This window comes from Dermacentor silvarum, chromosome 2 (assembly GCF_013339745.2).
Source record: "Dermacentor silvarum isolate Dsil-2018 chromosome 2, BIME_Dsil_1.4, whole genome shotgun sequence".
Lineage (NCBI taxonomy): Eukaryota > Metazoa > Arthropoda > Arachnida > Ixodida > Ixodidae > Dermacentor > Dermacentor silvarum.
This window is the reverse complement of record NC_051155.1, coordinates 94,475,703-94,547,791: the sequence shown is the minus strand read 5'-3', so window position 1 is coordinate 94,547,791 and position 72,089 is coordinate 94,475,703. Positions and strand designations below refer to the sequence as shown.

Sequence of the window (72,089 nt, the reverse complement as noted above, 5' to 3'; positions counted from 1 at the left end):
GGCCTTGATGAAATCAGCACTGCTGAGCTGAGCGAAGCTATCAACTGCTTGGTGCATTCGAGATTGATTTCATTGCCCCTGAGCTGCACATATTGAATCTTTAACGATGTCATGATCCTACCAATGACATGTTTGCCTCTTTGGTAAAGCTGTAGTTAAGCAGACATATCTGAAAACTCTTGCCACTGCTTGCCACGTAGCCGATACGAAGTTCCATTTATCGACTCTCTGCTGAAGGAAAAACCAGATCAAAATTCTGTGAAATACGATCATCATAATATGCGTTGGATGTGCAGGTTTGCAGCTAAACTTACCTGCTTCATATAAAGGCAGTTCTTGACTCCGGGGACCAGCACTCTTGCGTATAACATAGTTCCCTCCATAGAAAGCTCCTGATAAATAATTGAGAAATATGTTTGCCATCATCTGATGCTGCTACACCACAGTTTGTGTGCCCTGCATGTGCCACACACTCCTGCAGAGAGCAAACCTATGCGCCATAGACATGTGCACCCTTCCTGCTGCTACGCCACAGTTTGTGTGCCCGGCATGTGCTACACACTGCTGCAGAGAGTAAACCTATGGGCCATAGATATGCGCACCCTTCTTGCAGCTACACCACACTTTGTGTGCCCTGCATATGTTACCCATTCCTGCTGAGAGCAAACCGAAGCGTCAGAGAGATTTGCACCCTTCCTGCTGGTAGACCAGTTTGTGTGCCCTGCATGTGCTACACACTCCTGCAGAGAGCAAACCTATGGGCCATAGATATGCGCACCCTTCTTGCAGCTACACCACACTTTGTGTGCCCTGCATATGTTACCCATTCCTGCTGAGAGCAACCGAAGGGTCAGAGAGTTTTGCACCCTTCCTGCTGGTAGACCAGTTTCTGTGCCCTGCATGTGCTACACACTGCTGCAGAGAGTAAACCTATGGGCCATAGATATGCGCACCCTTCTTGCAGCTACACCACACTTTGAGTGCCCTGCATATGTTACCCATTCCTGCTGAGAGCAAACCGAAGGGTCAGAGAGATTTGCACCCTTCCTGCTGGTACACCAGTTTGTGTGCTCTGCATGTGCTACACACTCCTGCAGAGAGCAAACCTATGGGCCCTAGACATCTGCATCCTTCCTGCTGCTACACCACAGTTTGTGTGCCATGCATGTGCTACACATTCCTGCTGAGAGCAACCTATGGGTCATAGAGATGTGCACCTTTCCTGCCGGTACACCACAGTTTGTGTGCCCTGCATGTGCTACATACTCCTGCAGAGAGCAAACCTATGGGCCATAGACATGTGCACCCTTCCTGCTGCTACACTACAGTTTGTCTGCCCTGCATGTGCTACACATTCCTGCTGAGAGCCAACCTATGGGTCATAGACATGTGCACCCTTCCTGCTGCTACACCACAGTTTGTGTGCCCTGCATGTGCTACATACTCCTGCAGAGAGCAAACCTATGGGCCATAGACATGTGCACCCTTCCTGCTGCTACACCAGTTTGTTTGCCCTGCATCTGCTACACATTCCTGCTCAGAGCCAACCTATGGACCATAGACATGTGCACCCGTCCTGCTGCTACACCACAGTTTGTGTGCCCTGCATGTGCTACATACTCCTGCAGAGAGCAAACCTATGGGCCATAGACATGTGCACCCTTCCTGCTGCTACACCACAGTTTGTGTGCCCTGCATGTGCTACATACTCCTGCAGAGAGCAAACCTATGGGCCATAGACATGTGCACCCGTCCTGCTGCTACACCACAGTTTGTGTGCCCTGTCTGTGCTACACACTCCTGCAGAGAGCAAACCTATGGGCCATAGACATGTGCACCCTTCCTGCTGCTACACCACAGTTTGTCTGCCCTGCATGTGCTACACATTCCTGCTCAGAGCCAACCTATGGGCCATAGACATGTGCATCCTTCCTGCTGCTACACCACTTTGTGTGCCCTACATGTGCTACATACTCCTGTAGAGAGCAAACCTATGGGCCATAGAGATGTGCACCCTTCCTGCCGGTACACCATAGTTTGTGTGCACTGCATGTGTTACACATTCCTGCTGAGAGCAACCTATGGGTCATAGAGATGTGCACCCTTCCTGCCGGTACACCACAGTTTGTGTGCCCTGCATGTGCTACATACTCCTGCAGAGAGCAAACCTATGGGCCATAGACATGTGCACCCTTCCTGCTGCTACGCCACAGTTTGTCTGCCCTGCATGTGCTACATACCCCTGCAGAGAGCAAACCTATGGGCCATAGACATGTGCACCCTTCCTGCTGCTACACCACAGTTTGTCTGCCCTGCATGTGCTACACATTCCTGCTCAGAGCCAACCTATGGGCCATAGACATGTGCACCCGTCCTGCTGCTACACCACAGTTTGTGTGCCCTGCGTGTGCTACACACTCCTGCAGAGAGCAAACTTATGGGGCATAGACATGTGCACACTTCCTGCTGCTACACCACAGTTTGTGTGCCCTACATGTGTTACATACTCCTGCAGAGAGCAAACCTATGGGCCATAGACATGTGCACCCTTCCTGCTGCTACACCACAGTTTGTGTGCCCTGCATGTGCTACATACTCCTGCAGAGAGAAAACCTATGGGCCATAGACATGTGCACCCGTCCTGCTGCTACACCACAGTTTGTGTGCCCTGTGTGTGCTACACACTCCTGCAGAGAGCAAACCTGTGGGCCATAGACATGTGCATCCTTCCTGCTGCTACACCAGTTTGTGTGCCCTACATGTGCTACATACTACTGTAGAGAGCAAACCTATCGGCCATAGAGATGTGCACCCTTCCTGCCGGTACACCACAGTTTGTGTGCACTGCATGTGTTACACATTCCTGCTGAGAGCAACCTATGGGTCATAGAGATGTGCACCCTTCCTGCCGGTACACCACAGTTTGTGTGCCCTGCATGTGCTACATACTCCTGCAGAGAGCAAACCTATGGGCCATAGACATGTGCACCCTTCCTGCTGCTACGCCACAGTTTTTCTGCCCTGCATGTGCTACATACCCCTGCAGAGAGCAAACCTATGGGCCATAGACATGTGCACCCTTCCTGCTGCTACACCACAGTTTGTCTGCCCTGCATGTGCTACACATTCCTGCTCAGAGCCAACCTATGGGCCATAGACATGTGCACCCGTCCTGCTGCTACACCACAGTTTGTGTGCCCTGCGTGTGCTACACACTACTGCAGAGAGCAAACCTATGGGGCAGAGAGCAAACCTATGGGGCATAGACATGTGCACCCTTCCTGCTGCTACATCACAGTTTGTGTGCTCTACATGTGTTACACATTCCTGCTGAGAGCAACGTATGGGTCATAGAGATGTGCACCCTTCCTGCCGGTACACCACAGTTTGTGTGCCCTCTATGTGCTACACACTCCTGCAGAGAGCAAACCTATGGGCCATAGACATGTGCACCCTTCCTGCTGCTACACCAGTTTGTCTGCCCTGCATGTGCTACACATTCCTGCTCAGAGCCAACCTATGGACCATAGACATGTGCACCCGTCCTGCTGCTACACCACAGTTTGTGTGCCCTGCATGTGCTACACACCCCTGCAGAGAGCAAACCTATGGGCCCTAGACATCTGCACCCTTCCTGCTGCTACACCACAGTTTGTGTGCCCTGCATGTGCTACACACTCCTGCAGAGAGCAAACCAATGGGCCATAGACATGTGCACCCTTCCTGCTGCTACACCAGTTTGTGTGCCCTGCATGTGCTACATACTCCTGCAGAGAGCAAACCTATGGGCCATAGACATGTGCACCCTTCCTGCTGCTTCACCAGTTTGTCTTCCCTGCATGTGCTACACATTCGTGCTCAGAGCCCACCTATGGGCCATAGACATGTGCACCCGTCCTGCTGCTACACCACAGTTTGTGGGCTGCATGTGCTACACACCCCTGCAGAGAGCAAACCTATGGGCCCCAGACATCTGCACCCTTCCTGCTGCTACACCACAGTTTGTGTGCCCTGCATGTGCTACATACTCCTGCAGAGAGCAAACCTATGGGCCATAGACATGTGCACCCGTCCTGCTGCTACACCACAGTTTGTGTGCCCTGTGTGGGCTACACACTCCTGCAGAGAGCAAACCTGTGGGCCATAGACATGTGCATCCTTCCTGCTGCTACACCACAGTTTGTGTGCCCTGTGTGTGCTACACACTCCTGCAGAGAGCAAACCTGTGGGCCATAGACATGTGCATCCTTCCTGCTGCTACACCAGTTTGTGTGCCCGACATGTATTACATACTCCTGTAGAGAGCAAACCTATGGGCCATAGAGATGTGCACCCTTCCTGCCGGTACACCACAGTTTGTGTGCCCTGCATGTGCTACATACTCCTGCAGAGAGCAAACCTATGGGTCATAGAGATGAGCACCCTTCCTGCCTGTACACCACAGTTTGTGTGCCCTGCATGTGCTACATACTCCTGCAGAGAGCAAACCTATGGGCCATAGACATGTGCACCCTTCCTGCTGCTACACCACAGTTTGTCTGCCCTGCATGTGCTACACATTCCTGCTCAGAGCCAACCTATGGGCCATAGACATGTGCACCCGTCCTGCTGCTACACCACAGTTTGTGTGCCCTGCGTGTGCTACACACTCCTGCAGAGAGCAAACCTATGGGGCATAGACATGTGAACCCTTCCTGCTGCTACACCACAGTTTGTGTGCCCTACATGTATTACATACTCCTGCAGAGAGCAAACCTATGGGCCATAGACATGTGCACCCTTCCTTCTGCTACATCACAGTTTGTGTGCACTACATGTGTTACACATTCCTGCTGAGAGCAACCTATGGGTCATAGAGATGTGCACCCTTCCTGCCGGTACACCACAGTTTGTGTGCACTGCATGTGTTACACATTCCTGCTGAGAGCAACCTATGGGTCATAGAGATGTGCACCCTTCCTGCCGGTACACCACAGTTTGTGTGCCCTCCATGTGCTACACACTCCTGCAGAGAGCAAACCTATGGGCCATAGACATGTGCACCCTTCCTGCTGCTACACCAGTTTGTCTGCCCTGCATGTGCTACACATTCCTGCTCAGAGCCAACCTATGGAACATAGACATGTGCAACCGTCCTGCTGCTACACCACAGTTTGTGTGCCCTGCATGTGCTACACACTCCTGCAGAGAGCAAACCTATGGTCCCTAGACATCTGCACCCTTCCTGCTGCTACACCACAGTTTGTGTGCCATGCATGTGCTACACACTCCTGCAGAGAGCAAACCAATGGGCCATAGACATGTGCACCCTTCCTGCTGCTACACCACAGTTTGTGTGCCCTGCATGTGCTACATACTCCTGCAGAGAGCAAACCTATGGGCCATAGACATGTGCACCCTTCCTGCTGCTACACCAGTTTGTCTGCCCTGCATGTGCTACACATTCCTGCTCAGAGCCAACCTATGGGCCATAGACATGTGCACCCGTCCTGCTGCTACACCACAGTTTGTGTGCCCTGCATGTGCTACACACCCCTGCAGAGAGCAAACCTATGGGCCCCAGACATCTGCACCCTTCCTGCTGCTACACCACAGTTTGTGTGCCCTGCATGTGCTACATACTCCTGCAGAGAGCAAACCTATGGGCCATAGACATGTGCAACCTTCCTGCTGCTACACCACAGTTTGTCTGCCCTGTATGTGCTACACATTCCTGCTCAGAGCCAACCTATGGGCCATAGACATGTGTACCTGTCCTGCTGCTACACCACAGTTTGTGTGCCCTGCGTGTGCTACACACTCCTGCAGAGAGCAAACCTATGGGCCATAGACATGTGCACCCTTCCTGCTGCTACACCACAGTTTGTGTGCCCTACATGTGCTACATACTCCTGTAGAGAGCAAACCTATGGGTCATAAAGATTTGCACCCTTCCTGCTGCTACACCAGTTTGTCTGCCCTGCATGTGCTACATACTCCTGCAGAGAGCAAACCTATGGGCCATAGACATGTGCACCCTTCCTGCTGCTACACTACAGTTTGTCTGCCCTGCATGTGCTACACATTCCTGCTGAGAGCCAACCTATGGGCCATAGAGATGTGCACCCTTCCTGCCGGTACTCCACAGTTTGTGTGCACTGCATGTGTTACACATTCCTGCTGAGAGCAACCTATGGGTCACAGAGATGTGCACCCTTCCTGCCGGTACACCACAGTTTGTGTGCCCTGCTTGTGCTACACATTCCTGCTCAGAGCCCACCTATGGGCCATAGACATGTGCACCCGTCCTGCTGCTACACCAGTTTGTGTGCCCTGCGTGTGCTACACACTCCTGCAGAGAGCAAACCTATGGGCCATAGACATGTGCACCCTTCCTGCTGCTGCACCACAGTTTGTGTGCCCTGCGTGTGCTACACACTCCTGCAGAGAGCAAACCTATGGGCCATAGACATGTGCCCCCTTCCTGCTGCTACACCACAGTTTGTGTGCCCTACATGTGCTACATACTCCTGCAGAGAGCAAACCTATGGGCCATAGACATGTGCACCCTTCCTGCTGCTACACCACAGTTTGTCAGCCCTGCATGTGCTACACATTCCTGCTGAGAGCCAACCTATGGGCCATAGACATGTGCACCCTTCCTGCTGCTACATCACAGTTTGTGTGCACTACATGTGTTACACATTCCTGCTGAGAGCAACCTATGGGTCATAGAGATGTGCACCCTTCCTGCCGGTACACCACAGTTTGTGTGCACTTCATGCGTTACACATTCCTGCTGAGAGCAACCTATGGGTCATAGAGATGTGCACCCTTCCTGCCGGTACACCACAGTTTGTGTGCCCTGCATGTGCTACACACTCCTGCAGAGAGCAAACCTATGGGGCATAGACATGTGCACCCTTCCTGCTGCTACATCACAGTTTGTGTGCCCTGCATGTGCTACATACTCCTGCAGAGAGCAAACCTATGGGCCCTAGACATCTGCACCCTTCCTGCTGCTACACCACAGTTTGTGTGCCCTGCATGTGCTACACATTCCTGCTGAGAGCAACCTATGGGTCATAGAGATGTGCACCCTTCCTGCCGGTACACCACAGTTTGTGTGCCCTGCATGTGCTACATACTCCTGCAGAGAGCAAACCTATGGGTCATAGAGATGTGCACCCTTCCTGCTGCTACACCAGTTTGTCTACCCTGCATGTGCTACACATTCCTGCTCAGAGCCAACCTATGGACCATAGACATGTGCACCCGTCCTGCTGCTACACCACAGTTTGTGTGCCCTGCATGTGCTACACACCCCTGCAGAGGGCAAACCTATGGGCCCTAGACATCTGCACCCTTCCTGCTGCTACACCACAGTTTGTGTGCCCTGCATGTGCTACACATTCCTGCTGAGAGCAACCTATGGGTCAAAGAGATGTGCACCCTTCCTGCCGGTACACCACAGTTTGTGTGCCCTGCATGTGCTACATACTCCTGCAGAGAGCAAACCTATGGGTCATAGAGATTTGCACCCTTCCTGCTGCTACACCAGTTTGTCTGCCCTGCATGTGCTACATACTCCTGCAGAGAGCAAACCTATGGGCCATAGACATGTGCACCCTTCCTGCTGCTACACTACAGTTTGTCTGCCCTGCATGTGCTACACATTCCTGCTGAGAGCCAACCTATGGGCCATAGAGATGTGCACCCTTCCTGCTGATACATCACAGTTTGTGTGCACTGCATGTGTTACACATTCCTGCTGAGAGCAACCTATGGGTCATAGAGATGTGCACCCTTCCTGCAGGTACACCACAGTTTGTGTGCCCTGCATGTGCTACACACTCCTGCAGAGAGCAAACCAATGGGCCATAGACATGTGCACCCTTCCTGCTGCTACACCACAGTTTGTGTGCCCTGCATGTGCTACATACTCCTGCAGAGAGCAAACCTATGGGCCATAGACATGTGCACCCGTCCTGCTGCTACACCACAGTTGGTATGCCCTGTGTGTGCTACACACTCCTGCAGAGAGCAAACCTATGGGCCATAGACATGTGCACCCTTCCTGCACCACAGTTTGTGTGCCCTACATGTTCTACATACTCCTGTAGAGAGCAAACCTATGGGCCATAGAGATGTGCACCCTTCCTGCCGGTACTCCAAAGTTTGTGTGCACTGCATGTGTTACACATTCCTGCTGAGAGCAACCTATGGGTCACAGAGATGTGCACCCTTCCTGCCGGTACACCACAGTTTGTGCGCCCTGCTTGTGCTACACATTCCTGCTCAGAGCCCACCTATGGGCCATAGACATGTGCACCCGTCCTGCTTCTACACCAGTTTGTGTGCCCTGTGTGTGCTACACACTCCTGCAGAGAGCAAACCTATGGGCCATAGACATGTGCACCCTTCCTGCTGCTGCACCACAGTTTGTGTGCCCTGCGTGTGCTACACACTCCTGCAGAGAGCAAACCTATGGGCCATAGACATGTGCACCCTTCCTGCTGCTACACCACAGTTTGTCAGCCCTGCATGTGCTACACATTCCTGCTGAGAGCCAACCTATGGGCCATAGACATGTGCACCCTTCCTGCTGCTACATCACAGTTTGTGTGCACTACATGTGTTACACATTCCTGCTGAGAGCAACCTATGGGTCATAGAGATGTGCACCCTTCCTGCCGGTACACCACAGTTTGTGTGCACTTCATGCGTTACACATTCCTGCTGAGAGCAACCTATGGGTCATAGAGATGTGCACCCTTCCTGCCGGTACACCACAGTTTGTGTGCCCTGCATGTGCTACACACTCCTGCAGAGAGCAAACCTATGGGGCATAGACATGTGCACCCTTCCTGCTGCTACACCACAGTTTGTGTGCCCTGCATGTGCTACATACTCCTGCAGAGAGCAAACCTATGGGCCATAGACATGTGCACCCTTCCTGCTGCTACACCAGTTTGTCTACCCTGCATGTGCTACACATTCCTGCTCAGAGCCAACCTATGGACCATAGACATGTGCACCCGTCCTGCTGCTACACCACAGTTTGTGTGCCCTGCATGTGCTACACACCCCTGCAGAGGGCAAACCTATGGGCCCTAGACATCTGCACCCTTCCTGCTGCTACACCACAGTTTGTGTGCCCTGCATGTGCTACACATTCCTGCTGAGAGCAACCTATGGGTCAAAGAGATGTGCACCCTTCCTGCCGGTACACCACAAATTGTGTGCCCTGCATGTGCTACATACTCCTGCAGAGAGCAAACCTATGGGTCATAGAGATTTGCACCCTTCCTGCTGCTACATCCAGTTTGTCTGCCCTGCATGTGCTACATACTCCTGCAGAGAGCAAACCTATGGGCCATAGACATGTGCACCCTTCCTGCTGCTACACTACAGTTTGTCTGCCCTGCATGTGCTACACATTCCTGCTGAGAGCCAACCTATGGGTCATAGACATGTGCACCCTTCCTGCTGATACATCACAGTTTGTGTGCACTGCATGTGTTACACATTCCTGCTGAGAGCAACCTATGGGTCATAGAGATGTGCACCCTTCCTGCAGGTACACCACAGTTTGTGTGCCCTGCATGTGCTACACACTCCTGCAGAGAGCAAACCAATGGGCCATAGACATGTGCACCCTTCCTGCTGCTACACCACAGTTTGTGTGCCCTGCATCTGCTACATACTCCTGCAGAGAGCAAACCTATGGGCCATAGACATGTGCACCCGTCCTGCTGCTACACCACAGCTGGTATGCCCTGTGTGTGCTACACACTCCTGCAGAGAGCAAACCTATGGGCCATAGACATGTGCACCCTTCCTGCACCACAGTTTGTGTGCCCTACATGTTCTACATACTCCTGTAGAGAGCAAACCTATGGGCCATAGAGATGTGCACCCTTCCTGCCGGTACTCCACAGTTTGTGTGCACTGCATGTGTTACACATTCCTGCTGAGAGCAACCTATGGGTCACAGAGATGTGCACCCTTCCTGCCGGTACACCACAGTTTGTGTGCCCTGCTTGTGCTACATATTCCTGCTCAGAGCCCACCTATGGGCTATAGACATGTGCACCCGTCCTGCTGCTACACCAGTTTGTGTGCCCTGCGTGTGCTACACACTCCTGCAGAGAGCAAACCTATGGGCCATAGACATGTGCACCCTTCCTGCTGCTGCACCACAGTTTGTGTGCCCTGCGTGTGCTACACACTCCTGCAGAGAGCAAACCTATGGGCCATAGACATGTGCCCCCTTCCTGCTGCTACACCACAGTTTGTGTGCCCTACATGTGCTACATACTCCTGCAGAGAGCAAACCTATGGGCCATAGACATGTGCACCCTTCCTGCTGCTACACCACAGTTTGTCAGCCCTGCATGTGCTACACATTCCTGCTGAGAGCCAACCTATGGGCCATAGACATGTGCACCCTTCCTGCTGCTACATCACAGTTTGTGTGCACTACATGTGTTACACATTCCTGCAGAGAGCAAACCTATGGGGCATAGACATGTGCACCCTTCCTGCTGCTACACCACAGTTTGTGTGCCCTGCATGTGCTACATACTCCTGCAGAGAGCAAACCTATGGGCCATAGACATGTGCACCCTTCCTGCTGCTACACCAGTTTGTCTACCCTGCATGTGCTACACATTCCTGCTCAGAGCCAACCTATGGACCATAGACATGTGCACCCGTCCTGCTGCTACACCACAGTTTGTGTGCCCTGCATGTGCTACACACCCCTGCAGAGGGCAAACCTATGGGCCCTAGACATCTGCACCCTTCCTGCTGCTACACCACAGTTTGTGTGCCCTGCATGTGCTACACATTCCTGCTGAGGGCAACCTATGGGTCAAAGAGATGTGCACCCTTCCTGCCGGTACACCACAGTTTGTGTGCCCTGCATGTGCTACATACTCCTGCAGAGAGCAAACCTATGGGTCATAGAGATTTGCACCCTTCCTGCTGCTACACCAGTTTGTCTGCCCTGCATGTGCTACATACTCCTGCAGAGAGCAAACCTATGGGCCATAGACATGTGCACCCTTCCTGCTGCTACACTACAGTTTGTCTGCCCTGCATGTGCTACACATTCCTGCTGAGAGCCAACCTATGGGCCATAGACATGTGCACCCTTCCTGCTGATACATCACAGTTTGTGTGCACTGCATGTGTTACACATTCCTGCTGAGAGCAACCTATGGGTCATAGAGATGTGCACCCTTCCTGCAGGTACACCACAGTTTGTGTGCCCTGCATGTGCTACACACTCCTGCAGAGCGCAAACCAATGGGCCATAGACATGTGCACCCTTCCTGCTGCTACACCACAGTTTGTGTGCCCTGCATGTGCTACATACTCCTGCAGAGAGCAAACCTATGGGCCATAGACATGTGCACCCGTCCTGCTGCTACACCACAGTTGGTATGCCCTGTGTGTGCTACACACTCCTGCAGAGAGCAAACCTATGGGCCATAGACATGTGCACCCTTCCTGCACCACAGTTTGTGTGCCCTACATGTTCTACATACTCCTGTAGAGAGCAAACCTATGGGCCATAGAGATGTGCACCCTTCCTGCCGGTACTCCACAGTTTGTGTGCACTGCATGTGTTACACATTCCTGCTGAGAGCAACCTATGGGTCACAGAGATGTGCACCCTTCCTGCCGGTACACCACAGTTTGTGTGCCCTGCTTGTGCTACACATTCCTGCTCAGAGCCCACCTATGGGCCATAGACATGTGCACCCGTCCTGCTGCTACACCAGTTTGTGTGCCCTGCGTGTGCTACACACTCCTGCAGAGAGCAAACCTATGGGCCATAGACATGTGCACCCTTCCTGCTGCTGCACCACAGTTTGTGTGCCCTGCGTGTGCTACACACTCCTGCAGAGAGCAAACCTATGGGCCATAGACATGTGCCCCCTTCCTGCTGCTACACCACAGTTTGTGTGCCCTGCGTGTGCTACACACTCCTGCAGAGAGCAAACCTATGGGCCATAGACATGTGCCCCCTTCCTGCTGCTACACCACAGTTTGTGTGCCCTACATGTGCTACATACTCCTGCAGAGAGCAAACCTATGGGCCATAGACATGTGCACCCTTCCCGCTGCTACACCACAGTTTGTCAGCCCTGTATGTGCTACACATTCCTGCTGAGAGCCAACCTATGGGCCATAGACATGTGCACCCTTCCTGCTGCTACATCACAGTTTGTGTGCACTACATGTGTTACACATTCCTGCTGAGAGCAACCTATGGGTCATAGAGATGTGCACCCTTCCTGCCGGTACAACACAGTTTGTGTGCACTTCATGCGTTACACATTCCTGCTGAGAGCAACCTATGGGTCATAGAGATGTGCACCCTTCCTGCCGGTACACCACAGTTTGTGTGCCCTGCATGTGCTACACACTCCTGCAGAGAGCAAACCTATGGGGCATAGACATGTGCACCCTTCCTGCTGCTACACCACAGTTTGTGTGCCCTGCATGTGCTACATACTCCTGCAGAGAGCAAACCTATGGGCCATAGACATGTGCACCCTTCCTGCTGCTACACCAGTTTGTCTACCCTGCATGTGCTACACATTCCTGCTCAGAGCCAACCTATGGACCATAGACATGTGCACCCGTCCTGCTGCTACACCACAGTTTGTGTGCCCTGCATGTGCTACACACCCCTGAAGAGGGCAAACCTATGGGCCCTAGACATCTGCACCCTTCCTGCTGCTACACCACAGTTTGTGTGCCCTGCATGTGCTACACATTCCTGCTGCGAGCAACCTATGGGTCAAAGAGATGTGCACCCTTCCTGCCGGTACACCACAGTTTGTGTGCCCTGCATGTGCTACATACTCCTGCAGAGAGCAAACCTATGGGCCATAGACATGTGCACCCGTCCTGCTGCTACACCACAGTTTGTGTGCCCTGTGTGTGCTACACACTCCTGCAGAGAGCAAACCTGTGGGCCATAGACATGTGCATCCTTCCTGCTGCTACACCAGTTTGTGTGCCCTATATGTGCTACATACTCCTGTAGAGAGCAAACCTATGGGCCATAGAGATGTGCACCCTTCCTGCCGGTACACCACAGTTTGTGTGCACTGCATGTGTTACACATTCCTGCTGAGAGCAACCTATGGCTCATAGAGATGTACACCCTTCCTGCCTACACCACAGTTTGTGTGCCCTGCATGTGCTACATACTCCTGCAGAGAGCAAACCTATGGGCCATAGACATGTGCACCCTTCCTGCTGCTACGCCACAGTTTGTCTGCCCTGCATGTGCTACATACTCCTGCAGAGAGCAAACCTATGGGCCATAGACATGTGCACCCTTCCTGCTGCTACACCACAGTTTGTCTGCCCTGCATGTGCTACACATTCTTGCTCAGAGCCAACCTATGGGCCATAGACATGTGCACCCTTCCTGCTGCTACGCCACAGTTTGTGTGCACTACATGTGTTAGATATTCCTGCTGAGAGCAACCTATGTGTCATAGAGATGTGCACCCTTCCTGCCGGTACACCACAGTTTGTGTGCCCTGCATGTGCTACACACTCCTGCAGAGAGCAAACCAATGGGCCATAGACATGTGCACCCTTCCTGCTGCTACACCAGAGTTTGTGTGCCCTGCATGTGCTACATACTCCTGCAGAGAGCAAACCTATGGGCCATAGACATGTGGACGCTTCCTGCTGCGACACCACAGTTTGTCTGCCCTGCATGAGCTACACATTCCTGCTCAGAGCCAACCTATGGGCCATAGACATGTGCACCCTTCTTGCTGCTACATGAGAGTTTGTGTGCACTGCATGTATTACACATTCCTGCTGAGAGCAAACCTATAGGCCATAGACATGTGCACCCTTCCTGCTGCTACACCACAGTTTGTCTGCCCTGCATGTGCTACACATTTCTGCTCAGAGCCAACCTATGGGCCATAGACATGTGCAACCGTCCTGCTGCTACACCACAGTTTGTGTGCCCTGCAAGTGCTACACACTCCTGCTGAGAGCAAACCTATGGGCCATAGACATGTGCACCCTTCCTGCTGCTACACTTCAGTTTGTGTGCCCTACATGTGCTACACACTCCTGCAGAGAGCAAACCTATGGGCCATAGACATGTGCACCCTTCCTGCTGCTACATCACAGTTTGTGTGCCCTGCATGTGTTACACATTCCTGCTGAGAGCAAACCTATGGGCCATAGACATGTGCACCCTTCCTGCTGCTACATCACAGTTTCTGTGCACTGCATGTTCTAGACATTCCTGCTTAGAGCAAACCTATAGGCCATTGACGTGCACCCTTCCTGGCTTCTGGAGTCGGCTGATGATGGCCAGTCCATGTCATGGCTGGATGACATCAACTCTGCTGAGCGAAGCTATCCATTGCTGGTTGCATTTCGAGATTGATTTGATTGCCCATGAGCTGCACTTATTAAATGCTGAACCATGTCCGAATCCAGTCAGTGACATGTTTGCCCCTTCTCTAAAGCTGTACTGAAACAGACATGTCTGAAAACTCTTGCTACTGCACAGGAGATGGAGATACGTAGCCGACATGAAGTTCCTGTAGTGAAGACGAATGCCCCGCGCTGCAGCCACATCGCCAGTCATCCGGGAAGCGCGAGCTCGAGATTGCCTGAGCCGCTCTGGTTGAGACACGCTGCGAACGCTGCCCGCTGCTCTCTTGTCCTGTGTTCGCATTATATTCTGGTGGAGGTGTAGCGGTTTCCCCCAACCTGCAATTACGCACCCGAACTCTGCCTTCCGTCATGCCTGACGACCCCAGCCTGACATCCCCACCGGTTACTCCAGCCATCATATGTGCCGGTGGCCAGCGTCAGCGGGATCCTGACATCTTCAGCGGCACCGATGAGAAAGACGTTGAAGATTGTCTGGAATCGTATGAACGCGCCAGAAACACTAACAAATGGGACGACACCCACAAGCTCAACAATGCGATGTTATATCTATCGGGCGTCGTCAAGTTGTGGTTTCGAAACCACGAAGCCGACCTCCGCACGTGGGCTCGCTTCAAAAGCAGCATCGCAGACGTTTTGGGCCGCCCTTGCATGCGCAAGCTTCGCGATGAACAACGCCTGCGCAGCCGATCCCAGCAAACTGGTGAAACGTTCACCAGCTACATAGAGGACATCGTCGCCCTCTGCCGGCGTGTCAACCCGACGATGGCGGAGGTGGACAAGGTAGGTCACATCATGAAGGGCATTTCCGACGATGCCTTTTATATGCTGCTGTCAAAAAGCCCTGACACAGTTTCTCGGGTCATTGAGTTTTGCCAGAGTTTCGACAAGCTCTGCAGGCAGCGTCTTATCACACGGCGCCCATCTGTGTCCGATGAAAGCCTAGCGAGCGTGGCCGTGGCTCATGACATGGACTCCCTGCTTTGCCAAATTAAAGAGTTCGTCCGTGCTGAGGTCGCTCGCCAGCTTTCGTTGCTGTCCTCAGCCACGTCACCACCATCGCCTTTGCCGGCCAACCTTCGCCAGGTCATCCAAGAGGAAGTTGGCGCAGCTCTTCCTTCTGCCCGCGAGACTCCACCGGTGCCGACTCCCGTTGCTTTTTCCGAGGTGACTGCACCTCTTAGCTATGCCGACTCTCTCGCACGGCCACCACCTCAGACCTTTCTACACCATTCCCATCAGCCGTGCCAATGCGTCCAGCCCCTCACTTCGTTCAGCCGCGGTACCCACACAGTAGTGGACAATAGGGCACTCCTGACAACCGCCCAATATGTTTTGCATGTGGTCCACCTGGACACATTGCACGATTTTGCTGTCGCCGCCCAACAACCCACCGCCGTAGCTTCGACACCGAACCATACGGTTCACCACAGCCATCGTCCTCCGTGCTTCATAACTCTGGCCAGATGTCTTCTTACTCCGACCACCGCCCTCTTGTTGACCGCCGTTCGCCCCGACGTCGCTCGCTTTCGCCGATGCGTCGTCGTCCTACGCCGGAACGGGAAAAGTAATCGCCGCAGTTCCAGAGGCGAGAACTGCGTCACCCACGAACAGACCAAGGCCTCTCCCTTCTCCGACTAATGTTATTGATGTATATGTGGACGGCGTCGCTGCACTCGCCCCCGTTGACACTGGTGCCGCAGTTTCGGTTATTAGTGCCACACTTTGCCGTTCGCTCAGGAAAGTTATGACGCCACTGTCAAACGTATCCCTTCGTACTGCCAGCGTAGACCGCATCACACCTGCAGCTGCGTGTACTGCTCGTGTTGTGATCAACGGCCTCCGCTACATCGTCGAATATTTGGTGCTGTGTTCTTGTTCCCACGATCTTATTTAGGGCTGGGACTTCCTTTCCGCTATTAAGGCCGTCATCGACTGTTCTCGTGCTGAGATGGAATTTCAAACGCTGTGCGACGCCCCGCTCCTTGACGCTCGTGAACCTGACGATAAAGTTTTTGTTGCCGAAGACGTTACAATTCCACCGCACTCTTCTGCCCAAGCCAGTGTCATGCAACCTTGTTGCTGATGCCAGCGCACTTTTTACGCCATCCGCCATTTTCGCTCGTCGCAAATGGTCCCCGCTACCTTTCGCTGTTTTGGACGTTCATGCCGGCATCAGCAGACTGCTCGTTTCCAACCAATTGTCCTGTCCTCTCACTTTGCTTCGTGGGGAGTGCGTTGGCCGCGTCCAGTGTGCCGACCCTGCTGCCATCATTGACATGCCAACTGGTTCCATCGCCACTCATGAGGTCGCCGGAATGACCTGTAACCCCGCGCAGGAACCGACTTCGCCCGATGTTCTCCATAGCTCCATCGCCGCCACGTTGACTGTTTCGCAACGCGCCCAGCTTCTACGATTTCTCGACAAGTTCCGTTCGTCTTTCGACTGCCAGCATGTTCCCTTGGGCCAACGTCAACTGTTTGTCATCGCATCGACACGTGTACTAGAGCGCCACTGCGACAAAGACCCTATCGTGTATCCGCGACAGAGCGCCGTGTCATCGATGGCCAATTAGCTGACATGCTGAAGCGCGGCGTCATTCAGCCTTCGGATAGCCCCTGGGCATCTCCTGTTGTTCTTGTTAAGAAGAAGGACGGATCGATTCGATTCTGTGTCGATTACCGTCGTCTTAATGAATAACTCGCAAAGATGTTTACCCTCTTCCGAGAATTGACGACGCCCTTGACTGTCTCCAAGGTGCGGAGTTCTCTTCTATTGACTTACGTAGCGGCTATTGGCAAGTCCCCATTGCACCCGAAGACCAACCTAAAACGGCATTTGTAACACCAGATGACCTATATGAATTTCGTGTCATGCCTTTCGGGCTTTGCAACGCCCCAGCAACATTTGAGCGTATGATGGACAACTTGCGTGGTCTCAAGTGGAAAATGTGCCTGTGCTACTTAAATGATGTGGTTATTTTTCGCCCGATTATCCCACCCATCTCTGTCGGCTAGAGGAAGTGGTACAGTGTCTAACTGCCGCCGGCCTTCAGCTCAACCTGAAGGAATGCCACTTTGGCGCAAGTCAGCTCACCATCCTTCGCCATGTCGGTATTCTTCCTGACGCCGCCAGGCTCCGTGCAGTTGCTGATTTTCCACAACCTTCCTCCACGAGAACAGCGCAGCTTCCTTGGCCTCTGCTCTTACTTTCCCCGCTTCATTCAGAATTTTGCGTCCATCACCGCTCCCTTGAATGAGCTTCTACGGAGCGACTTGAACAATTACACCTGGTCCCCTGCCTGTGACGATGCCTTCCAAGAGTTGCGTCGTCTATTAACATCGCCACCTATATTGCGCCACTTCGACCCGAGTGCTCCGATCGAAATACACACTGACGCCAGCGGTGTTGGGCTCGGCGCTGTGCTCGCGCAGCGTAATTCTGGGTTCGACGAGTACGTCGTTGTATACGCAAGCCTCACCCTCACTAAAGCAGAGACGAATTATTCCGTTATGGAGAAGGAATGTTTGGCCATAATCTGGGCACTTGGTAAATTTCGACCCTACCTCTATGGCCGCGCCTTTGACGTAATTACAGACCACCATGAACTTTGTTGGCTGCCCACATTGAAGGACCCTTCAGGTCGATTAGCTCGCTGGGCTTTGCGGTTGCAAGATTTCGACGTGCGCGCTGTCTACAGGTCTAGCCGCCGCCACACCTACGGCGACGCGCTTCCCCATTCGCCCGTGTCAACCGAAAGCGATGCCTGCCTCTCTGCCGTTGACCAAGTTTTTTCGTTCCCAGCAGGCTGCGACATGGCTTCGGAGCAACGCAAGGATGCCTGGATTAGTGCTCTTATCCGCTTCCTTTCTAATCCGTCGACTGTTCCTCCACCTTCTCGAGCTTTGCGCCGTCAAGCTTCGCACTTCGAAATGCGGGATGGACTTCTCTATCGCCGGAATTACGTCTACGACGTCCGCAAGTGGTTGCTCGTCATACCGCGACATCTTCGTGGTGAAATATGTTCTGCCTTCCACACCGACCCGCAGTGTGCACACGCAAGTGTCTTCAAGACGTACACCCGGCTTCGCTCCAGGTTTTATTGGCGTGGCATGTACACCTTTGTGTGCAAGTACATTCGGTCGTGCCCTCAGTGCCAACGCCGCAAGGTTCCTTCTCAGCATGTCTCTGGTCCACTCCAGCCAATCCCGTGTCCTGCCAGGCCCTTCGATCGCATTGGGATTGACCTGTATGGACTCCTTCCGAGCACGGCTTCCGGAAACCGCTGGATAGTCATCGCCATCGACCACTTGACGCGATACGCAGAAACAGCCGCCCTGCATGCTGCCACAGCTCGTGATATCGCATCTTTCCTACTGAAAAAATTCCTTCTCCGTCACGGTGCACCTCGCGAACTTATGAGCGATAGAGGACATGTGTTGCTCTCCGAAGTCGTAAACGCGCTCCTTACTGAATGTCGCATCGTTCATCGCACCCCCACCGCCTAACATCCTCAAACTAATGGTCTGACGGAAAGATTTAACTGCACCCTTGGCGACATGCTCTCCAAATACGTCGCCTCTGATCGCAAGGATTGGGACCTCATTCTGCCATTCATCACGTTCGCCTACAACACTGCACCACAGGCGACCACAAACTTTTCCCCATTCTTCCTCTTGTATGGCCGCGAACCTTCGACTACCCTCGACACCATTCTTCCGTACAGACCTGATTCATCCGAATGTACACCCATCTCTGAAGTTGCCCGCCGCGCCGAGGAATGCCGTCAACTCGCCCGTTCCTTTACAGCCGTCGACCAATGGCAACAAAACTCTCGACGTGAAGATGATCACCCGCATTGTCACTTTCTTCCGGAATCCCTTGTGTGGCTTTGGGTTCCTGCTGGCCTCTCATCCAAGCTTGTAACCAAATATCAAGGACCCTACCGTGTTGCAGCGCAGACATCCCCTGTGAACTATATTGTCGAGCCTGTCACGCCACCTACGGACCAACGCTGTCATGGTCGTGAAACCGTCCACGTACAACGCCTGAAGCCGTATTACGCCCCCTTGATTCTATGTTCACCATGGGTCGCCAGGATGGCTCCTTTTCCGATGGGGAGTGATTGTAGTGAAGACAAATGCCCGGCGCTGCAGCCACATCGCCAGTCATCCGGGAAGCGCAAGCTCGAGATTGCCTGAGCCGCTCTGGTTGAGACACGCTGCGAACGCTGCCCGCTGCTCTCTTGTCCTGTGTTCGCATTAGATTCCATTCATGTGCTCTCTGCTGAAGGAAAAACCAGATAAAAATTCTGTGAAAAACGATCATAATATGCCTTGGATCTGCAGCTTTGCAGCTGCACTTACCTGCTTCGTATAAGGGCAGTTTTTGTCTCCGAGGACCAGCACCCACGCATTCAATACAGCTCCCTTCATAAGGAAACTCCTGATATATCACAGGGAAGCATTTCTGCCACATCTGATGCTGCTACACTAATCTGTGTGCCCTGCATGCGGTGAACATTCCTGTTGAGAGCAAACCTATGACCAATTGCTATGTGAACCCTGCTTGGCTTGTGGTCTCGACTGGTGGCCAGTCCATCTCGTTTGGCCTAGATGACATCAGCACTGCTGAGCAAAGCTATCAACTGCTCGTTGCGAGCTAGATTGATTTCATTGCCCCTGAGCTGCACATATTGAATGCTGAACGATGTTCGAATCCTGCCAGTCACATGTTTGCCTCTCTTGTAAAGCTGTACTTAAGCCGACATGTCTGAATATGTTTGCTAATGCTTAGGAGATGCAGATACTTAGCGGAAATAATGTTCCAGCGATCCGCTCTCTGTTGAAGAAAAAGCCATATCAGCGGACAGCTGCACAGCTACGTCGGTACCTGGTCATTGATGGGCTGGGCAGGGACACAAAGCAGCATCCTGGCACAAAACTGGTCTGTAAATGTTAGCCAGCAGGGAAATTCACCGCCACTGTCCCAGAATCTTAAACCAGTGTGTTGTTTTGCATTAAATCCTCCTCTCTACCTTTAATTATTCTACAAATGTGCTTATGATACCTGTGTGATAGTACCAAGGAGAAATCTTATGTTAAGGCTCATGTGAGGGCATTAAAGTGTTTTTGTACCTGAAGATTTGTTATTCACTAAAACATGCGCTAGTTCCGATGCAAATAGACCACACAAATTATATGCAGTCTAGGACGACCATCTCACATTAATTTAAGCATACAGCTGGAAGAAGCTTTCGGGTATCACAACCGTTACCTACGTGTCCCATTCCACACTCTGTATTCCTTAAAAATGAGACCTCTGTATTGAATTGGTTTCTGAATAGTTCTTATGTTTAAAGTATTAAAAACAATGTTTCCAGTTTACCATTGAAAAAAAAAGCTGCAGATCCCACACATTGGGAATCGATGCTATGTGAAGTAATTTGCTCGTACCCGGCTATCCAGCGTGGTTTGAACGTTGCGCTGAGCGATACCAGGCGGATTACCGTGTGTCACAAAAGAGCGCGTAATACAAGCGCGCGCCGCGTGTCACGAAATCCAGCGAAAGAACACGCCGGCCCCACGGGAACTTCAACCGAGAGGAAGAGCGCATATGCCTCAAACAGCCGACGCGACAAACGGCGCCTAGACGTCTAGAAGAGCATCGACGAAGTGACGGTAACCAGAGAGAGAGAGAGCACACGCGCGCGCCGAGACACCTTCTCACCCGGCGAGTCGAGAGAGATAACTACAGCGTGAGCGTGCGCCAACGGGATGAGTCATCACCCCCCGACAATGCTTCGACGGCGGCGGTCGAAGGTACGAGAAAACACTGGAAGATCCCCAAGTTTTGGCCATGCTACGAGATCACGACTCCGATAGGAATGTTCTAGAACGGCTGTGGAAGCTATGTAACCGCCGTGCGAGAATCGTTCAGTGGAGTTCAGTCCGCATCGGTGAAGTGATGTAACGTGAAGACCGAGCGTCTGCGGAAGAAGGGGATTCCCCGGCAAGCTAGTCGACGAGTTCATCGAGCGTCCTGCATTTCCGGAAGAAGTTCCTTCTTTGAGATTTGCCCCGAGCTACGCCGAGATCGTCTGACACCAAGACCAAGACTGTTGAATAGGATTGGACACTGAGTGTTTCTTTTTATTTTGTACTTTACGTGTTGGACTCTTAGTGCTTGTCGTTAATCATTTTCCTGTGTTTGTTAATACCAATCTGAATTATATTGTGTTGTGCCTAGCCTAAGTGTAACCTCCTTGTGTGAAGAATATATTTGGTGTTTTGGCAACTCTGGGCTCTGACTCGGTCTTTGAACTGCAACCGGCGTTCGCTGGCGCACCAGAGGGCCCATTACAAATTGTCCTTGCTTTCATGGGATTATTTTCGCAAGCTGATAAGTCGGCTTTGGAATTTGGTCCGGCGTCTGCGCCTCGTTCTCGGGGTCTGTGACACGTGTTTGTGTACCTCAATCAAGTGCTTGTGTGGGTCGCGACCGTACGTGTGCAACGACATCAGCCCGATGACGGCCAGGATGAAGAGGATCGCATGTCGTCGGGAACGGCATGATTTCTATGCAGGCCGTTCGGCGCGAGCTGACGACATTGCGATTGTTGGGCTCTACATAGGTGGTGGGCGATCCTGAGGGAAACACCGGGTTTGACGTCTTGATCGACTACGTGTTGCACAGTCGCACCCAATATGCTATGTCACTTGGTGCATTTAGACTACGACCACTTTCGACAAACAAATTTAAAACAAATAACTTGGGGCGATCATGAAGTTGGTACGTCGCACAGTTGCTACGTAGCGTGAGCTGCTACGGGGAAAGCGCTGGGAAAAACCTAAGCTGGTGTCGTAGTTAGTGCAGTCGAATACCACGCCTCATGAGCGAGCTGTCACAAGGAAAGAAGAAAAAGTGGCATGGGGCACTCGCGCCGAGTATTATTTCACCGAGTAAACTGGCTTTGCAACGAGAGACAAGATTTTGGCAACAATGTCCTTGGGTGTTTTGCGTGTAGTGTATATGTCGGTTGGTTTCCTCGTAAGGCTTTCGAATCAATATTTGTACTGTTTATCCTAAAGAAACCTTTACAGAGATTTAATATCTATGATGTTCCCAGTCCGGATATGTAAAGAGACATTTTGTTGAGACCCAATATTTGTCGCTTGTATGGTGTACCTCAAAAAATTGAGCATTGTTTTTAGGTTGCAGGTAGGCAATTTTGTTTGCGATGTGCTCGAATGAACAGAGGCTTTCATTTAAATCCTCATTCCGTGCGATATCCGGTGCCAACTAGTTCTGATATACCATTTGGCATTACTCATATAAATGCATACCCTGGCAAAACATGCATGTTGCGCCGGAGCGCCAGACCTATATTTACTCAGCAACTAATTTTATTCAAAAATGATCGTCCAACTGAAACAGCTCTAGAACAAACCGAATTTCGTCCAAATTGGTATTTCGTATTGGTAAGGTGCTTTTCCTTGCCACCATTTTAGTGTTTCTTGTGAAGACGATCCGCGACTTCAGCAGCACATTTCAAGAATCAATAGGAACTCTATGGGGCTCTGTGTATGTCTTCGTCGCCGTGCAACTAGAAAATACTTCTTGCACGTTTATCTGGTTTGTGTCCCGCATGAGTCGCACCAGGCTGCTCTAGTTGTTAGACAACAGCTAGGTTTCTACTACCGATCACACGTAACTTTCCAGTAAAACGACCAACCTACCGCAACATGCGAAGAATGAGACAAAGAATGTTTCGCATTAAGAAAACGCTAACCGCATCGGGGCCTTCTGCTCGGAGGCCAAGGTTTGATTACACCATCGCCTATGTATTTGTTTCTTGCGTGTAAGTTATTCGGCAAGAGAGAGGCAGCACGTAGCAGCATCCACGGTCCGCAAAGTTTGTGAAGGGCCAAGTTAAGGTCTCGGAAAAAAAATTGCTCCAGGAGTTTTAATCTCAAAATTTATTTCCTAGTTATTCAGGTATGGCGTTTGGGTTAAAAACCATGAACTCGACCGCGCAACGCTTGAAACAGCGAAGCTTGCCGATCGTAACCCAGCATTTTCCGGAAGTGCGTGCGAACTTTTCATCTTGTTATTCATGATGATGTTAGCTTCTTTTCGCGCGTCTCGGACTACGGCCGTCCACTGCTCGTTGCATAGCGCAGCTTGCAACACCGACACCGCGTTGCAATGCCGACAACGCGTTCCAGCAGACCCGCTCCGTGAATGCGTCTCTCTTTCTCTCATTTTCTTTATCTCTCCAGAGCATAACGCGCAAAACCTCTTCACCTCGCAGAACACGAGCGTGCGAACGCGCCAGCTGTGGACGAAGACGACGACGCTCGAACGCAATCATATGGCTCGCTTAAATGCATCTTCTGCAAGCTGTCAAACTCGTGGCGTTTGGCGACATTCCTATCTCCGTGGGCCCACACAGATTAATGAACACTGTGCGCGGCGTCATCTCTGATGACGACCTGCTTGCTAAAAAGCTACCTCGGTAGCTTTTAGCGACACTGACATATACATACCCATTCCGGCCTGCAGACATTAAACCATACTTACGGCATAAGCTGAAGAAGCACTGGCAGAAAGAGTGGGATACCCAGGTATCCAATAAACTGCATTTGATCAAACCTAAATTAGGGCGCTGGATATCCAAAAAACAGCACGATACAAAGAAGTGCTCCTTTGTCGATTAAGAATAGGTCACACCTTCGGCACCCACTCTTACCTACTGACTGGAAGTGATCCTCCATCATGTCGAAGGTGTGGCGACACCTTACAGTGCTCCATGTCCTCGTCCAGTGCCGAGAATTAGAAACTGAGCGTAAAAAGTACTTCCGTTCTGCGTATCGCCAGCAAATTCCACTTCACCCAGCATTTTTTCTTAGTAACGAACCGCTTTTTAACCTGGAAACAGTTTTTAGCTTTTTAGATGAAGTGAACGTCTTAGAAATAATTTGGCCGGGTCATGTGTAGCACAGCCTCACCTTCGAGGCTGTAGCTGCAGTGACATTACTCTTTATAGAACATGCCTCTGAGCTCTCTAGTTCAAAAGCCCTTTGGAGACAGTAGTTATTGTATGTCTTTATTAGATCAGTATATCGTAGTGAAACTACGGATCACGTGATCCGTTGCCAAGGCTACGGCGCAGCTGCGGTCAAATGAAGGTCAGACTTTTGGCGACGGCGAAACTCGGCTCGACTTGGTTATTAAAGTTTTTGTTTTAAAAGGTCGTGCTTTATCTGAAGCTTATCGTACACGAGTTTCACGTTGTGACCAGTTCTTTCAGCAGTGCTGTTCCAGAGCTGTTTTCTCTTCAGCTTCGCGGCTGACTGAAAAAGGTTGCAGTGGCTTAGCTCGGCTATGCCAGGATATACGTAGCGTTAGCAAAGGTTCAGCTGATTATTCTTAGCTTTCCTGGTTGTCTAGATTGTCAAGGATTAGCTTGATTGTCATGCTTACTGCTGCTCCAATGACACACACAAACGCCAGTCAGAAGCGCAGCGGCTCCAGCGCAGTGTCAGACGGCGACTGCACAGCGAGCGCGCGCCGGCGCCAGTGCGTCTACCATGGCTACGACGTCACTCCTCTGGAATGCGCAGACCGGCGGCGGTGAGTCGCGCGCGGCGGCGGCGAAGTGCGCGAGAGGTGCCGGCTCCGGTGGCTCCGGTGCGCAAGTCGTGTGACATCACTCATCCTTGCGCATGCGCAGCACGGCTCTTGATGTGCCGCGCGAAACGGGCTTGGCTAGGCCAGTGTAGCTAACGCTACAAATCCTCCAAGACTGACCCTTCTTTCCTTTTGACCCTTTAAGACGCTATGTACACAATTGCGCACGCCAAGAAAGTGCATAAACAGCAATAGCACTGATGAAAGTAACGGTACTTAAAATGTGTCGCATATGTCTTGAAACTGTTTTAATTGGAATCGTGTTGCATGTTTAATAACGTGCTAAAATGTTTAGTAAAATGAGTGGGAAGGTAAACGGTTGTGTGGACTTGCTCGGTGACAGTAGGCAGTGGGTGTACTCATTTCATTGTTTTTAGCAGTGCGTTGCATCAGGCATAATTTTCAAGTGCCCGGATGGGTGCTTTTCAAGCCTCCTAGGCATGAAATAGTTTTTCATACGTAACGTTCCCATAGTGAGTTTTCGCATGGAGTCCGCGTTCTGTAAACTTGATCAAACTCACTAAATAATTGAACATTCTTAATACATTCTTAATTATTCTTAATCTATGGTTCTGAATATGCAATAGATGCGGTGAAAGTAAGTTTTCAGTCAACGTAATTCATTGGCGTTTGAAAGGGCTAGGATTGTAACAGTTTTTCAAGATAATAACGTTGGCACGATGACCAATAAATTTTACAATTATCGGTCGTGGTTTACCAGGTTGCTTACGTCCACTTCTGTGAATACGTTCAGCTGAGTTTATCTGTATACCCGACATGTCCGTGACAATAGTGTGGACCACGCATTCTGTCAGATCTGCTGAAGTTTCGTTAGCTTTTTCGGCTACACCAAAGGCGAGTAAATTGTTACGCCTACTACGGAAATCAGCAAGCTTCGTTTCTATGTTGCGAACTCTCTTGTCCAAGCCTCGGGCTATGGAGCACACTTCTCCTGTGGCTGATGCTGATTCTTGTATCTTGTTAATACTCAATTCAATTTCATCAAGCATTTTCATATCCAATTCGGCTTTTTTAGCAGTTCTGCCAAGTGCTGCTAAGTGGATGGGCAAGGATTTGGCTCTATATCGCGGCATAGCATTAGCAAGGAAACAATAAAACGTCGCATTGCAGAATATCTCCTGTAAATACTATACGAGCATTCAAGGCTCCAGCAATTGTGCATCTAGGTTTTCCGAATCAACATGGTGGCGAGTTGGGCTAGTCGGTTGACCTTCATATTAGAAGCATATTTCATTCAATCTAGCAATGACAAGTGTAAGTCGGTCTTTGGCGCCGTATTAGTGTACTTCCTTTCTGTGTCCGCGTCTTCGGTGCTCTTCAATCTAAGTCAAATGTCTCCAAATCATTACTAGGGCGATTTTGATCTGGTGGATTGTGCACGTAACAGATAGTTACTCGCCTTTTTTAGCAGTAAACGGACAGCTACTGCTGGATGCACCGCTAGGCACTTAGTGAACACATCGATTTGGATTCGTCTAGTCGCAGTTCTCACATTTGCTACTTCAGTGCGTCCGTTTCCGCACTTGATCATGTTTTAAAAAAGAACGTAAAGGATTGATGCGGCACGTATGACCCAAGGGTTACTTAAACTTGTCTTCTAAGCTTCACCCTTATGCTACTTAGCTAGGTCCCGGAGCCACCACCTGCAAAGCCTATCGGCCGACAATTCATGGTTTCTGTTCCTTCACCTTTCACCACGATTATTTAGAGCTACGCTGGTGGCGTCAAACACCGACACCTTGATTGCTCAAGGTACGCCTGCGACCAGACTTACTGCGTGTACACAGCGCCGACACGAGGTAATGGCCTCATTCGCTGGCACATTTTTCCTTCGCGACCAATGATATGGACACCTTCCGGTTTTCTGGCCAACGGAAGACCCCGTTGAGGGAGCGCAACGCAAGCGAAACACGAAAGCCACTACGCCACCACAGCAGGTGTTCGTTTCTGGCGCTCCAGGCTACAGAAGCACCTTGTGCAAAGCATGACTGCGATAACAAGGGCAGTGTTAATGTGAGCTTAACGTAGACTGATCTTGTAGAACAGAAGGCTGGGATAATTAATAACTGAACGTGACTTGGCTTTTCGCGTACGCAAAAGAGCATGCAGCAGAGCTTCACTTTAAGGGTTATTTTTTCGACCAAATTAGAGTTGCAAAGAATTCTCTCAGCGATAAAAATTTGCTGACGCCGAACGAAGAGCTGTCAGAGATGATACTTTGACAAGTTTGCTGTCAGCAGGTGCGGAGTACAATATGCTATAGCGTTAAAGTGCAGCAGATACTTCGCTGGCGAAACTGAAGAATGGCTTAGCGTGGGCCAACGTGACCACATGTTACTGAATGTAATGCCCCCGTCCTCCTGGTTCAGACCATACAGGTCTGAACCAGAAGCCCCATCCTCCTCGTTCAGACCATGCAGCTCTGAACGAGGAGGATGGAAGACGTGCATGGGAGAATACTGCATCACTTTCAGCTGCCAGCCACTCATTTAAAATGAATGTGCTCAATTCCTATTGCAAGTAAATCACAAAGGAACTCGTAGAACCATATTTAATTCAATCTAGCAATGACAAATGTAAGTCGGTCTTTAACACCGTATGGTGCGAAGATAAAATGCGTTTCATAGATGCCAAATAACAATCCTAATCGCTTACCTGGAGTGCTTATGGCGCTTTTACCTGTTTCTTCCAATAAGCTTTAGCTGTGTGTGTAGTCAACTTCGCCAGTGTTTGTACCTTCATATCGCGCCGTGTCTTTCACGATGCAGCACATGTATGTGCCGTATTTATTGCAGGAGGCAATGACATCACTACGGCAAAAATCTGCGTTGATGAACGACTTTTCCTATCTTCCACACTGCCGCATATTCCGCCGTTCTCACACAAATTTCTCCTCAGTGGTTGTTTAATATAGTGTCGCGCACCCTGACACGCTTAGAAACCACTGCAGCGAGACGCAATGCTGCCGCTTTTATTGGTAGAGGCTGAAGAAAAACTATAAACGCATGCTTAATGTACGGCCTTTACAGTCACCGTTTCATACGTAGCAGCTACCGCTACGATGGCTATGCAGGTATTTCTCTCACTGCTCACATTCGCGCCAAAGAAAATTGTGTATCACACGTGTAAGATAAGAATCCTTGAGTGATCAAATTTGCTGAAAAGTTATGCGTCAGTTTTATTTCGCGAATGATAACGTAATTATTACTTGGAAAGAATCGCCAAATCTCGACACAATTACAACGAAACAAGCCGAGTGACACACTTCTTTAGCGCCCCAATTGGGCTCATGACAAAAACGTAGCACGTCGCATACTGGAAGGACTAACGTAAACAAACAGTACGCTTCTTGACGTAGCCTTACGTCCACAAGTTGTAGTGGTACTCTAAGAGGTAGTTATTCTTTAGAAAGCGTCGCAGATCTAACGCAACTGCACTACGAAATGCACGAAGAGTCACTTATGATCTCAGAACTTGCGTGGATTCCGCAGCATTGCCTGCTGATTGTCAAACTGAGTAGGCTAATCCTCAGTTTCCTGCAGGAAAAACTGCAGGTGTCGTAGCAAGTGCCAATTAGTGCTAATATGACACAGAAGAAAGAGAAACTCGCACAGGACAAACGAAGAAATCGTTTAGTTGGGCGTTCGTCAAGTGTGTCCTCTTTCGTTTTAGCAACAGATGATACGTATAAGAATGCTCCTAACCATCTATCAGGTCCGTATGGTTTAACTGAATGTTCAAAGTATGACATTACGTTTAAAGTGACAATGTTTCAACCCCTTCTTAATTTCATCGTTGGCAAGAAGTTCGTGACGACTAACAATTCTGGGGAAATATATAAACGAGGCGCGGTGACGATATAATTTGTGAATGTCGCTGGGAAGTCTCAGTGATAGCAATCGGTGCCTAATATCATTCCTCTTAGAGTCACTCGGCCTGACACGAGAACATCAGTGTCAGATTAGCGGTGTACGGACGGACAACAAAAAGAAGGCAGAGGAAGAGCTCAAAGTAAAGAGGTTTTTGCTTCTGGTCTTCCTTTCATGTGCTACATGAATGCAAGTCACGGGTACTTCTGCCGTGTATTCGACACGCTCTAACGAAGAAATTCGTCGGAGGTAACAGTTCATGGCAGAAGCAGTCATTGGTGCAGTCACGGGCAAACGTGTGGAGATGCACGTTGCGGCACTTGTACTTGATGTCACACAGAACGCGCATATTATGCTGCTGAAAAACCACACCACGACTATGTTTCCGTGGCAGTCTTCTCATTTACCGAGGCAGCCTTCTGACTGATATGCGCAGTCGCCTTCTGGGCGCGCCACTTGACAAAGCACTCGATAGCCCAGAGCAGGCTCGTTGCCAGCGAGATGATCGCAAGCAGCAGGTACATGCCGGCGTAAGATGAACCCTGGTCTCTGTAGTAACCTGCGTAGTCAACGTTGTAACAGGTAATTATACCATATTAGTCATTGTTACCTATAGAAGTAAGGCCGCCTTCACATCCCGCATTGTTTAGCTGAGCAACGCGTCGTCAAGTGATACAACGCATGATCGTCAAAATAAGAACGAAATCGTTCTTGTAGCTGCATATTTCACCATCGCGCAAATGATTAAGATTATCGCGCTTTTTATAATGCTAGCTTCATACAACCGCTCTACTTCATCACGTGACTTTCGGTAATAACACTGAGAAAGTGCATTACCTTCATATTTTGTAGCTCAGACAGACGCACAGACAGACAGACGCACAGACAGACACACACAGACAGACAGACAGACAGACAGACAGACAGACAGACTGACAGACTGACAGACAGACTGACAGACAGACAGACAGACAGACAGACAGACAGACAGACAGACAGACAGACAGACAGACAGACAGACAAGAAACTTTATTTGGTCCCAAGGGACTACATTGTCGTAGTCGCGGGCCGCATCCGCGCCGGGGGCAGAAGACCGTGATCTTCAGCCCTGTCAAAGGCCCTTTCGACACCCCGAAGCTGGACTAGAAGGTCCACAGAGATAAAAAGGAAAAATGGCTGCGCCTTAGCTCAGCTAAATCTGGATATGCAAAGCGAAAGCTTGGTTTAGCCGGGTTAAGTCTTGGTTTCACTTGGTTAACTTGAAGTCTTGAGGCATTGCGTACAAAAGGCCGCAAGCTTTTCAAGCATATCTCCTCCACTTTTGATTAAATCGACTGTTATTCCATCTTCTCCGCCCGATTTTTCCGGGTCGTGGTGCACTTGGTGCAAGGGCCTTGCAACACGTGACATGACATGACCCAACCCTCTTGTACTCTCCATAAATTGGACACCAAATAAGGAGTTCACCATTGTGCTGATGAAGGTCATCCACACATTGGTGAACATCTTACTTGATAGCGACCTCACTTGCTTTGTTCTGTTCCTGACACATTGGCTCAGAAAACTACAAGTTCTCTCCGTAACTTATTAATGCGTCGTGTGTCTCAACGATTGTTATGTTTTCTTTGCTGAGGTGACTCCTTGTCGGTGTATATATGTGGGAGCGTTATCTCGTATTCATGAAGTTATTCTTGCGCATGTTTACAGCCAGCCTTGGCTCCTTATACTCGGGCAATACGTCAGATGCGTCGTATGGCATTCTGGAACAAACTTTCAATCACAGTAACATACATAGCCTTGCAATGATTAGTCACAGACGCTCAAGTCCATGGGGCACGGACGTAGGCCATTCTGTCAACTGAAGCTGTAGAGCACATACTACTATCCGCCCTACCTCATTTTGGAAGAGCGTCGCAAAGGTCATGTTGAGACTATAGATCTGTCTACTGACAAAAGGCTATTGACAAAAGCGTCTCAGGGACAGGTAGAGTTAAGGCAAGCTACAATAATTTGCAGGTTTCCAGAAAACCCTACAGAATTCGCAGGAAAAAAATACCAGACACAAACGTTCTTTGCACGTACAACAATTGTTACTGCTGCGTCATTAAACACGAGGTCAAACAACATATTCATAACTAAACTGTTACTATAATTATAAGCACGATTGTTCGGAAACATTTTAGTAGGCGCCGCTGTTCAAAAATGCAAATACCGCGCCTGTCCTCCTAGCGCTATCTCGGACAAATTGCAATCACATACGGCCTCTTTATACGATGAGTCATCCTCCTGAACCGATTTATTGCGAGCGCGACTGAAGGCACTAACACATGTACACCTAAGCGCCTCATCAAGTGGAATTGTTTTACGAGTCTCGCTCGCAAGACTTCTTTTCACCGTGGTAGGAATAACTGGGCGCTTCTCACATGATTTTACAATATTTTCATATAATGAATAATTATTCTTAATTTGAAAAACAAAGCGCTAGTTATATCTTGTTAATGAAAAAATAGTGCTCACCGTAAACATACAGCGATGTGCTCTGTGGGACGGCGAACAACATTGCTTTGAGTCCGTTCGCATATCATGCATATTCACGTTAAGGTGGTGCACAATGAAGTTAGCTAAAGATGATGTAGACACTGCCTCAACCGGTGAATTGCAACAACTAAATTATTCCGCGTAACAGGCAAGGCAAGACGGCTAGTAGCCTTTGCACAAGCGTAGTGTGAGGATCCCTGCATATGTTTGTTTTTTTTCTTGGCATGCGAAGCATAAAGAACTTATATTTTTCGGTGACGTGAAATAAACGCGATGCCAGTAATAGCACCACTGTTCTGTCGCTGCATTTTTATATAAATAAAGTATATGTGTTATCAGCATGTTCACTTGGCCTGTTTCGTACATTGTGTCAAACCGCAGATATTTACACAGTGCGACACAGGAAAAAGAAAGGAGGCACAGGGCACAGCGCAGTGTCCTATACCAGTAGAGCACCCAGGATCTCTGCCAGGGGGGGTGACGTTTTGTGGTGGGGGGAAGCAAGCACTTTGCATAATATGCAATTTCCTTGCCTTTAGCCAGAGGAATCCAACAGCAAATAAAATGCCTAATAATTATAATAATGATGACACCAAGGATGATGACGATGTTTATTTCTTCAGCGTGTTACTGAATGGAATTTAAGAGTGAATTAATAAATATAAGACAGTGCCCCCCTGCTCCCCCCCCCCCCCCCGTCGGTGCGCCACTGTCCTGTAGCTCCTTTCTTTACCACGTGTCGCGCTGTTTACAAAGTATTTCTTCCGCAATGTTTACAGTTACTGTAAAACCTTGGTACAACGAATTTGGAGAAGCCGAAAAAACTTCGTTATATTGATTGCTTTGTTATAACCGTTGTCCGCATTGACAGCTACCATTGCTTGCGCCGGCACAAAGTGTGCGGTGTCGCCAGAAGGTAAGCTGGAGGCGATGCAAAAGTCCACAACGCACAAAATAATAATTCCTGCTGCATCCTCGTCAGCGAGACGACAGCTTTTTTGTGAAGAAGCTGTGCAATGCAGTCCATAGTTGCCGTCGTTCTGCACGCAAAAGTATCGCGACAAGAGCACTTTCTATCAATGCCTCTGTACAACTTCACTCTGCTATCAACACAATAGCGCGACAAGTCTTAATGTTTTGTGAGCGTGTGGGCAGGCAGCAGCAAGCCTCCAAATTTCGTACAGCGATCGTCGCTGTAAGCCAGCAGATGCTTGTAAACAACCAAACGCTTTCGTTACGCTAGTCTCAAATAATGAGTGTTGCACGAAATCAGCGACGTCATCAAAGACTTCCATCGCGGAATTGACGCGTTAACGAATAGGCGATACCACGCTGTAGTTTCCAGAACCTTGCGGGAGTTCCAGAACCTTGCGGAACCTGAGAGCAGTTACGAGCAATGTTTGACGCCACTGGATTTTCTATTAATCAGTGCGAAGTTATCAATGCATATTTACTATTAACAATTAAATATGTTCGTTCTATCCATTTAAAGAAAATTTAATCCGATAGAACAAGTTGGTAAATGCGCCGGTTTCTACAAGAATTTGAAGAGGAATTACGATTATTTTCTTATTTTAGTTCATAACAACCTGTTTCACTATAACGATGTAGTACTTTACATGCAAAATCTGTATTGCAATTAGAGCAGCCGTGTTTAGATAAGGAAATAATAAGGCAATCATATGGAAACATTGTGTGGCACAAAACACTAGAAAAGAATCGTCGCTTTTCTTGACTCCCTGTGAGTAGTTTTACATGCCGCCACTGCAAAGCAAGTGTAGGCTGTCTCGTACGCAAGAGCGCTTTTGCAGAGTACTCATTATCAAATGGCATCAAAAAGGCTGTGTGCCTATCGGGGTACAGGCTGACATAATTGGCACTACGATTCAGTGTTTTACAGCAGCGCTCGAAATTTCGGGTGCCAAGTTTGAACATAGAAAAGGAAATACAATCGGCAGTTTTTAAAGACGACTCTTTGTGGACATACCCCAAAGTGTCGTCAAAGTAGCATGAAAGAATCCTTGCCTATTAGGAGTGGTCTCGGAAGCGCTGACAGGCCGTTAATGAGGCAGTGTATACCGATGGCCATGGGCAGCTTCTTGAGGCCGAAATACTCCACGATAAGTACGGAGAAGAGGATCATGATGCAGCCGCCAGTCAGACCAAACAGCACGCTGGCGGCCCCCAGTAGGACGACGGAGTCCCCGTGGATTAGCGCCAGCAGGGAGAGTGAGTACAGCAAGAAGCCCACGGCCATGATGTCCCTCCTGCGAAATTCGTTTCTTTATGCAGTGCTCAAATTTGAGTTGACGGGCAGTCCCTGCGGAGTCAGCAACTGCTATTAAAAAATATCACCGACGATTACGATACTCTCTAATGAGAAATTTCAGCGCAGCTGTATACGTGTTTTCATTTCGCTGTGTATTGGCTGGCGTGGACAATCTGGCTCGTGCGGCACGTTGCAAATGGAGCAAAGTGTCGCACGACTGCCTCGCTAATCGTGAGATCGCGAGACGCAGTGCGTGGGTCAAACGTATAGGTGCGATTCACAGCAACCGCCGCAGACAGACCTACGCTCATGCAGTGCGTTGTTTCCATATATATGTTATCGGTGGCGTCATCGGTCAACAGACGACGCGCGCTAATCTGGCGCCATCTCCTAGCCATCGTCACCGCAGAGCCCGTCTGACGCGGCACTACGTTTTTCTTCTCACGCTTTCGCCATATCCTCCTCCTCCGCTTTCCTCCTTGCGCTCTATCCGCTATTGCTGTCTTTCATCTCCCGCTCCGCTTTCGCTTTCTTCCTTCGCTGTGCTCGTACGATCGGTTACAAGGAACGCCGAGGGAGGACGCCGACGCTTGCTGCAGGAACGGGCGTAAGAGCTGTGCTCTGAAAAAGAATTGTGCAGATGAAACGCACATCTTGGTATCCTTTCAAGGAAAGCTTTTGTGAAGCCGTTAATCAAACGCTGTATAAAACTGGTTATCGTCTACAACGCATTTTCGAGCACAGCGATTAGGTGCCTTCCCGGCAAATCAGCAAGATGCGGACCTCCCGCCCACGTGTTAGGTGCCTTCCCGGCAAATCAGCAAGACGCGGAATACCCCCCCCCCCCACCCCCCACGTGGCTCATGCGACCACATATTACCTATAAAACGGGAACGGTGCAGTTCTACGGCAAGGCCCGGACTTTGCTGACCCTCGCTGCTCATGCTGTCTTCCCTAATGGTTCACATACAAGAGAGAATTTACATTACAAATCTGCTTATGCAAAGCCGCATCCACAGAGCACCTGCATATGCACGGGCACTTGGTTGTTCTTTACGGATTTACGCAGAGAAACAACATCCGGTACCTAAATATCCTCACTGCTCCAAATATATACTTACAAGCGCGTAATTCACATATTATAGTGATATTAGCGATATTTATAAGTGCCACCTTTAGTCAATGTGAACGATATTTTAATATTCTTACTACTGGTGAGCTAATAATGAATGCTGATGAGCGTCTTTTTCTCCGGAGATAACTTGGAGGAGCTCGAAGCGGCATCAAGGAAATGGTTGTGAGAACTTAATTTCTGGGTTTCGTCTAACAAACTAAAAATAAATGCAAGAAATACAAAGTTAATGTTGGTTGATGGTGATGTGTTCTGTTTAGTGGCGCAAGGGCCAGGTATGGCCAAAGAGCGCCATGCCAGTGTTACTGAGCTTGTAGTATAGTGATGAATTCTGACAAGTGCATAAGACGTGGCTGTAAAGGGGTTTAAAAATAGTCGCTGTAACATGCGTAAAATATACATGTACTAAGATCATAGCAATGACTAATGAGGTGTACTATGAAAATGAAGAATGCATTAAGAATGATACGATATTCAAATATTTAAGATGCAGTAATTGGCAAGAAGCTCTACTGCCTAAACAGAGCCCTTGAACAACAAGGGCCTGGAGGCATGTGCTACACAAATCTACTATCACAGCGGCATCCTCTGGAGAGAGGAGGCCCTACGAATTTATTGGGCTAATAACATGCAGGACCATATCGTTCAAGAAATCAACGACTGCTTTAACGTTAAAAGGCGGTTCTTCACCAACAAACATAATAGGATGTAGAGGAACATGATATCGGTATGCTAGAGGGAAATATTTCTTTCTCTCTCTTCCGGCTTCCCGACACTCCAGGAGGACGTGGAGGACGGTCAGCCTCTCCCTACATCTACCAAAGGTTGGTGGTTCATCGCCAGTCAGCAAAAAAACTGGGTGCCATTTGTGTGTCCTATTCTCAGACGACAGAATAGGACATCTATTCGTAGTGTTTTCGTAGCTGAGGGCCAGAAACCTAACTGTGGCTTATTAAAGTGAAGCTTATTGTTTCCGCATCCCACAAGCGTTGCCAGTGGCTTCGCAGTTTCTTACACTAGAAAGTTTTCAAGTCTGTTGCAGGAACAGCAACTTTATGATTAGTAGCATCCGATGCAGCTGATGTGGCCATTTGGCCTGCTCGCATATTACCCTCAATGCCTCTATGGCCCGGCACCCAGGATATAATTACATGCTGGTTTGATATACAGAGCTCTGCATAGAATGGAATAGAGCTCAGTGAGTACATGATTTTTGTGTTTGCAGAGTGACATCAGGGCTTTCACGACGCTTAGGGTGTCTGTATGTATAATTGCTTTTTGAAGTTTTGATGCCCTTATATGATTCACAGTTGACAATAGTGCATAGGCCTCAGCCGTAAAGATACTCGTTTCCGGGGGAGTACACCGGATTCCGAGAAGGATGGGCCAACGGCTGCATACGACACGCCGGCATGTGGCCTAGAAGCGTCTGTGTAAAACTACGTGCACGAGTACTTGGATTGAAGATATAAGAAATGCATTTTAATATGTGCCTCTGGCGCGTGTTTTGTGACTTCTACAAACGATGTATCGCAATCTATGAGTTGCCACTGCCACGGTGGTAACAGTTTCACTGGAGCCATATGACAATGTTCAAGAACTGGAACACCCATTTCCTCACTGAGGTTCTTCACGCGCAAAGAGAACGGCTTTCTCGCTGCCAGTCGATTATGGAACAGTGTGGCAGTGGTCACGTCATTTATAGTTGAATAAGACGGATGTTCAGTGTTCGCGCGTACGCTCAGAAAATATGTGAAACTGCTATATGAACGCTGCAGATGGAGTTACCACTGATTCGACTCTACATAGAGGCTCTGGATCAGACTTGTTCGCAAAGCACCGGTCGAGACGCGGATATCATCATGGTGAACGGGATCTATTATTTTTAGTGCACTTGGTGTTGTGGAATTATAAATTACAGCTCCGTAATGACGGCGCGAGCGAACAAGACTTTTATACAAGTTAAGCACACTTTCGATCACTACCCCAAGTTGTACGTGACAGAAGCTTTAAAAGGTTCATTGTCTTCAGGCATTTTGCCCTCAGATACTTAATATGGGGAATAAATGTCTGCTTGGAGTCTAAAATGATTCCAAGAAAATTATGCTCGCTGCTCACAGAGAGCGCATCTCCTTTTATTTGTATAGTTGGGACAGGCGTTATGCCTCTCTTGTTTGTACGGAGTACGCAAGTACTATTCTGGGCAAGTATGGCTTTTTGGGCTAGTTGGTTAGATACATCAGAGGTGGTCATAGCGCTAGAAGACGTCCTGTTCGTGCTCGTCCTGTTCTCTCGTTTTCGTCCGTGTCTTCTAGCGCTATGACCAACTCTTCTGGGCGTTTACTTCAATTCATTCTTATCGGCCCATTTGGACAATCTGTTTATTCCTAGTTGCACTTGTCGTTCGAAAGTGGCAATATTGCATGACTTGAAGGCTATCTGCACATCGTCGACATAAACAGAATGAAACATCGTACGTGGGAGGACTGTTTGCAGGGAATTTATTTTTATAATAAACAGTGTGCAACTAAGCACGCTTCCCTGTGGCAGACCGGTCTCTTGGGTGAATGACTTAGACAAATCGTTACCCACTCTTACGCGGAATGTGCGATTAGATAGGTAACTTTCGGTTGTGTTTAACATGTTGCCACGGACGCCCATCGCCGAAAGGTCTCGGATAATGCCGTAGTGCCATGTCGTGTCATAAGCTTTTTCTAGGTCGTGAAACACTTAGAGGAAGGACTGCTTATGTATAAAAGCATCTCTAATATACAACTCAATGCGAACAAGGTGGTCTGTTGTGGACATATCTTCCCTGAAACCACATAGGAAGGAATATTTTTTCAAACAGTTTGCATAGGCAGCTTGTTAGCGCCTGTTGTTGCTGGCTAGGGACAACTCTTGGCCTTGTGTAAGCATGGGGATAACTATAGCGTCCTTCCAAGAAAACGGGATATACCCAGCCGCCCACATGGTATTGAAAAGAGACAGGAGTGTTTTCAGCGCTTAAGAATGCAGGTGCTCAATCATTTCATACTTGACACGATCGCCGTCTGGCGCCGAGTTGTTGGAGCGAGTAAGAGAAGTTTTAAGTTTAACTAGGCTAAATTCGCAGTTGTAATCTTCACTTAGTGAACATTTTCGATCAAGGGGCTTTCGCTCTGCGTGTTCTTTGAACCTGAGAAATGTTCGTGTGTAATGGGACGCGCTGGAGACGTGTTCAGTGTTCGCCCAGACAACCTGCCTTGTCTTCCAGGCTCTCACCTTGAGTACTGACTAAAGGTACGTTCACATCGAAGGCGGGGCGGCGAGAACCTCCTCGCCTAGCGGGCATAGCAGGCGGAAAACGAGGCGGCGAGCCCGATCGCTCTCGGACCGATTTTTTCCACCCCGCCGGAACTTTCCACTTTGCCACATCCAATCAGAACGCCAGACGACGGTGACGCTGGTGTATCTCGGCGCGAAATCTGCTCGCGGGCGGACGACCGCTGTCACGAGATGGCGACACGTCCCCCGCGAAAGCGCTCGATGCTCCGCCTCCTCGGCGGCGCGGGCAACCAGGCAAGCCGTCTGGTCTGAACAGGCCCATGCGCTCGCCGCCTCGCCGCGTTGAAAATCCGCTTGGCCGCTTAGACGCTCCGCTTTCGGTGTGAACGTGCCTTAAGGGCAATGAGTGTACCCCCCCCCCCTCCCGGCCTTTTAATTTATTTACTCGAGTCCACTTTCGTCTCATCCGTGTAAGGATTTATACCGGAGATGTACTTCTCCAAACTCTCTCTTTTAGCACGTCGACGTCTTCTTCTACCCTGGGACTTTATTTGTTTGAAACGGATCAAATTTTCGGCAGTTGGAGAATCGCCAAGTCGTCGCCAAGCTTTGCATTGATTTTTCCGTGCTTTCTTACATTCTTCATTCCACCCCGGGATACGACGTTTATTCGCAGGTCCGTTAGTTTGACGGATGCATTTCGTGGCAGCGTCAATTAGGAAGCCTGTTATATACGCCACAGCGTCTTTATATTAAAGGAGGCAATATCATCTGTGCTTAAATATGTAAGTTCTCGGAAACGTTCCCAGTTAGCCCAGTCAACCTTCCATCGGGGAATGTGTTGAGTATACATCTTGTTTTGTAAAGTTGTAAAGTTTAACATGATTGGGAAGTGGTCGCTTCCAGAGGAGTTCTTAAGAACGGACCACTCTGTGTACGGAATTAGTCTACTCGACGCCATACTTAAATCTATGTAGGGGTATGTACTATGCGCCCCGCTGTAGTACGTTGGCTCTTTCTTATTAAGTATACATGCTCCTGAGGAATAGAAAGTTTTCGATTAGGCGATCTCTCGCATCGCAACGACAGTCTCCCCACAATGTGTTATGTGCGTTTAAATCTGCGACAACTATGCATGGAGCCGGAAGTTCATCTATGTAGTTTTGAAATTCGGTTTTATTAAATTGAAACTGGGAGGTATGTAATAGAGCTAATAGTCACTAGCTTGTCAAACTGCACCCCTTGGACAGCTACTGCCTCTAGGGGCATGCGAAGTTTTATTTCCCAGCAGGCAACACCTCTGTCTACTATGATAGCCTCACCACCGGATGACTCGACTGTGTCCTCGCGGTCCTTGCGAAAAATATCATATTGTCTGAGCAAATTTGTGTATGTTTGAGGTGTGTTTCTTGAACACACAGCACCCTGGGACTAAAGTTACGGAGGAGTTCTTTAACGTCGTCCAGATTTGGAGGAGACCTCTGACGTTCCAATGAACTATTCGAGTGCCCATATTAAAAACAGTTTCGTGCTGTGTGAAGAGAAAGTTAGCTTAGTTAGAAAGTTAGTTACAGGCCCTGTAATGCGGGGTTTCTTTTTTTTTTGAGCGGTCGAGAGATTCACGCCGCTCCGTTGGCGCTGGGTGCGCCGTCTGGACGGAATATGTGTCCATCGGCTGTTGCGGAGCGCTGGACACCCGCTCTTGAGAGCGGTTTGTTCGCTGTGAAGGCCTCGTCTCGAGGGACGAGACCCTGGAGGCCACCAGCCCGGAGGTCGATGGACCTTTCTGAGATGACGGAGCAGCGCTAGCTGCAAGCGCTGAAGGTACGGATGGCTTCACCGCCGGCTCACGACGCCTGGGCCAGACAGTCGCCGGAGGCCGTTGTGGCGCTGGTAGGGATGGTAATATCGATGAACGATTAATCGATTAATCGACTAAAAGTACGCCGCAAAACGATTAATCGTCATCGATGTGTACCTTTAATTTAATCGGTTTAATCGATTAAAGCAGTTCGATTAATCGTTTTCCAGACAGTGACTAAAGTGGCGTGAAAATATTGAAATCGTACTGTAGAATGCGGAGTACGAGAAACGACCGCGCGGCTGCGAAGACCGAGAGCGACTGTCGACTCTTTTCCCGAGTCATGTCAAGCTGGCCAAGCGCTTCCCCGCTTTACGCGCACGTCACACAGGCTGCCTGGGGCCCGGAGAGAGGCCGCCCCCGTGGAGGAAGAAATAAACTAGGCGAGAGCATTACGTGAGGCAGCTAGTCTTGGCAAGCGAACTCACCGTCAAGCGATTTCCTTCGCTTTTTACTTCGCAGTAGGGTCAACACGTGACCCTGAGTGACAACGTATTGGCCGATAATGTTTGGTTCGCAGCAGTTTCAAATCAGTGCGCACCCGTTCAGCTGCGCTGCTGCCCTGCACCCGGCAGCATTAAACCTACCGCGCGCTCTGATGTGGCGATCACGTGTTGCGCCATTACTTCTTGATGTCAGTCGTGCTGCGATGTTCTCTTCTAATTATTCCTTCCTCCACTGCCCACTCTCCTCAGTAAGCGCCATTTTTAACATACAGGGTGTTCATTTTTAAGTTTTACGGAATTTTTAGAAATCGCCTGTGGCAGGTAGCATAATTTTATCATTGAGCTGGGTTATTCGATGAGGCGCAAATTCGCGCGAGAAATCGAAACACATATTCAACTAATTAACGAAAAATCACTGATTAACTTCTTAGTTAATTACTTTACGACGCATGTAACAATTTACGAATTGTAGCCGGTGATCTTGTCAGGCATATCCACTAGCAATGAACTTCCAGAATGACACCAGTTTGGAGACATGCGCCATCATACTCGCCGTAAAAATGCACTGTTGTGCCACTTAATTTTTTACCAAAATGCATTGAAGCACAAAAGTAACTGTAACGTCCATGTATTTCGTCCCACACTTTGAGAAATAGTATCTCGAAACTGCTGTCATCCTGGAAATTCATTTCAAGTAGATGCGTCTTACAAACTCACCGCGGCTACAATTCGTAAATTGCGATATGTGTCATAAAGTAATTAACCAAGAAGTTCATTAGTCAATTTTTGTTAATTGGTTGAATATGTCTTTCGATTGCTCGTGCTACTAATGTCCACCGCTCAACGATAAGAATTATGCTACCTGCCACAGGCGATTTTTAAAAATTCCGTAGTAGTTGTCACGTAGTAGTTACGATGAAGAAAACAGTCGCAAAACTGTGAATGACGAAACGGACTTTTTATTGGGCGAGCCTGTGCCCACAAAAGCAAGTTTCACTCGGAAGCACAACGATAGCGGCGAACACAATCGGCGATCTTCGAAATCTGATCAGCGGCGAAGCGCGTCGGCTTTTATACATGAGTCATCGAAGGTTCCAGAGTAATCTCTGGTACCCGCGTGTCTTCCAGAAGGTACTAGACAATTGGCGTCTCTCATACAATCAGATTACATAAGCGTCGGTGACAACTGACAACGGATAGAAGCATCGATAACGTTGGAGAAAATTCCGATACATGCAGGCGCTTCCTGCGCCGAGCGATAACAAATGTTAAGGTGGCGGTCCGGCAGCACCAGCCCCCTGTTTTGAGTACCTTTGGAGCAACCGCGGTGGCTCTTCTACTTAGGATATAAAGTTGTGGTATATACCATAAAAAGCTTAATTCTTGTATATTCTAACTATAGATAATATTAAGAAATTGATTAATGTGATTTAGAAATAAATGTTCAACAACAAGCATGAGATGCATGGTTTTTGCGAACTGTGTCTCAGTTGTGACCATATTTAGAAGAAATTACCGCATTTACTGCATTGCGGCTTGCTCTGTAGCTTTAGGACATATTTATTTCCTAGACGCAGCAAAACAATGTTAAATTTTTTACTTTTTGGATAATTTGCTTTTGAAGTTTGCAAAATATTGCAACTTCTGTTGTAAACAGCCCGGCAACTACACGCTCAAGGAAGCTAAATTTTGAAAAAATTAGAGATCAAGCAATTTCCAATTGGGATGCAAAATTTCATTTATGTACCTTCCCTGGCTTTCCTAATAATGCGACCGAAATTAAACAATATTTAGAATTCTGGTCCTACTTTTGCCCATTTTTGCGGGAAGGTACTAAAGCTACGAAGGTGCGGTGTAAAACTAATAAAGGTACATGAATGAAATTTAGCGTCCTACATGGAAATTCCTTGAACTCTAATTGTCCAAAATTTAGCTTTCTAGAGCATGTAGTGGCCGGGATGTTTACAACAGAAGTTGCGATATTTGGCTATCTTCAAAAGCAAATTATCCAAAACGTAAAAATTCAACATTATTTTGCTGCGTCTAGGAAATAGATAAATATGTTCTAAAGCTACAGAGCAAGCCGCAATGCAGTAAATGCGGTAGTTTCTTCTAAATATGGTCACAACTAAGACACATTTCGCAAAAACCATGTATATCATGCTTGATCTTGAACATTTATTTGTAAATAACATTATTCAATTTCTTTATAATATAAATAGTTGGAATCTACAAGAATTAGGCTTTTTTATGGCATATACGACAACTTTATATCCTAAGTAGAAGAGCCACCACGGTTGCTCCAAAAGTACTGGAAACGGGGGGCTGGTGCCGCCGGACCGCCACCTTAACATTTGTTAGCCGGTGAAAAGCGGTCACCGGGGAAAGATAAACAAGTACACGTGTCAATATGAACACTCTGTATATTGCTTATTCCTTCACTAGTCACTAGTGGCAATTATAGTTGACCTCTAAAAAATTAAACATTACTCTTTATCAAAATTTATACGCTTGTATGTCTTATCCTGGTTCCACCTTTCAAGCGTTAAAATAGGTACTTACGTGAATAGATAACTGTGTTTCAGCCTTTTTAAAGCGCCCGAAAAAAAAGTCGATTAATCGATTAATCGACGAAAAACCCCGCATCGAAATCGATTAATCGATGATACGCTAAAGCGACGAACGATTAATCGTTAATCGATTAAAACATTTAATCGACCATCCCTAGGCGCTGGCCCCTGACGCGCCACATCGTCAAAGCTGGTTGTTGGCAGGTAGGATACCTGCCTTCGTGCCTCTTTAAATGAAATCTTATAACTTTCATTGTGACAATTTCCTTTTCTTTTTTTTCAGGACGGGCAGGACTGCGAGTATGCGGCGTTCTCCCCATCATAGTTTACACAGTGGAGAGAGTTTTCAGAAGATTCAGAAGTGTGTTCGTGTGCACTGCATTTCGCACAAGCTTGGCGGCCTCGGCAGCTGTGCGCACTGTGGCCGAATCGCTGGCATTTGAAACATTTGTGGGGATTTGGCACATATGGGCTAACACGAGGTTGATGCACCCGGCCTCGATGGACTCGGGCAGAACACTTGAGTTGAAAGTAAGTATCAAGTGCTTGGTCTGGATTTCTTTACCGTCTCGCCTCATCTTAATCCGTTTAACATTCATGACATTCCGGTCACTGAAACCCTCCAGGAGTTCAGCCTCACTCAGCTGCATCAAATCATCATCTGAGACAACGCCACGGGGGTTATTCACAGTACGGTGCGGGGTTACTGTTAGTTGAGCATCTCCAAATGACATTACATTGGGCAGTTTTTCGTATTGTTTCTGGTCTCGGAGTTCCAAGAGGAGATAACCGGTCGCCATTCTCGATGCTTAATAACCTGAGCCAAAAACTTCAGTCACAGACTTCGATACAAGGAAAGGTGAGATCGTTCGTACTGATTTGTCTGGTTTTACTGCGTGAATCGCATGGAATCGTGGGAAAGTTTCTCTTTGGCGACCAAAAAACTGAAATACTTCATCGGTGCGCCGTCTTTTCTGAGGCCGATCAGCGAGTGGGAGGACAGAACTCGCCATAGGTGAATGTGTAGTTTTCGGCACGAAGGCCAGCCACCCACCGTGGAGTCCTACAAGGGGACGCCGCAGGGCCTGCAGACGCCAGCTGTACGTCGTCACTGTAACCGAATATTAAATAACCTAGGATGGCTACTCCCACAGGGTTAACCCTCGCTACCAATAAGATCGGAAGTAATATAGAAGAGAGGAGAGGACAGGAAAGATTGAAAGGAAGAGAGAAAGACGAAGGTTGGAGAGGAGGATAGGAAAAGGCAACTACCGATTTCTCCCGGATGGGTCAGTCCGGGAGTGCCGTCTACGTGAAGCAGAGGCCAAAGATGTCTGTTGCCTCCGCCGAGGAGCCGTAAGGATGCACACACCCGGCATCGACTCAACCCCCAGGATCCCCCTTTCCCCGGACACGACTAAGCCGCGCACCATTAGACGCGAGAGGGTCCAACCCCCATGTAATCGGGTCCATGCTATCGCAACACACCAAACGCCTTGCTTACGCAGACGCCCCTCCGTGGAGTTTATGTTGGTTTCTCCCTACAATAAAATAATAGATGATGCAGTAAGACTGCATTATGGTGTCTCATTTGTTGATTATCATTCATTTTTAGGCACTTCAGCTGAACGCGGCACGTAAACAATGTTAGAATAAATGTCGCAAAGTCACTTGCCATGCCTAACCGTTTAGGCCATTTAATTTATTTGGGCCCCATTTACAAGCAAATGGAGGGGGCCAAGGTAAAAGCTGCTTATTGGCAGCTTGAGTGGTTCCTGGCCCCTTTTACATACTATTGGAAGGGGGCAAAGAACACTTTCAGAAAAGAAAAACAGCAATGGGTTACATCGTTAGAGGGAGTAATTACACTATGTTACACTGTGAATACACGTGGTTTCACTGTATCACGGTGATTTAAATGGCAGTTTTCGCAAGACAGATGAACTCCGATGATGTCGAGGTATGGATGTGAATGCCGGCTACTAGATAAGAATGTAGCAGTCATGCCAAGGTGTTTGCGACCATTTGATGACCGTAATTTGTTATCGAAAATTTCTAACCAACTAGGCTAAAGAAGGAATTGTATTTTCCTACCATCCACTCTTATTTCAATTATTGCGTGTTGGTGGGGGAACGGGAAGAAAATTTATAAAAATAAACTTTCACGGTTTAAAAAGAAGCAATTAGACTAAATATATTTAGCTCATGAGCTCACACTTATAATAAGGTCGGCGTTTACGTCAAAACATAAAATTCCACATTCTTGCTTTATTTGAAAGACTAAATTGTCAATGTACGTGAGAAATTAGGAGACTGCGGTGCCTTTTCTCGTCACTTTCTAGGCCGGAACACTGGTCATGGTTAGCGTAAAACGCACATAGTGGTAGAAAGAGCGCGAAAAAATTATGGAACGGGAACAATAGACTATCAAATTATGAATTTGTGTAATGAGCAACCTGCTATAATGGAACTGGCAAGAACAATTACAACTGCTCAAACTTTCAAATTCCGTGTTCGATCACTTTTTAGTTTTTGAGAAATCTTGTAAAAAATGCGGTCCAGTTAGGTTACGGTTAAATGTATGAAAAGCTCTCTCATACATTTTGAACTTATTGTTACTTGCCTATTCTTGTTCTTATATGATAATTTTCTGTACGATGTATGGCTACAACATTTACTAAATGTGTTAAATGTTACTTTTAGTGCTTTGTTATTAGGTAATAAAATTGTGTAATTTTGAAAATGTTTGTGTGACATAACTACCCTGTATATTTGTAAAAAAATATTGTTCATTTGGGAACATGAAAATTCTTGCTGTAGCGCCCAGAGCGAGCAGGACCCGTCAGGAGGTTTAATCACCTCCTTTTATTGCGATAGCAATTATATGGACACTCAGAAGCAGATTTCTGCCGTCGGCGTCGCCGTCGCCGTGAGGTTCCGTATGACGTCATTTGGAGATGAAATCGTCGCCGCGCGCCGAACGCTGTATGTGCGCGTGAAAGGGCGCGAGGGGCGCGTCTTTTACGGGGAGTGAACGCACGGCGGAGAACAAACGCGCGTTCTGCGCCGTGCTCGCTTAAGGGCTGCAGAATTAGGCGTCTCTTTTCTCCTTTACAATCACCATATATGTAGAGCAAACGCGCCTTCTTCAGACGCGCGAGAGGCCGTGGGGGAGGGGGAGGGAAGGGAGGCGACGTTTAGCTGCGGCACCAAGTGCCTATTTATATCAGAGGCTCCGGCAACAGTCACCAACGCCGCACGCATTTTGAGCTAACGCGGGCAAAACGCCGATGGCGTCGACAATAGTTCTGCGTGTTGCCGATGCTGCTGCATGTCCAAGTTTATACAGCTGATAAAGCTAATATCATTACTCCGTATAGCTCTCTACAAGTTTGCTATCGCAATTGATGCTTCGCCTTTCAGGTGAAACTGCCACAACTTTTTTCCTGACCAGAGAGCACTGCCTCGTAGTGTCGAAAAAATGCATAAACGAAATGGAAATCAAATGAAGCTTTTATGCCTTCTTGCCTGGGATTGGCGAAACATGTGGGGTGGGCAAATTGGTCATCGATAGAGGCAGCATTTTAGTGGTAATAAGGCTTTTTCATAAATCCCACGGCAATTCGACATGAAGAGCCAAATTGTTTAAGCATTCTGCTGCCTAATAACCTTCATCTTGACATATGAATGCATAGTGATTTGCCAACGCATTAAAAGAGAACCTGGGCGGCGTGATAAAAGACATGGTGGTTCTAACGTCAACCACTTGTCGGCATATGTACTCTGCAAATTTTGCGTTTCACCTACCGCTTTCGTGTGAGAAAACATGTGGGACAAAGCGGCACCTGTTTGAAGGTTAGATTAGAACAACTACCCCATAAAATTTCATTCCAGCGCACCAGGATTATCACTGTCTCTCGTGCGGCTGCTAAATCTTGCTATTGCGGTAATTATCCAGTGAATTGTTGCCGTCGTACCACGGTCCCTATGATACATCGTGCCCATTTTGTGACACTACGATTCAAAATGGGACAGTGACACACCTATTATGGACGTGCTCAGGACTTCACCTAAGCCGTCTTCGCCACCTACGGGCAACAGGCCTTCGGCCTGGCCGCCCACCCGACCTTGAACGTTGGATTCATGGACCGTATCATCGTTCACTTCTGGATTTTTTACATGAATCAAGTCTGTTCGTGTATTTTTGATATGCTTTGTATTATGCCTAAGGGCAAGCTTTCGAAATAAAAAAGAATTGTTGCCGTCGGCGTCACCGTGAAGTTACGTATATATTTAGGTACATGTATGCTACATGTCATGCGATATGACATGCGATATATGCGGGTTATTTCGCCACGCCATTATGTCACTAAAGTTTTATTGCGAGAGCAAATATATGGACACTCCAAAGCAGATTTCTGCCGTCTGCGTCGCCGTGAGGTTCCGTATGACGTCAATGGAGAAGAAATCGTCGACGCGCGCCGAACGCTGTATGTGCGAGTGAAAGGGCGCGAGGGACGCGCGCTTACAATGGCGCTGAGCCGTGCTCCCTCAAGGGCTGCAGAAGATAGCGCCAACCTTTCCCTTTCCCTCAAGAACCACTTATCATCGAGTGAACGCACGGCGGAGAACAAACGCGCGTTGTGCGCCGTGCTTCCTTAAGGGCTGCATAAGTAGGCGTCTATTTCCTCCTTTACAATCACCGTATATATAGAGCAAACGCGCCTTCTTCCGACGCGCGAAAGGCCGTGGGAAGGGGGAGGGAAGGGAGGGGACGTTTAGCTGCGGCACCAAGTGCCTATTTATATGAGAGGCTCCGGCAACAGTCACCAACGCTGCACGCATTTTGTGCGAACGCGGGAAAAACGCCGACGGCGTCGACAACCGTTCTGCGTTTTGCCGGTGCTGCAGCATGTCCAAGTTTATACAGCTGATAAAGCTACTATCATTACTCCGTATAGCTCTCTACAAATATGCTATCGCAATTGATGCTTCGCCCTTAAGGTGAAACTGCGACAACTTTTTTTCATACCAGGACTTTGCATTCATGACAAAGTTATTCCTTAGAATTTCGAGAATGGCAGCCCACCAACAAATGTTTGGGGGACAAAACACCAATAGCACATTCCTTTTAACTTACGAGTACATCTTCTCCGACTTAAATTTAAAAATCTGGAACATAACAGAGCTCAAACTTAAAAATGATGCATATTTATTCGCGCGGCTGTGCACAAGCTGCGGGATCAGCCCACGAAACGGGTCCGAAACATACCCGCTACGGAAAAATTGGTGGCAATGCTGCTGAAAAAGACGGTGGCTTTATTTAATAAACATAAATGCAACTAACTGTCTGATGGCAGGATTCAAACAGAGGACCGCTAGCACAACGCCTCGCTTTTACATAGCACCCCAGCTTACGTTTATTATTGCGATAGCAATTATATGGACACTCAAAGGCAGATTTCTGCCGTCGGCGTCGCCGTAGTCGCCGCCGTCGCCGCCGTCGCCGTGAGGTTCCGTATGACGTCAATGGAGATTTTTCAATTCATACGGCCCCGCAACTGCGAGTCCTACACTTCATGCAATATGATAACATGTTGCTATCGCATTCATTGGGACCTATGGCGAAAGTATGATTTTTTCGATACAGTGGTTTGCTCGGATGGATACAAATAAAAACGGCTCGCACTAGGCCTCGCAAAGCTGACCGATTAATTGCGTTCTAGGAAGCGCACTAGGACACAGCGAAGCTGACCGATTAATTGCGTCTCCTGGTTGTAGCTAGGCTATCTCTTTCTCTCGCTTTCTTTCTTACTCTCTCTCTTTCTTTCTCCATTTCTTTATCTCTCTCCTTCTTTCTCTATTTCTTTCTCTCTCTCCTTCTTTTTGTATTTCTTTCTCTCTTTCCTTCTTTCTGTATTTCTTTCTCTAACTTTCGCTCTCTATTTTATTTCTCTCTCCCAAAGGAAGTTCTGTTGCAGTCGTCAGTACAATGCAACCATATGGTTCCCATAAATGCACGCTCTGCAAGCGCGACACTCGCCTTTGGACCGTGGGTCCAAAGGCGAGCGGGTTCAAATTCTGCCTTACCCGTTTTGGCGCTGAGCCGTGCTCCCTCAAGGGCTGCAGAAGATAGCGTCAACCTTTCCCTTTCCACACGAACCACTTACTACTACTGTTCGAATCCTGCCTTGCCGAGAACGTTCATTTTCTTTTTATTTATTTATTTCTCTCTGGCGGCGAGCGCAGACGCGCCGAGATGACGTCACTGCGCATGCGCAGTAGCGCGCAGCTAGGCGGGAGCTCGGCAGCGCCGTGTCTGTGTGGCGTCGCCTGGTTGCCATGGCTACGGCGCGGCAGTTTCGTGCCACACGCACAAATTACGACTGGCTTAAATTACGGAAGACGACGACGGCGCTCGAGCCAATGCTGCTGCTGCTGATGATGACGACGATGATGATGATGATTTCGTGGCACACACACAAATTACGCTGGCTTAAACTACGATCAACGCTTTTCACAACAGTATGGTGCACGCATGTGCGGCCCCGTTTTCGACTGTATTATCGGACAAAGAATATCATTATTTTCTTAACAGCTCCTCTTACGCCACATATTAGGCTTTCGCATTTGTGCCTCGGTGCACCTCAACAACAGCAACAATAGCCATCGCGAGAGACCATACGATCCAGACACACGTAGCTGCCGACTCCCTCAGAGCGCACATTCGTCATCTGTCAAGGATCCCCGACCATCACTTAGCTTCCCTGCCAGCGCAGAGACCTCAAGCGACCTTTTCAAAAGTGATTAGCGCCCATCAAGAGTGTATACCATCATCGTTTACACCGGCGTCGAAGCCTTCATCTCCCCTGTGGTGCCTGCGACAGCCTCAAGTGAATTTTTCTATTCCCGGAATCACCAAGAAGGCCAATCATCCATCGCTGGCTCTGAAGCAACTGACGCTCCTTTTAATGCACCAGACATATCATGACTACATACATATATATACCGACGGCTCGACCTCACCTACCAGCTCAACTGCCGCATTCGTCGTTCCAGCCAAGCAAGTTGCAGTTAAATTCAAATTGTCACATATGACTACATCTACGTCGGCAGAACTTGCAGCCCTCCATGCAGCTGTGACCTATGTCACCGAAGAGCCGGCACAGAAATGGGTCATATTCTGTGACTCTAAGGCAGCCCTTCACTGTATCAAGTCAGCCTTACATCACAGAACTTACGAGCAGATGCTATCCGACATCTGGGAAGTACATCACCATGCTCTGCAAACAGGGCACAGCATAGTCTTCCAGCGGATTCTTGCTCACTGTGGCATCATCGGCAACGACATTGCTAACAGGGCTGCCCGAGCTGCCCACGAAGACACTCAGACACGTACAATACCTTTGGCGAGGACGGACACTGCCAGGGAACTTCGTCTGCTTGCACGCAAAACGTCACAAGCTTTATGGAGTTCAAGTGCCTCCTATTGCCGATTATATAACTTGGACCCCTTGCTACGGCTACACTGCCATCTAGCCTTTCCCGCGGCGAAGCAACCTTGCTGTGCCGTTTGTGGCTGGGAGTGGCGTTCACGAACGCTTACTCACATCGTATGGGAATGGCCGAGAGCCCGATGTGCGACTCCTGTATGAGCGAGGAAACCATCGAGCACCTATTGTGTACCTGTCCTCGCTACGACGTACAACGCCTCTCTCTCAGGACAACTTTAAACCGGCTGGACTCGAGACCGTTCTCTGAGTCAAAGATACTCGGACCGTGGCTACACCCGTCACTGGCACAAAAAGCGTTGCGTGCATTAGTACTGTATTTGAAGTGCACCGGTTTAAGAGACCGCCTATATGTCCCTGTACATCGTCCACGTGTACTCAGTGCTCATTCTCTCCCTATTTTTCTCTTTCTATCTCCTCTTTCCCTTACCCCTAGTGCAGGGTAGCAAACCGGATGCTCTTCTGGTTGACCTCCCTGCCTTTCCTCTCTTGCTCTCTCTCTCTCTCTTCGCATTTGTACTCTTTCACGTTGACGATAACCAGTTTCTTTAAATTTGACATTTTTATGTTTGCATGACAAGTGGTTAAATCTGTGTGTGTGTTCCTTTCGAATAGATCCCGCCATTGAAAGTCTCCGTCTACTTTTCGTAACTGAAAACTAACGCACCCAGCTATACGTCCTGCTACACTAAGCATACATTGTAATTACTATGTAGTAACGAATTATGTCGTCTGTGTGACAGGAGTGAGAGTTCACAAGGCCGCACATGTCGCCTATTAGCATATAGTCTGCGCAGGCGTCCTGACACATGCGTTTGACTACTGGTTCTGTGTTCAGCAATACCTGTGGCACAGCTTCTTGTCCGTGATGATGCCAGAAGATATGCGTCCTACGAACTCTCCGGCGCCGTAGCACGAGAGAAGTAAAGCGGCCTGCAGCTTGGAGAGGCCCTGGCCCATGGCGTGGTCCACGACCGTCACACTGAACATGACGAGGTTGTAGGCGAACACGACGCCCGTGAAAACGATCACGTAGTAGATCGGTCGCCGCAAGAAGCTCAGCTCATCACTCCGCCGAGCTTCGGTCCGGCCTTCCTGCATCACAAAATTATGAACACACAATACAGGGAACGCATCTGCACATGAACACTTCGGGGAAAGACAAAGGCGATATGCAAAAGCCTCCAAGGCAATTTACTCGGAGCACAGCCTGCACTTTGTAGAACAGAGTAGCGACAACATGGATGGTCAGGATTTTAAACATGAAATGGAATAAGAGTAATCAATCAATCAAACGTTTATTATAGTGCCTAGGAACGGCTACGGAGCCTTCGTTCTGGTGCGCTTAAAATAATACGCTATACAATATGTACAGAGAAGGCAAGTTTGGCAGAAAGAACAATGCGAGGTAGAAAATCAAATAGGGAAATCTAAAACGCGGAGTAAATCGTACATGATTATCAACATATATTAAAAACACAGGGTATGAAAATAGAGGCAGAATACTTATTACATGTTCTTTAGGGTCGAGCTATAGGACGGTCTATAATGCAATAAGGGCGCACAGGAAACGCGGAAGGCTTCCTGTTGTCGGAAAGTGTTGCGGTACGGAAAATTGCACATGATTTAGAAGCTTCGGACAATGTATAAAGCCATGGAACACCTTATAGAACAACAGAAGGCCTGATTTAATACCTCTTCATTGCAGAGGTGTGAGTTGGAGTATAGTTGAGAGGGATGGATTATGGTCGCCAGTACAGCAATAGCAATGCTTGAAAGTAAATATGATTTTTCCTGGACGCGTTCAATGATGTCACAATTTGAGTTGCACGCTCCACCTCCAAATACAGAGGCATACTGTCGTAGTGAAGGGCACACACTAGAATACAATTTGAGAAAGGTAACAGGAAGTGGACGTCACGCGGTATGCAACAAACAATACCGAGAGCGCGAAGGGCACGTTTTACGCATAATTAGCGTTTGAAGAGGAGCCCCCCCCCCCCCCACCCCACCCCTTAGCGCTTGTCGAAGTACACATCAAAATCATGCATTTCATCGACCCTGGGCAATGGAGCATCCCGAAGGGTGTATGAAAATTGCACATGGTGTTTACCGCGTGCAACCTTATTAGTATAGCTTTGGGTGAATTTAGGAGTATTCGATTGTCTCTGCTGCAGTTCGAAAGAGAAACAATGTCGCTTTGAAGGTCAATGCGATCGCGAACACTCTTGAAAGTCTTAAATAGCTTTATTAAGTCGTAAGGATATAGAAGGAATGAAGAGTGTTCAATACGAAATATGAATTATTAACACTAGGAAGCGGGCCAAGAACGGATACTCGAGAAACCTGCTAGCGACCTGGTAGTTCACAGAGCTCAATCCACTATTACCAACAACTCACGGTCTATTGATTAGGTAATTAGACACCAGGGCAATGAAGGAAGAAGGTATATCGATTTCTGTGAGCCTTGTAATCAGATGCTCACGACAACAACATAAAATGCTTTAGTATTTGCACGAATCTAACGCGTACCTTTTTTCGTAGAAAATGTGTCCAAAATATTTGCCCTGGTTGAAAGCGGTTAAAGGACGTCGAGTTACTTAATAAAGCATGCTAACTACAGGCAGAAATCAATTTAGAAATAAAGAAAGCTAAGGATACATTTAACTCTAACCTAAGCGATACACTTAAGTGCAACCCAAAGGAGCTGTAGAAGTTCGTTAAACGAAATGGCAAAGATGAATGTACCATTGAATCCTTAACTGTTGGAAGCGATTATGTCACTGACGAAATAGAAAAAGCACGATGCTTTAACAATTATTTAGGGTCCATTTCTGTGCACCCGCCTATAAGCCTGTTTAAGAGCCAGTTAGCTATAGTTTGCCGATATGCCAGATATATCTGTATCTTACGATGGATCGAGTAATGAAACTACTGTCTGAATTAGTCAGATTCTGCTACTGGCGCAGATGGTACTCCAATGTGTTGTGTTAAAAGCTTGCGCGCCTATTGTCACAGAAATTCGTGTATAATATTTCAGTTGTCACTATCATCGAAAGAGCTACCATCAGATTGGAAAACAGCTAACGTAGTCCCAGTTCTTAAAAATGGCCTTCGGAGTTTGGTTTCGAATTATAGGCCTATTTCACTAACCAGTGTGTTCTGCAAGACAGAACAGATAATATATTCCAGCATTTATCATCACTTAGCGGATAAGAATTTCCTCCCTTCTAATCAGCATGGCTTCAGCGCCGGCCACTCCTGCGTGACTCAACTGATAGAATTTTCCCACCACCTGTTCTCTTTATTGACTCCGGCTCACAGATACACTGAATCATGCTGGATTTTCGAAAGGCTTTCTATACAGTTCCACATTGGTTACGCCCACATCCTACCTTGGCCTACCACAATGCATTCTTAAAGGGCCCCTAAACCACCTCAGATATTTTTTGAACAGTGCAAGTAAACAGGCGCATCGAGTTCAGAATGCCGTCACGATCAACGATGCCAAACGCTGCAGCGCTACGCGCCACAAAAACAAACAATGCCGTCCTCCTCCCCTCGCCTTTCCGGTAACCCCAGCGATCGTCATGATGTCAGCAGGGGGAATCAGGTGATGTCAACGGCGGAAACGATGTCCATTGGTCGAACAAGAACCTACGACTTCCGGTTTGTCTGCTAGCAGGTACGCGCGCTCCCTGCTCGTCCTCGCCGTGTTGCTCGCTTGTGCAAGCTTGCGTATAGGTAATTACAGCCCGCAACGCAAGTGCCAAATCGCTCGTGTTCCAACACAGTCATGCTTAGCGGTCTCATTAGCTGCGCGAACAGAGTGCGACAGTGTTGGCCTTTCCAGACGTGCGCGCAACACAGGCACGCTTCGCATAACACGCGCCAGCACCGCAGCAACAGCGGGTAGCCGAGAAGCGCCGAATTCACGCCCACGTTACCGGCACGCTAACTCGCCGCACGCCGCTTGCCATTCGCGGGCCGCCGTTCGACAGCGGTTTTGCTCGCGAGCGACGAAATCTCCCTGCCGTACGTAGAGAGCATGAGACCGGGACTCATTTGTGCGGCAACCTCACTGCCGCTGATCGCACGACGGCGCCGATATCGTCGCTAGGCCTTTTCCGTTTCCCTTCAAAGCTAATGCGGACGGCGCTTCGAAATGAATTACCGACGCTCTCAAGCCGCAATATTTTATTATCGTTGTTATCGCTCTTCGCAATATATAGACACAAGGAAGAAAAATACGCTGATATTAGCGTATATAGGCTGCGCGTTCGTTGTAGACTCGTGCACAACTGCAACACCACAACTAAATTTCGACCTCTGGGTGGTTTCAGGGGCCCGTTAAAGGAGTACTGACACATAAATTTGGAGTGGAGATAACTCATGAGATCGATTCAGGTAGACACACACACACATCGTCTACAAAATATCAGTGGCGAATATAGCTTAAAACATACGTTAAATCTATGTTAAAAGTACGTGCGCGCAGCCACCCGCAAAGCACAGCAACTGGCGACATTGACATCAAGGAACGATTGTAAATAACCGAGAAAACGCTACATCACGAGTTGGCGCTGCCGTCGGGGCGGGGCTGGCGAGCAAATTTCGCACCACGCCGATCGTTCCGGTGCTTTTTTTTCCTGCCTGGTCGGGATGCTGGCCTCGTTCACGCTGACGGTGGCACATAAATTGGCTTAATTGTTTCTGACACGAGATAACTGTTAGAGTAAAGTGACCTCGAAAGTGCGCATGTTATGAAACGTTGTGCGAGATGGTTAATCGTTGACGTTATTTTGGCTCGCAAGCGGAGGTCCGCACAGCCGCCGCAGCAATCGTCTCTACGAAGCGGCTCGCCTTGCTAACGTGTTTTCTCATCGCTACCAACGCCATCGGCAAAAATAATTGTACTGTCAGTTATGAGCGTCATAAATGTACAGACGTTGATTGTGTTGGCGAATATAGCTGCTTTATTTCGAGCTGCGGACGGATCGGAAGGGTGGTCGGCCCCGGATCTGACGGGCAGCGAGCTAGGCCTATACCGTTTCCCAGCGATCGCCAGCTCGCCTGTGGTGGATCGAATCAAAAATGGTTGGCCACGTCTAATACGGTGGCGACTCGCGCCTAGAGGAAATAGTCGCCTCTGGACGACGAAAACGAGGACGGCGACGACATCGCAAAGCTCGTGCAGGCGTAGCAGACGGACCAACAACACGAAGCTCGCTCGCCTGCGAGCGCGCTGGCTTGAACACGTCACAACTTTGTGCGATCACGTGCTCACTGTGTTTACAATCTCGCTTCTCCCATCTCGTCGCTCTCTGAAACCGAAACTTGGACTGGTCGCTGCAAAAAAGACTCCAAATAATTACCTGTCGCGCTCTGAAGCAAATGAGGTTTCGCGCTGTGATTACTGGGTCATTGGCTACTTATTACAGTAGAAAAAAAAAACAAGATAGAAAATTTTTGTGTCAGTACTCCTCTAAATGGCTAGAAGATTATCGGACGAACCGATACCAAAAAGTAGTAATTAACGGATCAGGATCGGACTCGGTCTTAGTATCTTCAGGCGTTCCACAGGGGTCCGTATTGGGATCCTTTTGTTTTTAATATGTATTAATGATATAGGTTTAGACATCACATCCAAGATCAGATTATATGCCCAACTGTGTGATTTATAGGGACATTAAGGATCACGTAGACACCACTATCTTACAGGCAGATCTCGACCAAATAGGTTCGTGGTGCGGCACATGGCGTATGACAATAAATATTTCCGGACTGTTATCATGTCCGGTTTTATAGAAAGCGGGAAACCAGGGGAAACCACTACTATTAAATGGTTAAGAATAGCAATAACTGAGGAAGCAAAATACCTAGGGGATATATTTTCATCGGACCTAACTTGGAACAGCCAAATAAACTACGTAACCGTAAAAGCTAGCCGCGCACTTATATTTTTGAGAAGAAACTTCAGAAAAGCATCGCATCAGGTAAACAAGAAAGAGAAGCTCCCACTGAATTCGGTTGCGACGAAACTTGCGTATCAAAATGAGCGAGATACGGCTTCGGATGTGCGCGAGAGCGCCAATGCAACGCTGGCATCAGTCGCCGTTCGCAAAGTATGCCAGTTGTACTACAGAAAAATATCCTGAGTCACGTGTTCGTACGAAGAGATGACGGCGAACGGTATGCCTCGATGGCAAAGCTGTACGCCTTCTCGCGCTGACAGGCAAAGGGGCCTTTTTGGTTGCGCAACCATTCCAATGTGCGCTCCAATATATGCGGAACGACCGTCAAATTCGTCATCCAACCTGGGCTGCTTGGACTCGGAATGCATCGCGGCTGATACGTACCGAGAGGACTTGCCATCATATAAACTTTTCGCTCACATACAAACAGATCTCAATGCGGCGAACAAATATAAACACAGGCTGGCAGCTGAACGCTCGCGGCAACCATGATGGCGACCAGACTTCCGGTGCCCAGTGTTGGCAGATGACCAAACAGTTCTGCATATCGTCTATCATGCGGAGACCATTGCCAGTGTGGACGAAACCGCCTTGTGGGCCCACTGGCCCCTGATGTAAGCGCCCCTTTATTTTCATTGCTGCAGCGTACTAGGATTTGGAAAAAAGATTAAGACAATGGGATCCAAACCTTTCTGCGATTCGTATTGCAACGTTGAATGTACGGGGAATTAATAGCGCAAAAATGGCAAGCGTAAGTTAGTCGCCTAATGCTCGAGAATGATATAGACATTTTGGCTATTCAGGAAACAAAGGTCGAGAGTCAGGAAGCAACAGACCAGACGTTCAAAACATTTAAAGCAAGGTATAAGGTCTATGTGTGTCATGCTGCTGGCAAGTCCGGACGGTGTGCAATTTTTTCACGCAATAGTATAGTAATACTAGAGGAAGCAGTCCTCACCAGCGAATATGGTCGGCTAACCCTCTGATTTCTCATTTAATCAAACCGATTGGATTTTTGTGCATCTACGCCCGTAATAGAGGGAGGGAGCGCAAGGTGTTCTTTGGGTATGTTGAACCGCTTTTGTCTTGCGGAAGAAAAGTTAGGCTTCTTGGTGATTTTAATTATGTGTGCTTGCCTGAGGACACAGTGAAAAATGTACCTATTCGTGATGTGAGTGCAGAGCTAATGAATACAATTAACGCAAGAAAATATATGTTTGATGTAGGTGATGTGCTCCGTAGAAATTCTGCGCAGTATACGCATTTCCAGGGTGCGGCTCATGCCAGGTTAGATCGTGCATACATTTCAGGAAGCCTTGTGCCATTGTGCATCAAATACATGGTAAAACATGTTAGCTTCAGTGACCACAGCCTGGTCATGATTGAAATTGGCACAAAGCGTAACATTAGGCAATTTACCTGGGAGCTTTGGCAGCTGAAGGAAAAGCTGCTACAGGATGGCACATTTATGCGGGCATTGACAGGATTAATTGAAGCTGTTCACTCTGATAAGTCCGACAGTATTGGGGCGTTGTGGGAACAATTTAAAAACGATGTTTAAGATTACTGCAATTGACAGAGCGTGCACTACGGCACAAATCCAAACAAGAAGAAAACAACTGCGAAATACTCTCGACTACCTTCTAATGCTGAAACACAATACCTGGACTGTGCTCAAATGAGATTAAACAAGTTACAAAAAAAAAGATGGAAGCCATGGAATCTGAAAAATACAAAGGGGCCGTCATAAGAGCGCGGGCTGAACGGCTATGGCTGGGGGAAACCCCAACCAAGCGTGCAATGGGGATGAAAGATGCTACGGCGCAAAAAAAAAAAACGAAATCAAAGAAATTTGCTATCGTGATGAAGCCACTTCTGATAAAAAATGTTATCCCAAAGGTTTTCTTGAATGATACATGGGTTTGCTGGGTTGTAAGACACCTACCTGTACAGGAAGGCTTCTTCACGAATTTATGCCACTAATGCCGAGGCTAGACGATAATGCGAAAATGACACTTGAAGCTCCCATTAGTGTTAATGAAATCAAAATAGCAGTAAAGGAGTTAAGTGTTGGTAAGTCACCTGGGCATGATGACCTTGGAGCGTCTTTCTACAAAGCTTTTAAACTGGAATTGGCTGAAACACTTTACCGTGTTACGAATGAAGCTTATAATATCCACCGAATACCTCCATCTTTTAAAACAAGCAATACTGTACTAATAGTTAAAACAGAAGACCCCTTGCAATTACTCTCAGTGGAGGCATATTGACCGAGAAGTTTTGCAAATGTACTGTACTAATAGTTAAAACAGAAGACCCCTTCCAATTGCTCTCAGTGGAGGCATATTGACCGAGAAGTCTTGCAAATGTGGACTACAGTATATACATGAAAGTGCTAGCTAAAAGACTGCAAACTGTAATAACATTGGTAGTTGGTAAACATCAAACATTTGGCATAAAAGGGAGGGACCATTTTTACAAACGTTCATACAGCTTGAAGTGTGCTGGAGTGCTGTGATGTGGCAGGTGAATGCGTGATGATGGTCCAGCTAGACCTTGAGAAAGCCTTTTATAGGGTAGCACACGAGGCAATCTTTAGAGTACTGGAATATACTAACGTTGGGAAGGTTATCCTAGATGGGATGAAAATGGCTGATACTGATTGTACTGCCCAAATAATAATCAACAAAACATTAAGTGATCGAATATCAGTTGTAACTGGTGTGAAACAAGGAGATCCGCTTTCAGACTTATTATTTGCCATGTTCTTGGAATCATTTTGTCTTTAAGTGCAAATGACGAAAACATACGAGCTTTCCTGCTCTTTACCACACGAAATTAAAATATTGTCCTTACGCACATGACATTGCAATTTTTGTGGGGGCAAACCAAGTATTAAGCCATAAAAGATGCGGAAGAATCTGTAGTTTAGTGGCAGTACCATAAACTGGTCGAAGTGTTTAGGATTTTTACACGGACAATGGGAAGATAAGCCTGAACACTATGAAAGCATAAAATTCGCAACTGTGCCTTGGTATTCCGCTTCAACATTATAAAGATGCAACAAGCCAGTGGAACGCACAAACGGTTAATATGAGAACAGAGACATCAAAGTGGGGCGGAAAAAAGCATGTCAATATTCACCCGAGCGACCTGTATGCAAACTTGTTTCATAGCGAGAGCGTTTTACATGTTACAAGTGTTGCGTAATGTCAAGAAATTATGTGGAGAAATTACACGACTTTTTCCTGTTTATCTGTGGACATCTGGTTGGGAAAGGATGAATCGTCTAAACCTGTTTCATTCGGTGGGGAACGGAGGTGTAGGGTTATCTACATCATGTTAAAAACTCTCCTTATATTTGATTTGTATAAATATTTACCACCCTATCCGTAACGCCCCAACGGCCCTTGTACTAACCTGATAAATAAATACAATTTGTTCTTGAAACAGGTTGTGTCCAGATTTCTGTTCTTTCGCGCGGCCAAATCGGCACGTTTTGCGCACGGTTATTGAAGTGCGTTGGTGGGTTGCATTGCTAGATTTTATTATTGGAATTACATGGACACTCCAAGTGCATTCCAAGTGTCGTCGGCGCCGTGAGGTTCTGTCTAAAGTCCAACGGCGATAAACTCGTCGCCGTGCGCCGTATGCTGTATGTGCGAGTGAAAGCGCGCGAGGACGCGCGCTTTCACGAAGACCGAACGCATGGCGGAGATCAAGCACGATGTCTCCGGTCGTTAAAAACGCCGTGGGGGATGAGAGGGAGGGAGGGCAGGCGACGCTTACCTGCGGCACTAAATGCGTATCTGGCAACCGGACGCAAGGGGAACTGGCGACTCAATCTCCCACGCGAAAGGAGGAAAGCGGGAAGGCAGCGCGGGAGGGAGGTGTGCGGCTTCAACTCTGCCAGGAACTGCGTACTTGTACTTTGCACGGCTAAGGGGCTGTTGCTCACGCCAGAGTTTGATAGTGCTTGTCTGCGGTCATCGAGTGTGATATCTATTCATGTTTCTTTGAGCGCGCTGACACCATGCTTGTTAATTCAGTTAGTAAGCGAATGCGTCCAAGTTTATGCAGCCCATAAAACTACTATCCTTACTCCGTTATAGTCTACTAGTAAATTATCTCTCGCAATTGATGCGTAGCCTTCGAGCGAAACTGCGACATTTTGCTACCTCACACACGGTCCGCAACGTAGCTGTGAAAGCATTTATGCATGAAGTTGTTGAGAGCTTTCTGTTTTCTTGGAGCGCATTTTCATTAGATTATCTTTCAGATGTTTCCAGGAAGAAGCTTTACAGGGACCTCATTTATGTCATCTGCCCTACATTAATTTATCGTTCAGTATATCAATTAGGACAAGAGCAGAAACGTGCTGAAGCTTGTTAAAGCTTTTCCTGTTAAGGCTTCCACCAAACATTTCTTTATGTTACACTGCGGCACACTCCCGGGCAAACCTTGGCTCCAGGAAAAAGGTATATTTGTAGCCTGGAGCGTCAATTCCACGATTTCTAAAAAGCCAGAGACAGAGCATATTTTATTGGACTGCTGGGATTCTATATTCCTATGGGACATCCTACCATTCCCAGAAAATATGCTCTATTGCCTCTGGCTTTTCGAAATCGTGCAATTGACTCTCCAGGGTACAAATATTCTTATGGGACATCTTACTTCTTTAGTTGCGTGGCCTGCAGTGACGGGCCCTACCGTGCGTGACCTGTACTGTGTGCTCTACTTTATTCTTGAGATTTGTCATCTCGCTCTTGCGTTCCTCTTTCCTCCTCTCCTTCCTATCTTCCATTTTGTTTCTCGCTCCTCTCTGAAGGGTAGGCAGGCGTTGTGCCCCTTCCGCTGGCAGTTGCCAGCCTTGCTTTCCCCTTCCTGCGAATATGTTTTCAAATCAAATAATAATAATAATAATAATAATAATATAATAAAATAATAATAATAATATAATAATAATAACAGTCCTACAGAGAACTGTCAAGAAAGATTTCCCGTTCACACCTTTTTGGATAAGGTTTTGCCTGCTGATGAAAGAGGGACGGTGCCGTACGACCTAATAATGTTGTTGAGTATGAACAGTGCATAGAGGACGCGAATGACGGTCAGAAATGCAAACCAACATGCACGACAAGCAAAAGAGTATTTTGTTGAAAATGTTATATATACCTGACGCATATAAGTCTCTATGCGAACCGCCAGAGTAGCTGTGGATCTTTGACCCACCTGGCAACAATAAAGTACTTTTAACAAAGCTGTATATTAAATAAAACAGCCGGCGTGTTTATCGGCGTACGTCTTTGTGAAAGTGTTTTTAATTTGAGTTCAAAATTTCGAATTGAGCCATTACATCTGTGTTTTACATTGTATCGCTAACAGGCAGAAAAAAAAAACGAAAAAAAAAAACGAAGCAGCCGTGGCTTCAGGCAAGCGTGCTCCACCCAGACCGAAATTTACCAAATTTTCTATTCAAAGCCACTAATTTACTTTGTTTAGAGGGGACCTCCATTAGAAATGGGACGCCAAACTGAGCGTGGTTAGACGTGTTCTTATTTTTTGCGGCGCCGGCCATTTTTCGTCGCGGCGCAGTTTCGCGAAGGTCACAGACAAGGGCACCGCGAAACATAGACACCTAACGCTTTCGTCTTAATAAAACGGAAATCACTGACTTATTAAACACCTCTCATGAGTCGGTGTCGTCAACACTGCAGCGACGACTGTGCCGTCTCGCTGATGGCATGACAACACTTCGCAGGCCAACAAAGATCTAATACAAGGAAGATCTGCATGAGACGAACTCAAAGAATCACTGCTGCGCGCAAAGCCACGTCGTGAACAACCACACTTGAAGTTGGCCTTCACTTGGTCTGTACTAAATGATCAACTAAGACCACAGTTATCGCAAGTTACGTTTACGCAGACCTGAATATCGGTCAATCGACTCTGCGGATGCCAATCTTATCTCCGTGTCGACTTTATCTTACCCGTAACAACCAACTGAATTCTGTCAGCTTACAGTACCGCTTTGCATTACAAAGGTATGCTAAAACTCGGTACATAATGAGGTTACTGCTCTGCGCAGCAACAGAAGTCCTTACCCAGCGTACGTTCACATTCTTCGTAGTAATAGAAAGATTGCTACAATTGGGGCCCGCGCCATCGGTCTCCTCATTTTTAACATTCCCTTCTTTGTAAGCTTCATTCGTCACCATGAAATGTACTGTTGTTGAATATTTGTTCGCCGCCGTCGCTCACAACTTGAGAACTCGTGCTTGCATATCAGGCATACTAAGGCTGTTTCCTCGGCAGGCGTATGTTGTTCGAGACCTAGCCTTCGGCCTAAGTTTTCCAGTGTGCAATCACAGCTAGGTGGTGAGAGCTGTGTCAGGACTGTGGCAATTGTCGCGCATACATTGTATGACATGGTTTCACGTTCAGGGCACCACACCCCGCTTTAAATGAAAAGTGCCTACAACCACAGATAATTGACCTTGGTAGGATTTAGCATTGTGGCATAGGTGCTCACAGAGCGAGCCCGTCTTGGTACCTGCCTGATTAAGGAGCTTGGCGCCGGTCTCTCGTTCCTGGCTGGCGCCGCGGTGATCGCCTGAGAAGCGCTTCACCTGGCTTGGCGACGAGCAGCGATCCAGCCACGGCGTTCAGCGTGAGTCCACCCACGATGAGCAGCGTTCCACGAAGCCCGTACTGCTCGTGCATGTTTACCAGCAGTGAAGAAAGATGAACGAGACCAGCGTGCCGCCCACGTAGCTGATGCCGCTTCCGGTCGCGCGGTACCTGAGGACACAGGGTGCCGCAGCGGTTCAGCAAGCCTACCATTGATGGCAAAGTATTTAATAGCTGTTATGGCCATTAAACTAGAAAATTGAGAGTACACTTGGTCGAATATAATGCGGTATCATTGTGTAGCTTACTCTTTTCTCTGACTGACTGTGTGCAATGCTCTTCTGTATTTAGTGAATTTACTCATCACTTATTATGTTTCATTCGAAGGCACCATATTGCGAAACCCATCATTCTACCGCGTTCATAGACCACAATGTGTTCAGCCAGCAATCACGCTGACAGCAACCACGCCAGCTATGAGTGCAGCGTGCGTTCAGTTGCCAGCTGATAGTGTAGCTGAAGGCAAAGCCATGGCGAGCTAACACTGGTGGCAAGCATGGAAACAGGCTCAGCGTTATTGCGGTGGTTCTTTCGTTCTTTCCGCCAGTTCCTGCAGTCCCCTAGAAAGGACAGTTGCCGCCTATCAGCGCGGCAGCTTCTGGTCTATAGCTCAAATATAGTAAATTTTTACGACTACACACAGATAGACTTTGTAAGGTATTTCCATGTTTTTGCCATGTTCATGTTTGCATGTTGTCCGGAGTTCAAGTAGTAGATTCCCACTGGCCATCTTAGTGGCTTTGGAGACACCCAACAGTTTGTGAGGCACTTTAAAACAAGGAATGGCAGAATGCATATGAATGACGTGAAATTTAGAGAAGGTTTCTTTGTTCTTTACGAAAACTCGAATGTCGCATCGTTGCACCCCCTTTTTGAGAGACGATCAGTTGAGAAGGATTCGAGGTTCCCGTGAAGTGTGTAGTTCATTAGGCGACACTACCAGTGACCCACCACCGATTCCAACAAGGGGACAATCCAGGGCATGTGGTTAAGCAAGCGCTATCATTGCAACCCTACATTGTCGCAATAAGCGTATATGATATTGCCGCAGAGGTCTCTCCGCGCGAAGTATCCTTCCAGGCGTCTCATCGCACCGCCGTTGGAACAGCGCCAGCAACGCCTTGCGCGTGGCGCGAACGCGGCTCTCGTGCACGCGAACGCGGCTGCGCGGGTGCTCAATCTTCGGACGTGGTTGACTGTGGGAACGCGTTCCTGTTAACTCTGCTTGTCAATTGTGTGAATGTGTTTTAGTGTTAAGTCTCTGGGCCAAGTTCGCCCACAATAAACCAGTTTGTTTAGTGTGCTTCATTGAAGAGTGCTACATATCCGGTGGAGGTGCGGGGTATGATTTCGAGCCCCACACACCGAAGAGAGCTTAGTCCTGATCCTCGGCGATTGGAACCTTTGGAACTGACGCCAGTGCACCAACGGACCAGCCATCGTCTTCGAGGGGATTCGCCAGAATTCGGACCTCTTCTCTTCGCGGCAAGGGAGCCAACTGACCGCGCTACCATGACCAGCCAAGTCACTACACCGGCACAGCTCATAGTGAGTCAACCTATCACACCACAGGCCTTCCACGGCGACTCGTTCGAAGACGCCGAGGACTGGTTGGACCATTTTGAGAGAGTGGCAAGGTCTAACGAATGGAGTGAAGAACGCAAGCTGCGCCATGTGTATTTTGCTTTAGAAGACTCGGCGCGAACGTGGTTCGAAAACCACGAGGCTTCTCTGTCGTCTTGGGAAGAGTTTCCGGCAGCAGCTGCTGGCTACGTATGGTAGCAACGATCGCAGGGAGAAGGCAGGAAACTGCTCTTCGGGCACGGAATCAGCGCACGAATGAAAGCGTAGCCATGGTACATAGAGGACATGTCCCGCCTTTTCAAGCGCGCTGACCCCAACATGAGTGAAGACAAAAAGGTGCGCCATCTCATGCATGGGGTGAACCAAGGAGCTTTTCGCGGGTCTCGTTCGCAATCCGCCACGCACCGTTGCCGAGTTTCGATCGGAAGCAACGACGATTGAAATGACGCTTCAGCAGCGAGCCCGGCAATACAACCGCGACTTAAGCTGCGCGTCCGCAAATGTCTTTTATGCGTGTACTGACAACAATCTACACACACTGCGGGAACTCGTCAGGTCTGTAGTCAGGGAAGAGCTACGCAAGATGCAGTCTCACGAAGTCCACCGGAACCATCTATCGTCGACATCGTCAGAAGCGAAGTGAGACAAGCATACGGAACCACAATCTGAGCCAGCACCAGCACGACCGACGCCAACGTACTCCGAGATGCTCAGGCGACCCGCCGTTCACAGTGCACCAATCGTTGAAAGTGCACCGATCGTTCACAGTGCGTCCATCGTTCACAGTGCACCCATCGCGAGGCCAAGTAACTACGTGCCGATAGCGCACAATGCGCCCCGTATGGCTGAGACAAGGCCCAGGAAAAGTGACGTGTGGCATGACGCCAACCGTAGGCCCCTGTGTTTCACCGCGGAGAGACCTCTGCGGCACCTCCACCAGATATGTAGCACTCTTCAATGAAGCACACTAAACAAACTGGTTTATTGTGGGCGAACTTGGGCCAGAGACTTAACACTAAAACACATTCACACAATTGACAAGCAGAGTTAACAGGAACGCGTTCCCACAGTCAACCACGTCCGAAGATTGAGCACCCGCGCAGCCGCGTTCGCGTGCACGAGAGCCGCGTTCGCGCCACGCGCAAGGCGTTGCTGGCGCTCTTCCAACGGCGGTGCGATGAGGACGCCTGGAAGGATACTTCGCGCGGAGAGACCCTCTGCGGCATATAACCAAGGTTGTTTACATCACACCAGGTTCATCCAGGCCACCCGGAATAAACGAAGAAATTCACAAAGAGAGGAGTAGACAGAGATTCTAGAACGAGCACAGTAAAAGTGAAATTGGTGGAGAAAAGATAGGAAATGGCGACCAGGTGATTTTCCGCCGGGTGGGAAATCACCACCGGCGGGAAATCACCGAGGTGCCGTCTACCTAAAGCGGATGCCAAAAAATGTAGTTGCCCTCCCAGAAGGGGCCAAATGGTCCAAACACCCGGCATCGCCTCAACCCCTGTGATCCACTTTTCGTCCGGACGCGGCGAAGCCACTCAGGATACACGCAGGAGGGTACAACTCCCATGTGGTGGGGTCCGTGGTGTAGCTACGCGCTAAATGCCTGCTTACGAAGACGGTCCTGCTGGGAACGAAGCCGATGGAATGGCCTAGACGGTATCCCGGTCACGAGCGCATATGCGTAGAAAGCGTAACGAAGGCGGCATGACAAGAGTCAGAGGGCGAATCTGGAATGACCACCATGGAACAATCACGATGGCGTTACATCCACGAGCACATACATTGCCCAGGTTGGCCTACCATCCTTGGGTTGTCTGTCGCTTAAGCAGCTTGCTTCGCGGACCAGTAGAACATGCAGGTCGCCGCGATCACCCGGCACTCTTCTGATACCGGAGCGGCCATGCAGAGGGCGGGGTGCCCGATTATCCTTGCGCAAGCGAGCAATACACAAAGAAGCAAGCTTCTTCCCTGCTGTTAGCCTACGAAAAAAATTGCCGAATACCTAGTGACCCATGCTAGTAGACAACTTGGGCCACCGGGTATGGCGTAAGAGGATAGATAGATAGACTAGATAGGCAGACATGGGCGCTTGGACCTACGACAAAGGAAGGGTGTTGCAAGCGTACACATCACCGACGCGGATCGCACAGCGGCATATCTTTCAGAAACCCTAATTATCTACATGAGAGTCCACCGAATTAGAAAATGGTGCCTATTGATAACTACTCTACTGAAAATACGTATCCAATTGATGAGACGTATAAGCTTTTGCATGGAATGAGGCGATTTTGCATCAAATTCAGGAGCGCAGTTCTTGCACACGTAGATAAGTTTACGGACACGATGAATGCATAGAGCCGTAGCCATAGACAGCTTCGCGGTAAAAGCTGCTTCATTGAAATAGATGCAGTGCTAGCTTTTAACTTTATTTTTTCAACCCCTCACCACCTAGCTTCTGCTAACGCATATTTCTCACAGCAATGTCTGTAAAATGGTTTCAGCGTAAGCTAGCTCTCTTTGGCCATCACAGCGGACAAAGCGAGTGCAAGTTATAAATCCCCTTTATTAATACAGATTGATGATGTGTAGTTTTTATTGGCGCAAGGGCCAGATATGGCCAAAGACCGCCATGCACGTAGTGATGAGTAATGAATGGTCTGTTAATAAATGATGAAATCAGTTAAGAATGGTGGATAAATGTGGCTGTAAAGGGGCCTAAAATGAATCGCTCTAAAATACTGAGGATATAAATATACTAAAATGGTCGCAAAGATTTGTGACGTGCACTATGATAATAAAAATGTGCGATGACGAACACTTAGCATGTCGTGGAGGTGACAGCAGCACTAGTACCTCACAGAGCCCTTGGGGGAAAGGGCTGGTAGGCACGTGCTTACAAATATGCCTGTATTGCAGCTGCAGCCTCCATGAGGAGGTCGTGCTACAAGTATCCGGGCCAAATGACTTTTAAGATGTCGGTTTCGGCTAAAAATTTTAATACTGTTTTAAAATCAAAAAGCGGTTCATTGCTCAGAAAAAATGCTGGGTGTAAAGGTAAGTGGTGACGATATGCGAAACCGAAGTACTTTTTCCTCTGCTTCTACTCGGGGCACTCAAGAAGAACATGGAGCACTGTAAGACTATCGCCACACTTTGTACATGTCGGAGGATCACTTCCATTCAGTAGGAAATAGTGAGTGCCGTAAGTATGCCCTATCCTTAATCTACAAAGAAGCACTTTGTGTCTTGCTGTTCTCTCAGATATCCAGCTCCCTAATTTTGGTTTTATGATGTGCAGCTTATTTAATACTTCGGTATCCACTAGCTTTGCCAATGCTTCCTCAACTGATGTCGTATGAAGGGTTTGGGTCTGTGACTCCTATGGGCATATTTGCATCAGTATCACTATAGTCTACTGACGTAGCATTTCCGTCGGCAGCTACATTGCCTACTATGCCTTTGTGGCCCGGTACCCAGCAAAGAACAATGACTTGGTTGCACATGTACGCTGTACATAGCAATAAGTACAGTTCATTAAAAAGGGTTCTTATGTTTTTGTAAGCTCATTAAGCCTCTAACGACGCTCTATGAATCCGTGAACACAATAGTTTTAGTAGTATGTGTCTCCTTTATATGTTTTACGGCCGTGAGTATGGCGAATGCTTCTGCAGTGAATATACTAGTGTGTGGAATTAATGCACCCGATTTTAAAAACGATACTCCCAGAGCTGCATAAGCCACCCACGGACGGACTTTGAAGCATCTGTGTAAAATTCTTCGCAGCAGTACTTCGCTTGAAGTTCGAGGAAGTGATAACGTATATGCGCTTCAGGTGCATGTTTTGATAATTGTAGAAAAGAGATGTCACACTGGATGGTCTGCCATTCCCAGGGTGGTGGAAAGCGAGTGGAGGCATTAGTAAGCTTTCTCTCAATGGGACACCCGTTTCCTCTGCCATTGCTTCCAAACGCAGAAACAGAGGAGTCCTCAAAGCTAGGCGGTTACGAGAAAGCCTGGCCAGTGGATTCGTCGTAAGTAATTGAGTGACATGGGTGTTCAACATTTGATTCTACCTTCAGGAAGTACGCGAAAGCTTGGTATGTCCTTTGGAGATGTAGGGACCATTCATTGGACTCAACATATAGGCTTTTTACAGGACTAGTCCTCAAGGCACCTGTAGCCAGGCGGATACCCAGATGGTGAACAGGATCAAGAATCTTTTAAAGCACTAGGCGCAGCAGAGTGATAAACTACTGCGCCGTAGTCAAGGCGCGATCGTATCAGACTCTTATACAAGTTCAAGAGGCATCGCCTGTCACTTCCCCAGGATGTGCGTGACAGAAGCTTCAGTAGATTCATTGTTTTGAGACATTTCTCTTTAAGATGTTTCAGGTGAGGGATAAAAGTGAGTTTAGAATCTAAGATTATACCTAAAAATTTATCTGAGAGCTCACAGGTAGACGTTCTCCATTCAGAGAAATATTGGGATCCGGTAATATTCCTCTCTTGTTTGAAAAAGCATGCAGGTACTTTTCTGTGGGTTTAGACTAAACCCATTCTCATCCGTCCACTTACACAGTTTGTTTAGGCAAATCTGTACTTGTCGCTCGCAGATCGCTAGATTACAAGACTTGAATCCAATCTGCACATCGTCCACATATATCGAATAAAACATTGTGCGCGGTATAACGGTATGCAAAGAATTCGTTTTGATAATGAAGAGAGTACAGCTGAGTACCCCACCTTGAGGTACACCTGTCTCCTGAGTGAATGACCGTGATAGACGTTGCCAACTCTCACACGAAATGTTCTATGTAAAGATAATTTTCGATAAAGCCTCAGCTAGTTACCGCGGATACCCATTCCAGACAAATCTCGGAGAATTCCAAAGTGCCACGCAGTATCGTAGGCCTTCTCCATGTCAAGAAATACTGATAGGAAGAATTGTTGTGTATGAAGGCATCCGGATGTTCGCCTCCATACGGACAAGATGGTCTATAGTAGATCTACCTTCCCTGAATCCACATTGCAGAGGATCTAGTATTTTGTTATTTCAAGATAATGAATCAAGCGTCGGTTTACCATTTTTTCAAAGAGCTTGCACAAACAGCTTGTCAACGCTATGGGTCTGTAGCTGATGGTTAAAGAAGGGTCCTTGTTCTCCTTGAGAATTGGAATTACGATGGCTTGTTTCCAAGCGGACGGAATGTGACCTGTAGACCACATGGCATCAAAAGCGACAGGAGTGTTTGTGAGTTTCAGGGTTTAAGTGTCTAATCATGTCATATACTATTCATCGGCTCCTGGTGCAGACTTGTTGCAACATTTCAGTGCAGCCTGAAATTCAGCCATGCTAACGGGCGATTGTAAGGTTCGTTTCGTGTGCTTTCCGATCTAAGGGCAGTCGCTCTGCTTGTCGTTGATATCTTAAGAATGTGTCGGAATAGTGGGATGAACTGGAAACATGTTCGCAGTGTGCACCTAGATAATCAGCTTGATCTGTGAGGGTACCTCCCTGGATATTTACTAGCGGCAGAGGATGAGTTTGTCGGCCTTTAATTTGTTTACTCTGTTCCATGCTTTTCTTCGTCTGTATAAGGATTGATGCTACTGATGTATTTTTGCCAACTTTCCCGTTTCGCCCGGCGGCGTGTTCTTCTTCCTTGTGACTTAATCCGTTGAATTAATTAGGTTTTCTGTGGTGGGGGAGTTACGTAGGAGATTCCAAGCCTTGTTCTGCTTCTTCCGCGCTTCACTTACACTCATCATTCCACCATGGTATACGCCGTTTCGAAGGTGACCCGTTTGTTTGAGGAAGCATATTGATGCAGCATCAATTACAAACGCTTACCATACGGGTTATTAACGACTTCCCACTCCAGGTACGGCACAGTGTGCCGGACACTATACTAAGATCTATGGAGGTAAATGTTGTATGTGTAGTGCTGTAGTATGTTGGTTCCTTCTTGTTCAGCAAGCAGGCACTTGAGGAGAATAGGAAGTTTTCTATTAACCGTCCTCTCGCATCACAACGAGAGTCGCCCCACAGTGTACTATGCGCGTTTAGGTCTCGGACGACTACACATGGATGGGGAAGCTCATCTATAAAGCTCTGAAATGTTGCCCTAGAGAGCTGGTAATTCGGGGGGATGTATACAGAGGAAATGGTCATCACTTGTCAAACAGCACTGTTTGGATAGCAACAGCCTCAAGGGGCGTTCGGAGGAGTAGTTGCCGACAGGCCACTCCTCTGTCGACTATTATAGCTACACCACCGGACGACGCCACCGCGTCATCTCGGTCTCTCGGAAAATGGCTTATTGACGGAGAAAGTTTGTGTGTTTTAGATTTAAGGTGTGTCTCTTGCACACACAGCACCTTTGGATTAAACTTATGTAAAAGTTCTTTAACATCATCAAGGTTCCGGAAAACACCTCTGACGTTCCAGTGTATAATTGCAGTATCCATGTTAAAAGGAATATCTACTGTGTGGCTAAGACAAGAAAAACAATGTAGATTAGCTTACAGGGCCCTTTCCGGGCCCAGTAATGCGGGTTTGTCTTTCTTGCCGCGGTCCTGCGACTCGCGGCGGTCCTTCGGCGCTGGCTGCGCCGGTGGCTAGGGGTAACGTCCATTGCCTCTTGCGAGGCGCTGGACGTCCACTCTTGTGAGCGGTGTGTACGTCGTGAAGGCCTCACCTCATGAGATGGGGCCTTGGAGCCTGCCAACCCAGAGGTCGACGGCGCTGCTTCAGGGAAGGCGAAGCAGCGCGGCTTGCTGTCACCAAGGGGGCTGGTGGCACGACCGTTGCCACACTCTTTGTGGGCCGGGCAAATGCCGAAGGTCTGCTGCGGCGTTGCCCTCTTACGCGCCGCATCAGCATACCCTGAGGTATGAAGGAATGAAAGACGCTTCCGTGCTTCCTGGAAAGAAATGTTCTCTTTGATCTTCATAGTTAGAATTTCCTTTTCCACGTGGGACATGCTCGTGAGCATGCTGCATGTTCACCGTCGCAGTTAGTACAGTGGAGTGTACCAGTACAGTTATCAGAGTTGTGTTCATTGTGTCCACCTTTCGCACAGGTCAGTCGGCCTCGGCAGTTTTGCCAGCCGTGGCCGAATCGTTGGCACTTAAAGCATCTACGTGGTTGGGTATGTATGCCCTTACTCGTGTCTTTGTGTAGCCGGTTTCAAGAGAATCTGGCAATACACTCGT

The 72,089-nt window shown here is 48.2% G+C and overlaps 1 protein-coding gene across 1 annotated transcript; it reads right to left on the bottom strand.

Annotated features, from left to right (window-relative positions):
• Window positions 1-28,766: 28,766 nt before the first annotated feature.
• LOC119440232 (uncharacterized) lies at window positions 28,767-63,311 on the bottom strand. Its single transcript, XM_049662822.1, has 5 exons — window positions 63,273-63,311; window positions 63,142-63,217; window positions 51,458-51,704; window positions 33,583-33,824; window positions 28,767-29,578 (listed from the first exon to the last, which is right to left on the bottom strand). The coding sequence occupies exons 1-5, from the start codon at window positions 63,309-63,311 to the stop codon at window positions 29,397-29,399; spliced, it is 786 nt and encodes a 261-aa protein (XP_049518779.1). The 3' UTR covers window positions 28,767-29,396.
• Between the last annotated feature and the right edge of the window lie 8,778 nt (window positions 63,312-72,089).

What these genes read in the sequence shown, in the direction of transcription:
- LOC119440232 (XM_049662822.1), bottom strand. Translation starts at nt 63,311, where the DNA reads ATGCACGAGCAGTACGGGCTTCGTGGAACGCTGCTCATC. An exon ending in GACAAGAAGCTGTGCCACAG is followed by an intron (nt 33,825 to 51,457) that starts GTATTGCTGAAC and finishes CGAATTTCGCAG; the next exon opens with GAGGGACATCATGGCCGTGG. An exon ending in TCCGAGACCACTCCTAATAG is followed by an intron (nt 29,579 to 33,582) that starts GCAAGGATTCTT and finishes TTGACTACGCAG; the next exon opens with GTTACTACAGAGACCAGGGT.